The following is a 72089-nucleotide window of genomic DNA, read 5'->3' as shown; positions in this document are numbered from 1 at the left end:
CTGTCTCCAGTAGCAGCCTGCTCCTGCATGAAACATAAAAAAAAGCCATGTGGGATTTATTTGCCCCGTTTCTGGGTAAGAGGAATAAATGGTCCCAAAGCAGACAGGTGTTGAAAAGAAAACTGGTGCTACAGTAAAATGCACTGGATTTGTGTGCACACCAAGCACTCACCCTCAGACTTCTTGTGCCTTCTTACCCCATAGTTTTAGTCTTTATGATTATAACAAATCTTACAACATAACCTTAGTTTTTAAAGGAGCACTTTAAATGGATTATATCATTACCGTGCCACTGTAGACTCTCCTAAAGACTGACTGATGCTGTGGGTTGCTGGGCTCCAGCAGTTTTTGTGCTAAGAGTGTTTGTGTAACCACAAAACTGGCACTGTGTCTTATTGTATATGAAGTGACAAACAGGGACCCTTCAGCCCCAAGACAGTTGATAATATACATGCTCTACAGGTATACAAGCAGTTGGACCTCTCCCGGTTAGTAGCAGCTATTTAGGGCCATCTAAGTTTATGTCAGCTCCAGTGTTCATAGACATAGTTTAGTAAATATTCAACTTTAATGGTGCAAAGGCCCATGGATACTGTGTCGAGCGAGCACAAACTAGGGGAGAGAGAGAGTACAAAGTTACTGGGGAAGGGAGGGGAGGGTTAGGGTAGGGGAGCTCAGTGCACCGATGGTACTCGGGCGGTCTAGGTTTATAGCAGCATAACTAAGGGATGGTTCAGGGTTAACTATACGCTTTGTTAACCCTGTAAAGCCCAAGCCATTAAATAATTGACAGAAAATTCTAATTCTTTGAAACTGGAGCCTTTATTGGTCATTCTGAAAAAAAAAAAAAAAATTCAAATATTAATTTCTGTCCATGAGTTTCAATTTGTATCATATGTGATACAATGCAATTTTTTAGTAATTTTGAGGGCTCAAAAACTCATGTATCATGTACTCATGCACTCATGTATACATAGGGTTAAAAAGGTAGGTTTTAAGTCTAGCCTTAAAAGTACAGAGAGTGTCTGCCTCCTGAACCCAGACTGGGAGCTGGTTCCACAGGAGAGGAGCTTGATAGCTAAAGGCTCTGTCTCTCATTCTGGTTTTGGAAACTCTGGGAACCACAAGTAGGCCTGCACTCTATTGGGTCTATTGGGATAATATGGTACTATGAGGTCTTTAAGGTATGAAGGAGCCTGATCATGAAGGGATTTGTATATATCCTCTGTTAATATTGAACAACAAATATACTAATAAAGTTAGCATTTTGTCAGTGTCCTATAAGTTGACTCACACACTCTGAGGTACTGAGATATACTTTTAATTATCATTCAGAATCAATTAACGTCAGTAAATTTAATATCCAGGACAAACATATTTTTCAATGCACTTTCCATTAATTGAGCCTAATTACAATATTTTCGCATCTGCATCCCAGGGCCAGGTGGTCATGTCTCAAAGTACAGCCTTAGATGGCTAGCTGAAAACAGCTATGAAAGAAGGAAGCAGAGCACCGTACAGCCTCACATACTTTGGAACTCTGACATCTATAAAAATGCAAACATACCATCAGCCAAATGGGAAACGTTTATGAGCTGTGATGATGAACTAAAGAAGTTTCTTCAGAACTACCTCCTGTATGGGATCGCTTTTGTAGACGATGTCCCAGCTACAGTTGAAGCTACAGAGGCTGTTACCCAGAGGGTCAGTCTCATCAGGTATCAAGTGTTAATCATGGTTTATCCTAGAGTGAAACTCATTCTCCTACAGATGTCATTATCTTGCAGATATTACGTGTTAGCAGCTTCCTTTTGTTAGCAGTGTTCTTGGGCAGTGCAGATGTCACTTACTTCTAATCCACTTGGTTTGTGTTTGTGATTCACAAGGGAGACCACATATGGAAGAATGTGGTGCTTCACTTCAGATTTTTCCAGGGGAGACACTGCCTACAGCCAGCTGGCCCTGGACCGTCACACTGACACCTCATACTTTCAGGAACCATGTGGGTAAGTGCAAGACTTCAAAACCCCCGATGCAGTGGTAATGAAAAGAAATTAGTTTTTAAGTTGGTGAAAAGTTAGATTTTTTTTAAAAATCTGCATAAACGTGTTGCTGTTAGTCCAGTAGTTAGTAGTTAGTAGTAGTCCAGACAGTTGTCATTATACAGAGCAGTATTACTTTTCATTTACTGTATTTATAATGAATTGTTTAGCAAATTATACAATAACTTTTAAAAATAGTTTATTGTGTCTCAATTTGTTCCTTGATATCACTCACTGTTTTTGCAGAATCCAGGTTTTTCACTGCCTCAAGCATGAGGGGACTGGGGGAAGGACTCTACTTGTGGATGGGTTCTATGCTGCTGAAAAGTTACGCCAGCAGTCACCTAAAAACTTTGAGCTGCTTGCTCATGTGCCCATCAGGCATGAGTACATCGAAAACACTGACAACCACCAAAACCACTTAACAGGAGTTGGCCCTGTGCTTAACATCTATCCTTGGAACAATGAAGTTTACCTTATCCGGTATGTCAGTGAATCTCTCAATTACATCAATTTGTTTAACTGAAACATTTTTTTTTTTTTACATAATTTCTAGTCAAATCAAGTTAGGTCAGATTTGATTTACAGTATCACAAATCTGGTCTATGCAAAAAATTTACCTCAAGAAGCTTAAAAATGGAAGAAAGCTGAGGAAGAGCAACACACAGATATTCAATACATGTGTGGCACATAATAGATTTTATAGTATGGACAGTCAATGACAACATTATACATTATAAATATACTTAAAGAATATTAGCAGCAACTTCTGAGCTATACAACATTGAAAGTGCACCTGGAATGAGGTAGCCCGGAGAGACAGAGAGGTCCCAGGACAGTCTCTGTACAGAGATCCTGAATGAAATAAGCAGGCTGGGATGAAAAGAAAGACATACAGTCACTCATCTTGAAGGGCAGAATGGACTGAACATACTAGATTTAATAGATTGAGACACAAAGGCCACCCTAGCGCCTTGAGAATGTTAGAAGGTACGCAGCCTGAGGTTATCAAAGGAATACCCCATATCTGGAAGACAGGGCATACAGATGAGTTTTACGCTTGGATCTTTGTGTGATATTAAAAAAGGTTACTTCATATTCCTAAGACCATGCAATGATTTATTGTACCAAAAGCTGCACTGAGACCAAGAAGTACAGAAGTGGATTGTACCCAGAGGAATCCACACTAACCTAAAGATCATTGCACTGGAAGTAGAGTGACGGGCCCTGGAAACAGATTGAAAAGGTTCAGAAAGGTTACCTTTAATTATGTAGACTGAAATCTACTGAGCTACAACTCTTTCTCGTACTTTTGAAAAGAATGTTAGGTTGTAGACTGGTTGGTAAATATTGAGAAACTGGCTCAAAGCATGTTTTTCTTCTGTAAGTAAAGGGTAACCACAGTATGTCAAACTGGCTGAAAGGTTTAGCTAGAAAAGGATTGAGAAGACAGGAAGTAGATTCAATAATCCAACACCAGCTCAGGCAATGTTTCAAGAAATATACAAAGACATTGTGGGATGTGAAAAAAGCCAGCACCACTGGCAGCCAGAGCTGTTAAAGCTGGTGGACCTATGGGTCTATTGTAAATGCATCTAACAAGCTAGTGTCACTTCAAAGTTAATAAGTGATCTGAAACAACTGACATGATGGGGACACATTCAGATTAGCGGCCACTATCTCAAAGGAGAGAATCATGTCAAGGGCTTTTACCACTTGCGTGAGGGAGTTTATGCATTTTTATTATTGTGAGGATTTTTTATATTATGCCTTTTAAAAAGGGATGTTCTGTAACTTGATGTAACCTGACGAAATTCAAAAGAAATGTTCTGTCTGTTTTTCCTCAATAGATACAACAACTATGACCGATCAGTGATAAACATGATCCCCCATGAGACTGTTCAGAAGTGGTATGTTGCACATCGAGAGTTGACCATAGAACTAAGGCGACCAGAAAATGAGCTGTGGGTGAAACTGAGCCCCGGAAAAGTAAGAAAGTTATATTTACCAGAAGGAGAGTCCCTAAATTTTTGTTTTCAGAAACACCTCAAGAAAAATTGTAAATCCTTCTTCATGTAATGTATTTACAATTTTTAGACTATGGAGAGTAAACATGAAATGTAAGTGTAATTCAATGTAATCAAAGGATTGTGCCCTTTCTTTTCTTAATAAGGTGATTTTCATAGACAACTGGCGTGTCATGCATGGGAGGGAGTCATTCAGCGGCTTGAGGCAGCTCTGTGGATGCTACCTGACCAGAGACGATGTCCTCAGCACTGCACGCTGCTTTGGTCTGCAGGCCTAATGCTGCACATGATGGTCCCTTTATCTCGGTGCCTCATCGATTAGCTTATAATATAGATTTAAATTAATTAAATTAAATTTGAACCAAAAGCACTCTTCATTTACAGAAATCAAGCAGCCTTAGTCTTGGTGTACACTGTGTTTTACTCATTTTCAATTGTTACCTCTTTCATTACATTTTTCTTAATTGACATGTTTTTTTTATCATTTTTAGGATTTATTTTAAACTTGAAAAGTTTCTTGAATTTCACTTGATACCAATACAAATATAAATTCTTAAATTGCTATTTTTTAAGCATATATAATGAAATGATGTCATTGAAAATGGCATTACTCAAAATACATGAAGGAGGCAGTAACATAACATAACAGCATCATTACGCTGAGTTACAGTTAAAGTTACCAGGCAGTGATTTTTACTTTGTTGTGTTAGTATGTAGCAATATTAACAGTTAAGAGATCACAAGAGTTTCAATAAAGTACCTGTGAAAATAAGGAGTACCTTGTTAGATCTTTATGACAGAAAGTTGTAAATTGCACCAGGTGTCTGTGTTTGGTGAGTTGTACTGCACCAGTTTAAATGCAAAATTCCTTTTGGCTTGACGTGACTGACATCATAAAGTCGTGTATTAGAAACAAACAAATTTTTTTGCCTATCTGCTCATTTACATATTCATTTGTGTATCGTTCATTGTGTGACTAAATACTGAACAAAGGAGCAATTTTTTTACATTTAGATAGAATAGAGTTTTAGAAATGTCACATTTGATTTACATATTCACACACAACTTGAATACATTATTTTCAATGGGAGATTAACAATGTCTTTGTAGTGAAACCATTACTGATGCCTGGCCCCAACCAGGCTGCTTCATTTACCAGTATTACAAAAATAATATCCTCTTAAATTTCCTAGGGTTATGTTCATCCTGCTGTGTGAGTGAGAGACAAACATGTCCCCAACAATCTCTGGTGTAACCTGTGTAAGACTAAGTAAAATGAAAGTGGTGTAAGCAAGCTCTTTTCCTAATGGAGAAAGAAAAATAGCTGCCACAACCATGTAGTACAAAATGTCTTCTTTTCCCCTGCAGCATCAAATCATTGTCCAGTGTTTTCATGTGTTTACTTTTTGCCAGGAATCAAATTGTTCAAGTTGTTGCCACTGGCCCCTAAAACATTCATTAAATGAATAAACCTTGACGTCCTCAAAATATTGTCACACTGGAAGAGCTACATTACACAGTGACTTAGAAAACACAGTATTTTATTTAATCCGTGGATTTAAATGCACAAAATTGACACACTTCACCCACAGTTGCTTGGCAGTTTCTGTTTCCAAAGATCAAATAAAGACTCAGGTGTCATCGGCTTATTCATCAGTTCCCTTCAGGACTTAGTTCGTAATATTCATTAACTGTAAAAAGAAAGATTTATTTTTGTATTGTAGTTCTAAAATTTGAGGTATAACCTGAAAGCCTGAATTTGAGTCAGTGCTTTTGTCATTATGATGCTGCCAATAATGTGTTTCTGTATCAAAAAAGGTCATTGAAAAAAACAAACATGCAATGAGTAAAACTAATTATTTGGGACACAACAGTAGTTCACTTATGGCATCATATGCATGATCCAGATTTACTGCAGCATATCAGCATTTTGAGTGTTACTGAATGTAATCATGTAGTGATATATGAAATAAATTTGAGTTTTTGTTGTTATATACAGTACCATGGCCTACTACCTATATGAAAAACATCTATTGATTTTCTCACAAAAAAACAACTATAACCAAAACAAACAATTAAAAGCTGTAGAAAGATAATAGAAAATGCTTTTTATGATCTGTACCATCTTAGATTTCCATCTTCACTCCAGCAAAGATTAGAGTCAAAAGCTAGCTGTTTGACAATTGGGGGAAAAAAACTAAAAGATTGAATGACAAGCCATACAAAATGCAACATCAAACATAAACATACTGATTGAATCTGAGAATGACGTTTGTTAAGGACTGAACATCCTGTTATTCAGGTTTGTGACGTTGCTCCTGTTGTTTTCAACAGGCCATTTTTTTTAGGCTTGTGGCTCATCTTCAGCATGGAGGCTGCTAGCTGTAGTTGCCATGGGAACGCTGTCTGTGGCTTCCTGAGCCTGTGCAGAGCTCCCCCTAGTGGACACAGTGAGCATTGCTGTTACACACCTAAATTATAAGTCCCCTGATGAAATGCAACAACACCAAGAACCTAAAACCTAAAATCTTACTTCATCTGATTGGCCTCTGATGCTTTCACCGCTTTGTATTTGTGCCTCTTCATAGCATGAGCAATGAACCACACAACCAGGATGATTAAGGCACAGCCGAGCAACGCACCAATCACTGCACCAGCGATCACTCCATCTCCGACTTCTGTATAAACATCATTTGTTATATTCATGAATGAATGAATGAAGGCCTATTTGTCAATGTACAATTTTGTATTTTTTTAAACAAAAGTGTGACCATACCAGGACTCAGATCAATAGTGCATGTTGAAAATCCCACCATATTTGTAGCATTGCACTGGTACTCCCCAAACTCAAACTGGGATATGTTTCTGATTTCCAATATTCCAGTTGTGGTTGCTGATGAAACAAGAACAAACATATTTGTAAAATAATACCTACGTTAACATTTACAAATATAGCATAAAGACACTCATGCAGCACTCACTTCTCCCCATTACAGGCCTCCTGGTCTTAGTCTGATCCAGCCTGGTCCAGATGTACGTAGGGGTCGGGCTCCCACGCTCACTGTGACAGGTCAGAGTGACCAGATGACCCGTTTCCACATCACCATGGACGGAGCAATATGGATTAGAGGGCCTCTCTGACGGATCATACATGTTTATTAGGTGACTTTCTATTTAGTCTGCTTTGTCTACTTTTCAAAACCACTTTTACCAAGAACTTTGGACTGAACTGATGAGTTTTCCTGAGATGTTTGGTAATAGAATCTGTGTCATGTGAATTTAAAGTTCAAACACTACATTGTAAATTTCACACTCATATGACTCAAATTCAAAATACCTCCTTTATATGTATTCTGTTAATCCACCTTGACCTATCACATTATGTGATGAGGCTTCTTTTTTGTAATATGTAATATGTAATATTGATCAGTGGTGGCAGAAATATGCAGATCCTTTGCTAAAATGTTCTCAAAATATCAAAAGTAAAGATAAATGTCCTCCATATCTGATATTATAATGCATGTATATTGTACACATAGCTTGCTTAAACAAATAAGACGTCATGTGTTCCCATTAGTCGTCATGGGGCAGGAAGTGGGTTGGGAGTGGCCTCAGTCTTTGTTCCCAGGTTGAGACTGACTCTGGACTGAAATCTCTTACACGACATCTCATACTGTTGGCCTACTAACCATTAGGCACTGATAATTGATAGGTAGTGATGATCTGCATGAGAGCAGCCATACATATTCAAACAGTATTTCACTATTCAACACATCCAGTGTGTAGAAACTGTTGTACACACATTTTTATGAAGACCAAGGTTACAAAATAAAAGCCATGTAGTTAGCAGGCTGCAGATGCTGATGTACAGTATATTCTGTATGCAGTACAAGGATGCAGCCACAGTCCTTCTCTAATTTCCAACACTGGCAATGAGTAGACTGCTGCAGTAACCATGGAAACTACTGAGGATAGCAAGGCCTGTAAGGTTGTCCTGGTAACTCAGAGAACGAGAGGATTCAAACTGAATGTAATTCCCTAATCACAGTAATCAGGGCTACTACTTTAATAGATTTGCTTATGGTACGACACCGATAATAGATGCAGTTCTCAGGAAATCAAAGTAATCTGGCTTAAATTTTGCTTACAGTAATTCAAAAATAGAGCAGCTCAAACAGACAAGATAAATCAGACAAATAAGACAAATACTACAACTTCAAATCAAAAATATTCATTTTGTTCTCAGAGACCGGAAACCTTAGAGTGACTGTGTACTTTGGCTCTCCCTCTACAGGTAGGCACACCCTTACACACAGGAGGCAAATAACCCAAGTTCAAGAAGCAGGTTCAGACAAGCTTTTTTTTTCTTTGTCTGAGTAGCTGATTCACACAGAAGCTCATGCTGCCAGACTACGCCCACATGCAGATATGAGCGTGGGTTCAAAAGCAGAACATGAACACCATGCTGAGAGAAAAAAAATCAACTACTTCTGCTTTAATGGAAATATTCAACCGATACTATTAACGGGTGTGGTCAAGTAGTAAGAACACCAACTGTACACCCTCACGTGTTTTTGATTTAGACCTCTACTCTTGATTAATTGGATTAAATACGTTTGTATATTTCGGCACTGACTTTACTTATTTCTGCTTATTCTTCTTAAAATAAAAATAATAATAATAAAATAAGCAATATCCATCCATCCATTATCTATGCCCGCTTATTCCTGGAGCCTAAAATAAATAATAAACACAATTAATTTTCCAATGGATGAATACATTTAGCAGTCAGGGTTTTTCACAGTAAGTTGTTTTTGATTAAAGTTTGCATTTACAGTAGTGAATTGCCCCCAAATGTTTCATCAATGCTGTCTGTTGAGCTACGGGCGGTACAAAGAATGTGCTCATACTCTAGAAATACTAAAATATTGAAAATGCAGCAACATGTTTTCATTTCTAAAGGAGCCAAAACTTACCAAGGACATTCACAATAATATTGACCTGAGACTTTCCAGCCACATCAGGAAAGTTATGAACAGAACAGGTGTAGATGCCGGCATCCGATGGCTGCATGTTTCTTATTATTATTGAGGCATTGCTGGTCGTGCTGGGAGAAGAGGGCGACTGAAGCCTGCCGCCATAAGATTTTGGAATGACATCTTTTCCTGATTGATAGTAATAGACCTGAAACCAAATGGCAACAAGCCAAATTATCAAACACAATAAAGACTTTTATAAATATTTTTATTGTCTTTTACTATTACCTTTGGACAATGACAAAACATCACTATCACAAAACGCCAATGAATATGATCTAAGAAAACGGATGCAGTTAGTAGATAGACAGATACAGAGCCAGAGATTTTATCTAGTGTACGCTTTTTTCTCTAATTACATCTAGTAGATGTACCATTTTGTTAAAAACAGTAACTTGACTACATATATCAGATATTTAACCACTATTCATTGTTATATGATCTTAAAACTGATTTAAATCTGCCTTTATTTGATTTCTCAGTCACAGGCTTTGTTGTTGCAGGCATATCTCCTAGCTCCCTAGTAATGATCATTGTCTGCACATTCACTATAAACTATGTGTTTTTAGTGAATGTTCAGGCTTTGTAATAAAGCTGAATTCTCTGTTAGTATTTTAGTCAAAACAACGTCACCTTTTGGTCAATTTTAGCACATTAAACATTCTTTATTGGGAGCAAAGCTCTGAAACACTGTCTCACCTGTTGTGGAGCCATGGAGGATGGAGAAAAAAAATCCCACTGGATTGTAAGGCTGGTGGTCTCTGGTACAGTCACAAACGTACACTGGAGCAGGACAGGTTCGCCCATTGTAACGTTGACATATTGCTGCGGCGTGCTGACTGTGATCAGCTCAACACATCCTACAAAGCAACAAGTCTCAGGTCAGTTTCATTCCAAACTAAGCCTGTACTAAATTCACCATGTAATTGAAATACAAAGAAACTGATGTACAAGATGAAGAAGCAGAAATGTAGTTACCTATTAAGCTTATAAGCACCAACAAGCGCTGTGTGGAGCACATCTTCGCAAACTGTTGGAGTATACCCACAGTTTCTTACTAACTGAACTATCACAGTCTCCAACGTTGACTTCGTGAAGCAGTACTGGAAAAGTGGGTAAAAAACGTTATAGTATCAAGGTTACAGTATGCCTGGTAATGGATTGGCCGATACTGTGCATGCTGATAACACAATGTTTGCATATCCATGTTTGCCAGGCTGGGTGTGTATACTGAGTTGTTGTTAACAATTAATAATTTTTGTTTGATGGAGAGGAAAATAAGAAATGATGAAATAAACTCATCTGTATGTACTATATATATTTATATATATGTATAGTTTATGAGTTTCAGCAAATGCAGTTTACATTTTAAATTACAACTAATTAAGTTACAGTCAGTCAGGCCTCATGTATGTCGGCTTTATATGGCAGGTTACGACCACAGTGTGTTATGACACTAATTCATTTTTCAGTACTTTGGCATAAGTTTCAATGCATCACTCCATCCTCCTTGTCTTGTAAGTCATTGTGGGTCAGGGCATGTGGAGAAGATATTAATGTAATTTAATCTCCACCTGGCCTTTATCGCTCACCTCTGAGAAGTGTAAGCCAAAGCAGCACAACATGCTGCTTATCACTGGGGACTTCACTCCCTGGTGCTGCGTACTTAATAAAGGCGGTTTCACCTTTGTCATTTTCGCTCACACGGCATAGGAGCACAATGCTGACAGACAGAGACAGACAATCACACATGATGGATTGTCTATAATTACCAGAAGCTGACATAAGTGATTAACAGCGTGAACGATGCTCATCAGAGGTGACTGGAGAGATGGAGAGGGAGGCAGTGGGCAACGTGGGTAGTGAAGGGAGCATGTAGGGCTCATTACCCAGAGGACACTTATGTGATAGGTTACGAAGTGAGACGATCTCAGTGTCTCACGATTTGAAGAAAACAACGTGTGCTGGCAGCTGTGGGCAGAACTGTACGTTGAACAACAAGGGGCAGTCTTACAATAAATGAATCAACAGCATGACTCATGACCGACTGATCAGCATGCACGACTGAGAAACATCTCTGAAGAATCAGCTTGCCAGCAAGAGAATAAGAGGTGATAAGAGGGGGATAAATGAATATTGTTCAATGCAAGAATGAATGTCAAGCAAGTACACCACTAAAGAATTACTAAGATAATGAATAATGCATACAGCGCATTCAGTTACATTTAGAGAATGTTGTTTATAGATTTTGATGTAAGTTATTGGATCAAGAATATAAAAATACTAGATGCTTCATGTTGTATGACATGAATAGTTCTCTCTTTATTTCTGGGTATGTCACGCTATTGATATCTATCAATATATTATATGTATCATATTCCCCAGAATATCTGAGGAAAATATTTTTCAAAAATGAAACAGCCTGAAATATTGAACACAGCAAATATGTTAAATGATAGTATGGTATCAGACATTTTAAAAAATAACTGTGAAGTTTCCTTTCAATTCATCAGACTCACAAATTTGTGTGCATGTTTTGGTTTTGTATTTATATACTGCATTTTCCATTTGTGGTGTATAATTTGAATATAATTTCCATCAAATTACGCATTTATGACAAAACACAAAAAAACTCAAAGCCATTCTATGCCATTTTATGATTGCTGTCATACAGCATGCTGTAGTTATTTTGACTTAACGATAATCCAGTCACATTAATGGCTCTTTGGTTACTACTCCTAATATGAGTGAATGGCTGATGACAAATCTGCCCTCCAGCATACACAAACCTCAGCTGTCTCGCACAGGGAAATGAAGGTTGCTGGGCGTGCAACAGTGGCCCACTCAAAGCTCCAGCAGGTTTCAGTGTAATACCTCCACACAGACTAATTCATCCACCCACTTGGTCCAGTGTTTTCCTGTCAGCAGACTGCAAGCAGATATTAATCAGACCTCTGCTTCAGAAAGAACAAGTACTGTACACATTTGAGATGTAGCATTCTTCTTTATCCTTTTTGTTAGACCTGTTTGAATGTAGTAGTGACTGTCTTAGAATAACAGCGACAATACATAATCAAGTATTTCATCGATTGATTATTGGAGTAATGTATTTTTTACTGTGTATTTGGTATGTTTTGGTTGATATAACAAAACAGCTATTGCTTTTAAGACAAGCAGAGATGTCTTTCTTAAACTGGCCAGCAGATGACAGGCCAGGCTGTTGGATGTTCTGTGTTTCTGTGTGTGTACGTGTGTTGACGGGTGCAGGAAGCTTAAGGCAGCCAATAGCAACAGAGCCAAGAGCGCCATACTCCGGCCTTAGGAGGCCTAGCTCATCCTCACCCTCCTCTGCCTCGCTCAGCTGTCTTGGAAAACAACATATAGAGGCCAGATATTTAACATGGCTTCACTTATTGTCCCTACAGCTGCCAAGCAAGCATGTAAAAGCACTTATAAAAATAGTGATGGTACATGACCAAATGAGGTACAAGAACAATAACAGGCATCCAGAAATAGCAGTATGAAACATTATCTGACTGGCACAGAAGAAAAGGTCTCCTTTGCATTGCATTTTTTTCCCTGGCACTGAAAACCCAACACACTGACACTGAACTATCATCTCACATTGGCATCAAATACAAGCATTTCAGAAAGATTGACACAATTGTGCAAATAAACCTAGAAAAAATAGGACACAGGCAGTCAGAGGCAACATCTCCTGATACTTTTGTCATCTCTGAGATTTAATCTGTCATTGCAGAAGGGGGCCTCTCGTGAAATGTCTCAGGAAGAAATCAGAGGAGCAGAGGAAGCGAGTAAGTTTACACCAGTCAACGGTCCATTTGACAGCCTGTCAGTGTTGCATTAAAGTTCTAACTTTGCACTGTCAGTAAAAGAAGCACACACATAGTTGACCCTTATTGGCATAAAGAAGCATTATGCTTTTTTAAGACACATTATGTTCCCATATCCACTTTGCTAATGGCCTCTTTGATAAACTCAAAACCATCCTTCAGTGACTGACTTCAATCCAGAGGAAATGCCAAAATAAATTGAGAAGCAGGAGGTTAAGGTTTGTCAGAAAAATAATTTTTAATGTGTCTGACTTGCGATCTAACAATTTAACAGAGAGATTTCACTTGGTTAAAGGAAGAAAGTCTTTTCCATGCAAAAATAACCAAATGTTTTGAAATGATTTCTCTGCATCTAATCTCAAATAATTAAAATGAGAACTTTATTGATTGGTTCATGGGATAATGCAAATGTTGGGGGGCCATGACAAAGCCTCACACTATCAATTAACTGGGAAAAGTGACTTTGACCATAATATCATGCATGTATAGTTATAATCATATATGTAATATAATGTCCAGTGTTCACATTTTCTCTGCTTCATACTGTGTATGTCACCTTGAACCGCTCCACCAATACTATTGTTTTTTGGTTTTTTTTCTGTTACTGCACCCCTGGATTTTCTAAATGATGCACCTGGGGGTTTGGATTTAGTGGTTCAGCTGTGGTCACACTGCATAAGAGAGATGTGTCTTAATATTTTATTAGACACATTATGGTTCCACTCTTCTTCATCTCTTCACCCCCTTTTCAATCCCCAAACAAGTACTCCATGGCAACATCATGAACATCCTGTAAAGCAAAAGAAATGGCTCACTCTGCAGAAGAAGCATGGTGTGAGATTTTATCATGTCTAAGATGTTTAAAGAAATCAAAGTTATAGTTGGGGTTATCTACTAACAGATGAAACTGATTTTAGTGGACACTGTCTATCTAATAGCCAATACTAAATGAAAATCAGTTACAGTAAGTCCCTTGGAAACTGTGTATTTTCCCTGAATTTGAAGTACTGCTGATATCTGCAGCTCTGATTTTGTGCTGCAAACTCTACTTCGGTTAACATGAAATACTACATTGATTTTAAGTATTTTATGACCTTGACTATCATGAAACTCATCATTACTGACCTTTCTTTTTATACCATATTCTATAAAGACTCTAGGTCAACCTTAATATATTGGTTAGACTCAGCAGTGACACTTTATTAAAAACATGTCTGTGACAGAAAACACTAGCACCACTAGGTGTTCTGAGCCACAAACCCAAAGCATCCATGGCTCTTAGCCCACTTTTATTTTTTTCTTCCTTCAGAGGAACAGCCATCAATTTCTGACCCATGTTAATGCACCCTTTCAATATTTTATGTTTTTATATGGAGAGCTGACAATAGAACACGGAAATGGAAGAACATTTTGCCGAGGTACTTCAGTGGCTCTGTATCCGACTTCTCAACAGAGCTGTGCAGTCCGGTGAAGAAAGAACCAGTCCATGGAAAGAAAATTGAAATTACAGGCAAATTCAGCAACAGTAAACCTGCAGACTGTACATTCTGTCTTTTACCCAGGTTAAATAGAAGTGTTGAAAGGAAGTATCTAGACATACAGTATTCTTGTTTTGTTGCTGCTTTCATTCTAATGAACTGCAATGGTTATAATTTTATGTTAATATATTAGATGTGTCGTAACTGTCATTTATATACCTTAGCCCCTCTCAAGGTGAACTCGGAAGCGTAATGAACTGTCGAAGTGCCTGGTAGAGGTGACTCAGAGTAAATTAAAAGAAATCAATTACGAGAGACAAACCTGTGCATTAAATCTGACTCGTGGCTGAAGGAGGACACGTCAGGAGAGGATCATTACAGAGGTCACAGCTACTACAGGAGCCTAAGCATGATGAAATACAATACAAACGTCAACATCAAAGAAATGTAGGCAAGCTATATTGAACACGGCAATGGTTCAAATTGATTTTGAGCAAAAGGTGTGGGTCATAGATCTTCAGCCTTGCAGTTTACCCACAAGGTGAAAGATACGTGATCAGGTTTAAATAAGTGCCACTACACAGGCACAAATACAAATAGCCAGTGGCCCAGGATGGTAAAGTAGCTCATTTAAGAGCATTAGGACTGGAAATCAAATCCAAGTGTCAATAAATTTTATAATTGTGTTTTTTTCTAATGTTCCTTTTGAAGACATAAACATAAAACACCTCTGCTGGTGCAGTAAACTCATATTTTAAAGGAGCTGTTTTACTATAACTTTCTCTGACCTACTCATTTATTGGTGCCATTGATCCTGTCCAAATATTAGGATCACCTGGTTATTTATTAGGTGTTTTTCAATCCAAGGACTCAATATTTGACCTCTGACCTGAGGTCTTGTGTATAAACAGTGCACATCCATACACATGAGCTTTGTTAACGTGTAAATTCTGGTATGAGTTCTCCAAAGCTAAAGTAATTGTAGTCAGAGAGAAATGTTTTTTAAAGGCATACATTACATGTTACTGTATAACTGAGGATATGCTGAGACGTTTTTAAATGAAACAATCATCAAGCTTTAATCTACTGCTCATCCATTCAGAACACCATAATAGCTGTTATTAATTCAATTCAATTTTCAATTACTCTTATTAAATGTACTATCATTTCCTACTTCATGTTACAAATGACTATTTCTTATTTAACAACAATATCAATATTATTTTCTTTTCTCAAATGTTTGTGTGTGAGTCCTTAAAATCTGAATAAATTATCTCTGAGCTTTAATGCTACACAATTATAATTTTTGTCTTGAACTCAATTAAGTACATTGGTACTAAATTCCATACATTAGAGAATTAGAGATTAATTCTCCCCTGGCTTTACTGTACTGCTGCATACCTTTTCGTGACCCTCTGTATTATTACACATACCAAAGCTAAATGGGCTGTTGCTATAAAATTTTGTCATGATGCCCAGAGGATGAATCGCAGCAACTTTGACCATCTCCTGACCTTTCCTGTAACACCACCAGCCAGTCAAAGCTCACAGTTAGATTTACTTGATGGTTTGACATAAAACTGTGTACAGACATTTGTGGACGATCTATCCCAATGGCTGTTTATGATCAAATGCCAAAACTTCCTTGGAAATTCCAACCTGGGTAATATAACACACATATTCAGGTTTATCTCTCTGGCCTGTGGTCTCCATATTTCCACATAATAACTTTCTTTAGAAAACAAATTTGTACTTTTTACTGTAAAATCACCAGTAAAATATGCATCACTGTAACATGTTTTCCCAAATCTACATCCTCATGATACTGTAAGTTCTAAATGTTGCACACCGACTCTGCCATTTGTATGCACATACACAATTTAAACATGAGGCCTCAGGTCCTGATCCTGATGACATTGAAGTATTAGCATCTGGGGATGTCACTGCTTGAAAATCATTAATGAAGTCTGGAACTGATGACTATTTAAAGCCATCAATGCACAATTAAGAACGTGTTCTGCTATGTGTTGATTAAAGACTTAAAGGCTCAATCAGGATTTTTTTCTGGGCATATAAATTACAAGTGCACTGATATTCAGATATAATTAAGGAATTTGACATGTAAAGTACAGCCATCCATTAATTTTCTAAACTGCTATACTGTTACGGGTTGCTGTGAGCTGGAATCCATCCCAGCATGCACTGGTGTTAGGGAAATGGACATGTTGCTGGTCTATCACATAGCAAGACAGACACATTCACACTTACATCCACAGGCCATTTAGAGTCTCCAGTGGACCTAACCCGCATGTCTTTGGACTGTTGGAGAAAAAGATGAGATTTGTGCGCTTCTCTGCTGCTCAGATGAACAGAAACAAACTGCATTAATAACTGTGATTTCTTTATGTATTAAAATTAAAACATTTGACAGTGAGAGCAGATTGCAGTCTTGCATGTTGGTGGTGGTAATGCCTGCACCTACTGGTCTCCAAACCATCCCTTCTTGGATTAATAAAATAAATGAACTTGCTGGAATGGCAAAGTCTTGTTTCCTAATGCTGAAGAGGTGTGGAAAATGTTAACATTCTTTCTTGGCCAGTACTGCATCTGCTCCAGGAGCAGTCACATCTAGAGGCCATTCACTTCTCCTTTATCACCCAAACATTTGCTGCAGTCCATGTCCAGAATGCATCTAGAAAAAAAAAAAAAAAAACAGAAATGTGCTACCATAAAGTATATAGTGTCATATTCTCAACCAATGGACAAAAACTTTCAAAACTTTCAGCAGAATTCCAGCTGCATCCACCCTTCTAATAATACAAATTATTCATCTAGTCCTTTGTTGAACTTAAAGTGCCCCAGACAGACCACAAAGCTACCAGCCTGTTCTACAGAGGCTTATACATATATATATATATATATATATATGTATATATATATATATATATACATGTATATATGTACTATTTAATAATTCCTGAATTCAAAAAGGGGCAAATATTACACTTGTCAGCAGGAGTCACTTTGCGTCTTTATTCAGGAAATAGGGTATGAAAGGAGGTATATTCTCATAAACGCGCAATGTTTTGTAATCAAATTAAAAGAAGACACTCTTGATTTTTCTTAATTTTTGTTTTGGACTGTCATCATATCCAACAGTCCTTATCAAAAGCAAGACACCAACTAAGAGGTGAGAGCTCTGACAACAACCTGGAATAGCAATGGTAAATACCTGATTTTACCCTTTTATTTTGCAACAATGTATGCTATTTACCTTTTGGGGACTAATATCTGAAAGTAAATTAATAAAAAGTCAACTGAAACAGTGCTTGTATATTAGTCCACAAAGGGCAAATGAAAAGACATTAGCTTTCTTTACTGTATAAGCCTTTATTTGTAAAAAGTCTGTTGTTTGAATGATAACCCTTTTTATACCATACACTTGAACACCTTGTATTTGTAAAAAACACATTTTGTTCAAACACCTAAAAAAGCTGATTGACACTATAACATTAATTTGCACTGACAAAAAAATACAACTTCATACTACACAAATGTTGATTCCATGAGTACTGATACTCCAAATGAAATCAAACACCTTATTAAACAACTGAATCAAATAAGCGCCCAATGTGAACAAAACGGTTACAGTACAAAAACCAAATGCATTGTTCTTCCAGTGCCAGTATATCAGATGAATTACACTTCTTATGATAAAACAACAACAACAGTAAGAATAACAATCCATAACAAATACAATAAATTAGAAATGAACATAGAAATGAATAAAATCATTTACTAATTTATACTCAAAAATAAATGGGCTGTTGTTTTGTGGGTTTTTTCTTTTCATTGCCAATTTTTTTATAAAGTGTTGGAAAAAATCTTTCTTTACTATACCTTCTGGTTAAACATGGGATAGTCTCCCTGGTAGGCGCTTTCAAAGAGGGAGGTATACTGATGTCTAACTGGGAATCAGCACAGCTTCTTGCAAGTATCATCATACATTAATCGACAACAGACCATAACCAGAGGCAACTTATTAAAGAGAAAATACAGGGAACACCCACTCAGTGTGCAATCACATGGCTTACGTTCAGATGCTACTGGTGAGCATCCTTTACATCCTAGTTGAAGGGCGATTGATGTTAATGCTTATGCTGGACCTGATAAAACTACAGCATGCACTTGGTGCATTTATTCCAAACTGCGTGATTTACAGTAAATACATTTTATAGAAGTACATATTCATGATTCTCATGAATCACAGGATGTACATTCTATGGTTACATTTTTCCTCCAGTTTTACAGTTTGTTTCACAAGAGTTATAGAGCTGGCTGTAAAACAAGTGCAATTTGAGCGTGTAAACACTGGATCTTTCTTTTCCTGGTTGTGGAGATGAATCAGATGGTGTGAAGTAAAAATATATGAAAATAAACCTTTCAAAACTCAGGTCATGCAAAACAAAACCTACAAGGTACACAAAATAATGAATGCACCAACAGAAGTTCTACCAGCGGCGAGGAGTCTGTCAGCCTTGTCCTGGCATTAGGTGGCTGTAATTTGCTTGCACAGGTTTGGGCTGCTGTTTTATTAGAGGTCAGCTTCAGTCTTATGCAGAACTCTTGAAACACTTTTTGGTTCACAGACTCAGGCCATCATGTTTTTTTTTTTTTTTGGGGGGGGTATGATGTAATCCCAGATGAAACACTCTCACACAAGTGAAGTCAACAGATAATGACCTGATTTATAACTTTTTACAAATTAGATGAAAAAATGTAAAATGGCATATATCACAACACTGTCCATAAACATCAAAAAGTGTTAGCCCACTTCAAGTAACTGAGACTGTGAAAGAACACTACAATAGTAGGTCAAATGTTGTTGTACAAAACCAGTAACATTTGTGAAACAGTTTTCCAGTGAACTATTTCCTGTCAATACCCTCACATACAATAAATAAACATAATATATTCACCTCTTGGAGCTAGCCTACACAGACGTCAAGTGAGCAGCTGCATTTGGGCAAGTAACTGAGTCCCTTGAACAAGGACACACACGACTATTTCATCGAGGAACAGGAAAGAACATCGCACTCGCTTCCTTAAGGCAAACCTGTTCCTCTAGCCCATATAAACCACCACGCCAATCATGCCCTTAGTTTTCTTAGCAGATTCATGGACGATTGAGTGAGGCCAAGGTAAAACAATGCAGGTATACTGTGCTGAAATCTCCTGCAAATCCCAAGGTTGTAAATGAAAAAGCTCCACTGGAGAATTTCATTTAAGACGCCACCATCCCAGTTACTGACAGTGAACCAAGCTGTTACTGTATTTCCTGGGATCTGTAATATCATTAGTTACAGCCTTGTTCTTGAAGGAACAGGTCGACCACTACAAGCTGACAGCCACCAGACACTCCTTCACCGTGAGAGGACTTTATGTTGATTCCTTCATTATTTTGTTCACACCGTGTATTTCTTGTGTTTCTTTTTTTTTTTTCTTTTAGGTTTCGTTTGCAGAACTATGCCAATGCTAGAGAAGCTGTCCATGCCATTAGCAGTGAGGCTAGCTGGTATTACGAACTGCCATGTTTTTGTTCATGCATTAAGAACTATTAAGTGAAAGATATCATATTTACAGTACAATTCACATGTAATTACACATATACACTAGAGGCAAGAAAATTCACATTGAAATCAGTTAAACATTTTTTTTTCCTCCTCCTCTACTCCTTGAACATATGTGTCAAAAGAAATGTATTTTCTCTCTTGTATAAGCAAATATCCTAAACTCAAAGCATAGAACAGAAGATCCTCACAGCTTTTGGGATGAATGTGCTGATTTCATGTCTAGAAAGCAGGTAATACATGTTCTGAGTGAAATGAGTGGTGGATATATTTACTGCGAGCATGCAAGGGCTGCAAATGTTTCTCCTCTGTATGTGTTTCAAGTTCATTACAGATATGCATTAACTATTTAAAAAAAAAGTTAATACTGCAGTAAGCATGTTTAGATTCATTACTGGGAATAAACCAACATGAAAAAGAATTTAATACTTAGTGTTAGTTCAGGTTACAAAATGTTTTACGAGTGTGTTTCATTTAAACTACAGAGCAGATGGATTAGGCTTCTTTCTTGTTGAACATGTTCCACTGATTTAGCTAAACTAACAATTGAATCCTATATTTTTGGAACCAATATGTGCATTTTTTCTACTGGAATTGAGTTTCCCCATGGCATCCTCTGGCATCATGTTGACTTAGAACAGTTTAACTAGCTGCAGACCAGGGTGAAATGATATATGAAAAAATCTAAAGGACATGGCTACCTCAAACATGAGTGTAAACATGCACATCAGTAATCACCATCAAGAATGCCTGAATACTCCGGATTCAAATGTCTATATTTTATATGCCCTTATACCAAACATGGGGTTTCAATCAAAAGCTGCTCTCTATCTGATTCCAAAAACTAAATGGCAAACAGTGAATCATATTTGGTAATGACTTCCCTGGAGCATCTCAAATGAGAATGGTTTTATAAGTTAGAATTGCAGCACACGTAACACAGTGATGAGCTGAAGGGGAACCTCACTGATTGTACACATTAACATTTGTCTGCAGTTCTTGGGGAGTACTACTGCGTATATTAAAAAAAAAAATTACAAATGCTCAAAATCTGATAAATTACCTCAACTGATTTCAGCATCGGTTGGGTCTAAAGCCTAGTAAAAAAGAATCTGGGGGTGTGGCAGAAAGAAGTGAACTGTAGCCTGTTCCTCATCTCTGCTTGAGGCCAGGAGCTTGAGGCTACATTAGACGTACACAACAGAATCTCTGACCAAACTGTATGTGGTCAAGTTGCATTGTGGGTAATAAAGGCACCAGATTGTGACAAGGTGGAAGAATGAATGGACTACAAAAAAGACAATATCTGGTTCTGCAGCATTGATATCTGTCCCTTTTGTTCTAACCTTTCCAATGTCAGTCTGACAATATATGATTATAATACTGAATTGATTTATAATTGGAACTGGCTACTTAACTTAGGTGTAAAAGACTCTAATGGTGCTGTTTTCAAGTCTATTGCATTTCAAGTTAACTCCCTTGCATTTGGCAACTTTTGAAGAACATGTGTCACTAGCTTATTACCATTCACCTAGGGTGTAATACTGAATATGTATCCTACATGTAACACAATAGACACTGAGCTGGGTGATAGTACAATTGTAAATTAGGAACCATTGCTTTGCAATGTTTGTCTCTAATTTAGGTCTCTGTGGCTCCGTCTGACTCATTGTCACTTTCACATGCATAACAAATTCCCTTTCTTCACATTTAAAACAAATCACTATGTTGTGGTTGTTCCCTGCAGACACAAACATAAAAACTCAGCTCAGTTTGTCTTTCTGTTTCACCATCTTCCCATATATGTTTAATGCATCACAGGATTTTTAAATGGGATTAGTTTTTTTTTTCTTCTATTTTTTTCATTTGCTTCTATGGTATATATGTCTAAAATCCAAACAAAGAGAAATACTCAACTCAGATCACAGTTCGGGCCACATCACTGTACAAACTTCATCATGGGTTAGGAAAACAAATTGGTTTCTTATCAGTATTTGTTTTGGAAGATGTCTTATGCATGCTACCCTTCACTCCAGAGGGACGTGAAGCTTTCTGATGATAAATTGATATTCCTACTTTGCCATCTCCATTTTGTTACTCTATGACTCTTCCATTTTCCTCTTGTCCCCATGTGTTTGTGTTCATTATGACAATGTTCACTTCCTTTTTCTTGTTTGTATATTTCTTAGGGACTACTCATATTCTAATGAGCCAAACATTTTCCTGCTATAGGACCCAGTGGTTGATTTGGTTTTGTGGGTTTTGAACCTGCTAGGGAAGTGAAGATGACACTGAGGAAGATGCTGGTCTGCACTTCAGCTGAAACTGAACAGATATGGGAGGATATGTTTGTTGTTTATTTATTTGCTCTTTCCAATCTTCCCATTAATGTCCACTGTCTACCAGCCTCAGCCATGCTCTGACTTCAACTCTGTCATTTAAGCTTCTACCTTAAACACACGATTATCCAGTCTGATTTTCCTACAGTACTACTTTCCTTTTGCAAATGAACCTGAGCACTGGCAATGTAGTGTGTGTAATACAAAACAATATGGATTACAGGCCTTTTGGTTATCATTTCAATTCATGGCTATTTATCACACATTTGTCTTACCCAAAGCTCACTGTATCATTTCTGATTACACTGATGTTTCTCATCGTCATTGTCTGGAACATTTGTGGGATGACAGCGAATGAACTTGAGTGTGAAATGCTGAATCCTTTCTCCCCATGTTTTCTGCCTGGGATGTCCATTACGATCCCAATCCAATAATCCTGCCTTCAGAAACTGTGACTCCAACACAGAAGAAACGCTCAACAAACAAAGAAAAACTGTATACTGAATGACAACTGGTCAAACTGTGGGTGGATATGGAGACACTTTTGAATATACATGCTCTCATATCGTCACTGTGGAACAATTTCAGCCAAATCACAAAAGCAATCCCCCCCATCTCCTTTTAGCAAACACAAAGCAGGATATGATGTCAATGAACTCTGCATCTAAAGAGCATGGGAATCAATCAATAGGAGCAAAGAAACAGTACAAGTATACTTTCATGAGAATACTGAATGATAAAATGTACAGAATATGTTTTTTTTTTCAAACAATCAAAATGAATAATGCATACCTTTGACTCTTTTATCTCATAATGCCCTAGCTCTAGAACATGTTCTGACACTCTCTGAAATCACAGTATTTTTCAAGACAAAATCATATCTACAATAATCAGCATTTGTTTTTAACCATAATGAAAAAGACCCCTTGTTTCTAAAAATAACATGAGAAGAGAAAGGAATACAAGTTTGCGTTGACTCTGGGTAACAATGCGGCGGTCAAGCATCCCATCTATACAGCCCCTCTAATGGAGACCATTAGGCCAGAGCTGATGTCTGATAAAGAGAACAATATCACTTCAAAAACCCCAAGGAACAACACATAATCCAAATAAGGTTGCTGTACATAGTAGAACCGGAGATTTCCGTGCATGTTATCCATGGGTGATGGGGGGGGGGGGGTTTGTAGGGTGGTGGGTGGGTGAGGGCAGTGGGGCTAGGTGGTGGGGAGGGGGTGTCAAGGATCTCACTCAGCTGATGCCTGAACAGACAAGCCACCACTGATTTCATGAGCTGCAGTAGAGGATTTTGATTACAATAAGTAAAAAGTCAGTGGGACTCTGAGACATCTTTTCTCTCTCAAGAGCTTTCACTTTCTCTTTTTTCTTGTTTTTTTTAGCAAAAATATCATGCAGTCTTTAGTTCCAAAAACCCCTGTTGGGATCTCGTGTTTGTTTGTTTCAGAAGGAAAAAGAAACTCAAAGCCTTGAAATTCTTCTCTCACAATTATTCTTAAACATTCAAGTCATCCTATTAATACTTTGTACAGCAGAAAGGTCCTTCAGATTTCACACGTGTATATATAAATATAATATATAGAAATATGCATATACATATGTTCAACTTGTATATGTGTATACATATTTTGGAACTGTATCAAAGCCAATTTAATGTGCTCTCAAAATATGGCCCATGATTCCTAGTGGGATGCACATCAATTCACATAGTACAACCAGTAGATTAGGTTGAAAAATCCAAAGGTGATAGGGAAAATGACCCGGGACCACTTGTCAATGGTGCTAACATCTGACAGGTTTGGGATTTTCAACTTCAGCTTAGAGGAACGTCGTCGTAGCCGACAGTTAGCCCGGCTCCGCATGGCGCTCCGATCCAGCGAGTGGTGGCTGAAGCCATCTCGGGGAGCCATTGGCTTCCTGAATTGGACCCCGGAGCTGTCGAAGGACATGACTGAATTCCGAGAGTCACTGACACTGCTCCCAACATCAGAAGGCATCACTTCGTTGTTCATCTCCAGTGTGGTGAGGAGGATGTTTCCGTAAGCATCCACCTGCGGGGATCGGGAAAAGACACAGCGAGTCACTGAGGGCTGAAATGTCAAGTAAAGCCCCAGATTCCCCCAGTAATGAAACTTATATTACCCCCCTCCCATCCCCCAAGCTCTCAAGCTAAAGCAAAATGCAGGGATGATATGGAATGTCATTTTTTGCATGCAAAATAAGTAGTTAACAGAGTTTTTTTAAGCAGGCATCTAGTAGTGAGCTTCCACTTGCAAAAAAGTGAAAATTAAATTATTTGAACAACCTTAATTATCTGATTTTATTGTGAGGTTTTGGCCTACAGCTGATATGATTTCTAAATACATGTACCCCAACTTTTCTTTGTTCCTCGAGATACAGATTTCTTCGTTGTGTAAATGACCTGAAGGTGTTGGTTTGAAACGGCACGGAAATGGAGTCCTTGCAATGTGAAAGAAAAATGAAGAGAACATTAAAATGGCTATAAAATACTGGCAAATAAGCACATTTTCTAAAAATTACACAATACATAGGACATAAAGTTAACAGGAACAACTTTGAATAAGCATAGCATTTAGTACTTCACACACAAAAAACAGGGGGAGCGGGCTTCATTCAGTCTGGCCATTTCAATGTCTGTCGTTGCCAAATTGTTAAACAGCCAATCCCTTCTCATTTCGCATTTTGAAGTTTGGTCAAATTTTGTGGCAAAACATGTTAAATAGGCAACAAGGTAGAAGACTGAGAATGAATGAAGCCTACAGCATAAACAGAGACAACAACCTAAATAAGAAATGAGAATGTTTACACCACTGTTGAGTTAGATGAATCGCTATTTCAATGAAAAAGGCTCTGCTCGATAAAAAGCAGTCAGTGCTTGAGGGAGAAGCAATGGATGATGGTTGGTGAATGCATATTTGGCTGTGGTGGCATCAGTATGCTAGTGGGAGATTACTTCAGGGAATGTTGTATATGTGTCTTTGGATAAAATGACTGGCTAGAAATCTTATGTGAAGAACATAGTTGTTTTGTACTTAAACTCTGACTGACACACACAAGTAGACTAAAAGAGAGCTAGCAGAAGACGATACAAACCTGTTCCCTCAGGCGCTTCTCTTCATATCTTGCCCGCTCATTGTTGGCTTTGTTCAGCCTCTCATTGATTTTCTTCTGTTGCGCAGGGCCCCGGCCAAAAAACACGTAATTTACAAAGGCATATTCAAGCAGGGCCAGGAACACAAACACAAAACAGCCCATGAGGTAGACGTCGATGGCTTTCACATACGGAATCTTTGGGAGAGTCTCCCGAAGGTGGGTGTTAATTGTTGTCATGGTAAGCACCGTTGTCACACCTGAGTACAGCAACACACACAGAAACAAAGAATTTCCCATCAGATACACAGAAATGATACGGTATTTCATTTTCATTAAACTCGGACACATTTATGTTTAAGTTGCTCTTAGAACCTTTAGGCTGAGGGAAACCCACTCGACATGTGAGGACAAGTATCAAATTAGGAGGAAAAAAAAGTGCAGGTCTATATGTTTCACCCTCTAGTTTTCATATGGAAAAAAACATTCTCAAATGGAGCGACACCGAGGTCCAGGTTGCCTACACAAAACCTGTAAATTCAGAAAGATCTTGACGGATCAAAGCAAAACCTGAAAATTGTCATTAGTGTTATTAGATGTGGTGCAGAAATGACAGGACCTCTGATTTAACCAAAGATGCTGTTATCCATTGATTAAAGACATATTCAAATCTTTTACTTTAATAAGAGTTACAATAGTGCACTTTAAAAATACTGTATACTGATGAGCTTATAATATGATCTACGTTTCTGTATTCACATTTACTGTTTTAAAGTTTATCAAATTAAGTCACATGTTAAGTCTGGTTAGATCCCGAATGTATTCATTCTAATTGAAATACTACTCGTTACTACGAAGCTGGGGAACTGTACCAACATCATTTTCCCCCCTAACTTAAAACATCAGTATGTTTGTGTGCCTGTAATGTAAGCATTGAGCACTTTTAACATGTGACAGCTATATGTTCCTCTGATTAATTTGTGGATTTACATGGGAACAGATAGAAGGCTTTGGCTTACCCAGGGCCACCCGAGCTGCAGAGGCATCATAATTGATCCAGAAGGAGACCCATGAGAGGATGGTGATCAAGATGGAGGGCATATATGTCTGCAGGATGAAATATCCAATGTTCCTCTTAATCCTAAAACTCAGCGAAAGCCTTGGATATGAACCTGTAAGAATAAAGGACAGAATGCTAGTTTATCAAGGAGCAGGACAAAAGTGAAAACATCAGTGAAAAAAGGAGAGAAAGAGGAAACGTTGGCACAGCTTAAGAGTTCCAAACTCTGCACTTTGACAACGCGCAGGGTAGTCATTTCTCTATTTGTTCAGATGGAGCACTTAATTTCCCCAAAGCGATGGATTCCTTTCCAGGGACAAGTTCGATTCCAATTAAACATGGCAGAAAGTCGCAAACATGGCAGATTTTTCTGCAACCCCCTATCTCAGCAGGCAGCTCCAGCATCCCTCTGAGAATTGTCACAGAGAGCAGCTCTGCTTTCCTTTTGCACTTTCTCTGTCCTCTGAACATCACCAGAAGGGCATTTTAGAGGTGCTTAATTGCAATGCATGCCCTTATACTAAAAGAGGAGGGAAAATATACCATACATGATTTTGAGGTAGTAAGTCAAACCATTGACAGTTTGCAGGTATATATCATTTGGTTGTGCCAAGACATTAATTGGCCTTTTGATTGAACTTTAATTTAAACGACCACAACAATACAATGCTGATGCAAAAAGCAATATAAACATCAAGGCTGGGCCTCTCTCCCTCCGCTATAGTGAGATATTTATGAGGTTGGAAACTTTACAAATTGCTCTAAATAATAGTTAAATTCCATTTTATGTATTCTATCTACAGTTTTATTTCCTATTTGTCACTAAAGAAAAAAGGCTCGAGATAAGCATGATGGTTTTAATCTAAAAGGCTATTTGCTATGGGGAACACACAATGATGAATGACCTCATCATCGCCACGTTCCTGTAAATCATTTAATGAATCAATACTAAGGTATTGATTCATTACATACTTCATCAAGTCTGAGACAAATGCCTTAGATCACCCAAGTACTTTGCAAAATAATGTTTGCAACAAATGTTCACAGATTTCATTAAACTCAAACATAAGAATTATACTTGTACAGTTGCTTGTTGGGTAGCTGGAGTCAACTGAAATATAATTACTGGTTTAATCATTATTAACACATCACTGTTCATTTGTATATTAGGCTTTGTGATGCTTTAGAAACTCAGTGTACCTGGAGTCTCGTTGCCTGGAACCTCACATGATACCTGGACTACAGGACGTAGCAGAGGCTCATAACCCCTTGTAAAACCATAAATAGTCATTTTTACACTTTTTGTACTAGTTAAACAGACAAGACAGTGTGTTAATTAATGGCAGAGGTGTTGATAGGCATATTTTACCTTTGGACAGAGCCAGGCTAGTTGTTTCCCACTGTTTTCAGCTAACTGTTTATCATACATTCATCAGACTGTCACTGATCTTCTCATCTCACTGACAGAAAACAAATAACTAGTAATTCCACAATCTCAAACAATTCCTTTATGTGAATCTAGCAATCGCACGATGCAACAATACTAGATGAAGTATAAATTCTGTAATTAAAATGGTCCATTTTGTCTTATTGATTCATTCATCTGCAAGCAGCATTTTTAACTCTATTATAATGTCTAATTGTATGCACTGCATGTAAAAATCAATCTGCAAAGTAAAATAAATGTGTGTAGAATTGCACAAAATAGTTATTCTCAGTAAAACATCAGAGCCAACAAATCAGAATCAATCAAAAAAATTGAAGTAGCTTTGATTCTAATATAAATGCTGAGGATGAAATACATAAGTCAACAACCTTGGTTACTGTACTGCCTGAGACTGGTCTGTGAGTCAACAAGCTGCATTTTGTTTTTTAGTAGCAAGTGTTCACATTTTATATGTGGAAATGGCCCCCTACAATCTGCTGTACTGAAAAGGAAATTGTCTTTCTGCATGACCCAAATATAATGATATTCCCCACGGTGACAATGACATATTTACTGATGCCCACCCTCATAGAACTCGGAGTGGGGATATGGAACCAGAGGTGTTTATAGACCATGTAAAAATCATTTTGTTTATGCAGTGGACACTTTCAGCCTAATTAAGTTTATAGGCCTTTTTATGACAACCTTACCTGTAGTAAACCTGACCTCCTTGGACACCAAGCGGATGTCCATGATGGAGAACTGAGGTAACTCTAGCTTGTCAACTCCTGTCACAGCATTATCTCCTCCTTGCCAGAAGAATACGATGTCATCTGTAGTATATCCATCTGTTTCAAAGTCAGGAAAAATTCAGAGGTGAGAGGAAAATAAAACGTGGGTTGAAGAAATCGTTAACAATTTTTCTATTTCAAGTCCGGTGCAAGAGTTTGAACAATGAGTGGAGGTCCCCCATTTATGTTGGAGGCCACTGACTGCAAGAATCATCGACTTCATCCTAAAATGGCTTCATCTTAACCCTTCAAATGCCCAAAAGTAGTAGGTGCACTCCTCCCTGTGATTTTTGGTGACAGAATTAAAAAACTTTAGACATAGGTCAAATAAAACTAATTCAAAAAGATCTTAGCTCAATTTATGCTCTACCATGAACTTCAATGACAACTACATGTAAAGCAACATATATATATTTTTTATTTTAGAAAAACATTTCTCTCCATTAGGACCATGCAGAAAGCATCCCTGCCTTACTTCAATCTGTCTCTTCTCTTTGCTTGAAATCACATGCTTCACTGTCCAAACTCCTATGGTCCTACTGTATATTAGTCCAGGCAATACTGCCCACATGAATATTCATTAACATGTGTCACTATGTGTGGTGCTTCCACACATTTTGGAAGTGCAACCGAAACTGACCATAGTAGAAGATTTATGTCGATGGGCCAGTATGAATTCACTGCAGAGCAATTTGTCCGGGAAGTGTTACTACATTTCACATTCTACTACCACACATCCAGACCTGGATGGCATTAAACTCACTGAGGGACCAGAATTCATTACCATTAAATCTGTCTCTGAGGTTGTATACTAAGGAAATGTGACATTGTCCATGAAATTGAAACAACTGCTTGCCTAATCAATAAAGCTGATGGTTAATGAGCACAACTCCCAGTGCATTTCATGAGCATAAGCAGCAGATATTCTTGCAACTTTTTAATTCATGCCATATCCACATTTCACTGCCTACTGATGTCCCCAAGGGTAAACACTGCAGTTTTAGGCTGAACGGCAAGAACCACTAATATCAGGTGTATTGAGCAAGTGTGTTGATTGCTAAAGCAGTCAATGAAAATGCTCAAGCAAATACAACTTTTAATTACACCACTAGTATATTTTACTCCTGAATAGTGATTTATCTAAATTAAACATTTGGAAAAAAAATCATTCAACGTCAGGGGGTTATGAGCTCTTCCATGTTTTTTACAAAGGTAAAAATGCAGCTGAGATTAACTTTTTAAATCAAAAAGTAATAATGCAAATAAGTGCATTTCCAAAAATGTCAACCAGTTCCTTTAAAAAATATATAATAAATAATTCTAAGCCACTGTCTTCGAAAAAACTATCAGACTGGTCTAAATATCTGGATATTCATATTCTTACATTGTTATTTGTGATACTGTGCTGTGTAAAACTTGACTTGACAAATTGTTTAATAAAATGATTATCGCAGATATGGTGGGTGCGAGTGAATGTTAAACTATATTTGCTCAGATATTGTGTGACAGTGTGATTTAGGGGTTAAGAGCGATATCAATCAATTCACATCACCAAGCACTGGGATGTCTTCATTATCTTTCAAGGCAGTCATCAACTGCAAAGTTAAAGAATCTGACAAATGGCATACATTAACTAATGTCTACTCAAAATTGTCTGACACAAATACATTTTACTGTAAGTTCAGAGTAAAGGTCTTTGTTGTGAGAGACAACACAGAGATATTAAATGAATACTATTATTTTGCATTACTCACAGCTTTCAATTTCCAGGGTGCAGTTCTGTTCATCAAGAGGGTACCTCCTCAGGTCCATCATGCAAGCAGCTGTGGTGGTTATTCTAAATAACAAAACAAAAGAAAACAAAACAAAGTAAAACCCATGTAAATCACTAACTGCTCAGCCTCTGTATTGAGATGTTGTCACTGTAAATGTTTTATTGCTTATTCTGAGATCTGCATTCTTGCCAGGTTGCTTTAGGAAAAGATGCATGCATAGCAGTTTATTAATGTCAATAAATCCAGTAGCCCAGCAAAACAGCTTTGGTTACAAATTATACATGTAGGTGTCTGACTATCTTTAATGCATATTTCACATTGTGGATAGATTACTAATCATTTCTTAATCAAATCCACCAACACTGCTACAGTCTGTGGTGTTACAGTGACAAATTAACAAATGTACACAGTTATCAAAAGTATCCAGAATTAGTGACACAGTCGATAATAAACAGTTTGCACAGGAAATAAACACAGAGTGATGGTGGAGTAAACAATGTGCTGTTGGCAGGTACGATAACTGGAAAAACAAAATATGTTCTAAGAAAGCTGATTAACACACGAGCACGTGGACCTTTTGGTAGAAGAGACCAGAAGTATAAAGAAAATATTAAATGAAGAAAATGTGTGACAGGAATGTTTTTATTATTCACAATGACACTGAGCTGCATTCTGCTGCACAAGCATTGAGCTGCTCAAACTGCATTCTGTTCTGCACCTCCCTGCTATCTCAATATGCTCCACTGCTGCAGGGTACAGCAGGGCTACTACCGATTTTATTAATTACATTAATAAAAAAAAGGTCACTTGACAGTTGTAATTTTTCCAGACAAAATGCTGAAAGAAAATTGCAGAGGCAACACTACATTGTCTAGATCTGGTATGCCTATTGGATAGAGATTAGATTAGCTGAAAAGGGTAGATTCAGGTTTTAAAATGAACCTACAGAGAATTATTACCTGAGTCTGCAATTCTCATCAACTTTATGGAGCTTTATAGTAAATTTGGTTCATTGTCTGACCTTAAACTTTATTTTCTGATTCACCCTTCACAGCTCTCAGAGGATCGTTTTCAGCTTCAGCACATAGTGAAAATGTTCAACTGGAGCATTTAGCAACTAAGGAGCCAGACATTTCCCTTGGGAGCTGCTTAGAAATTGAATGATAATGTTGCCCTTTAATTGCTGTATGTGTAAATTTGTTTGCAAAAAACAAGTTCACCTTATAACCTAAAGGTGAACTTGTTAACACTGAGTCCCCATCTTGCTACTGCTGCTCTCAAAGGCCCAAAATGTGATATTTCAAATTTAGGTATATATATATTAATGGCTAAATAATCAACAAAGTTAGAAAATGAGTTAAATAGTCAAAAGCTCAACTAATCTGCTTCATCTGGACTTCTGAGTGGGTTTAATGTTGTTGTTTGCAAGCAACCCAGCTACTGTAACACTAGCTGACAATAGCTGGAAACCAACGAAACCATAACTGGTCAAGGCTACTCCAGGGCCCAAATCACAAACAATCAACTACAGAAACTAGGTATCCACTAACACATTTTGACCAGTCATTTATAAAAATAATGTGGGCACAAAAACTGAAGTAGTGCTAAAGCCAAAAAAAAAATAAGTTACATCTTACCGAAGGCAGTGAAAAATAGAACAAACTAAAATATAGAGAGATTGTAGTGCTTGAAACCTCAAGCTGTAGCAAGGTCCTGTGTCCTCTGTGATCATAAACAGGAAGACATAACCTGTCAAGACACAGTTACTGTTCTAAAAAAGACAATACCCTTGGTACAGTAGTGTAGTGAAACAGTAAAACCCTGGCAGCAGCAGTAGCTTGGAGTAATGGACAGAAATGTATTCTTTGCCCCTCGGCAGAGAGAAAAAAAAAAACCCACTACGAATATAATTGACTTTGTCTGTGACACTTAACAAGTCAGGAGAGAATCATCACTGAGTAGGCACAAGTTGGGACGGCTCACAGCAAGGACCTGGGATTTGGATTTGTCAGCAGATGTAGGTCAGCAACTTAAAGTCCCACCAGAGGCGGTCAGCGGCAGCCTCAGCGCAGGCACTGCAGTCCAAAACAGAGCCGTGTCTTTACAGTATAGACTTTTTTTTGTCTGTTTGTTGTGTTTCTGGTGATCTCTCTGGATGCACTACAAAGATGTGTGCAGTGATGCTGTGCAGCAAAGTTAAGAGAAAACTAGGTGCTGGTGTCATGATTCTTACTTGACAAGACAAGTCAGGACGTGCACCTGCCACGAGTCGTAATACAAGAACAAGTTATTTAAAATATGTTTAGTGCTATTCTTGTTTCTAGATGACGAAACCTACAACAGGCAATACATGTAGTGAACTTTGTACGTTTTGAACCTACACTGTAATTTAGGTAATGTGCTAACCATTGAGCGACCATACCAACTGACAACTGGTGCTTTGTCTGTCATCATGGCAGTAATGGTGGACACACTGTCTGCCCTTTTGGTGCAGGCTGTAATATCTAAACCATTGGAGTGCTATGACATTTTCCATAATCATTAATGGGCCCCAGATGATGTCTCCAGATGACTTTGCTCAGACCCTGGATCCTCCCATAGTGCCCCGATGACAGTGACCTTTCTGGTTTAGAATAAAATGTTTAGGATGGACACTAGCATCTTCATGGACACAAGATAAAGTTGGTAATATACGGTTGTTAATGCCAAAATAAGATAATAGGTTTCCAAGTATGTAGCTACACATAAGCCCAAACACTCTTAAAACTGCTAGTTACAAGAAGGCGCTCGTTAGGTCAAACAGATTTTTATAGTCAGTACTATATAATCCACAATCCATCCTCAAACCAAGTTAATTAAATGTAATGTAAGATTATCTCAGTTACTAAGACATATAGATTTCACAATATGATTGTCACTAAGAGGTGGGAGACAACCACACAGGCTCCAAAGATTTTTAGAAGAAAAATGTACCATCTTTATTGTCACTGCAATGCACATGTGATGTAAAACAAATAGCTTAGCAGCAGGCCAAGGAAGGAAAAACCTGAATTTTATGATTAAAAGTGGATTCCACTCATTTTCCACTTAAGCAATCTAGAGGTGAATCCCACTGGCTCAGCACTACAGACAGGGAGGCTTTCAGATTTGTGAGCTCCAGTTTTGACGCCTACACAGCCTACTCCTGTATGCTTCTCTTTGAGATAGCTTGCTTACCAAACAAAGATTATTGTACTATCACAATGATACACCACGGTTAATAAACAGAGGAACAGGAGAGAGCAGAGTCAGGAACGAGAAGAGAGAAAACACCATCTGGTGAAAGCTTAGCTCAACAAAGCCTTTAATGCTCTCAGGACCTAGTGCACTACCAAACTGGATAGTCAGTTAGCTAATGATGATTCAGCCTCTCAGCTCACAGGCGAATTAGAGAAACCTGCTCTATCGTGCACACCGGGCTCCACACTTTCTACTGACACCAACTTCTTTTATTGATGTTTGGAATGACTTTGGTTGTTTGCAACACCCAAATGCTCTCCTGCTCCTCCTGCACCACTCAGCAGTGTTCAGACCCAGCCTCCTCCCTCTTCCTCGCCACATTAAAAATAAAAAGCACAAGGTTAATATCTCACAACAATGTATTTCACATATACAAAATCTTAACTGTATATAAATTTGAGTTATTATTTAAATATAAAATTCATTCTAGAGTGATCGAATTGAAGCACCTTTATTCACGTCAGCTCATTTAAGTAAAACACAAGTGTAAAAAAAAACCTCATTACAGGTTTTGCATTCAGAAACCTAATAAATAAGATATGTATTAATAGTAAAAATGCACTTAAATATCTATGAATAATCATAATCCTGTACATTTTTATTGAAGGCAATCTTGGAATAACTTGGTGCAATGAGTAGCTGAGCCACAGAATAAAGACTGCAGGTAGAGAAACTGCACCATTCAACATCCAATGAGGACACAGTCATGAAGCAGATGTTGTCAGTTTGTACCAGTTTGTACTTAAAATGAATATAAAAATAGAACTGGTTGATCAACACAAATCAGCACAGCTCAGATTAAAATCGCTGTAAGCAGTAGAAATCAAGGTAAATAAAGAGGGAAAGGGACAAACAACAGCATCAGCACATTTCACAGTGAGCGGATAGGTGAGAGCGCAGCACAAGGTGCAGCAGTGTGTGTAATGTGATTGTCCACAGTTTGTATTCTACTGCGCTCAAGAGTAGCACAGGGCATAAATTCAAACAGGCGGTCTTTACAAGAAAATGCATTTAAGACAACAAAAACCTCAAGCAGTGAGATTTGAGCTGAAAACACAACATCTATAGTTAAAACAACATCTGTTGTTCTGGAGAAAAATGTCCATACAGCCCTTGGGCAAAGTCAAAGATTCAACACAGCGATTTAATTACATGTTTACAGGAGGCTTGGAAAGGTTCTGAAATCACTCGTGCATGTAGATTATGCACTGCTTCTAATTACTGTACACTGCTAAAAAAAAAAAATGGTCTGGAGAACAGATCCAGGGCCTTGACACCATCTGCCACACCACACAACTATGTTGGGTGATGAGAACATTAAACCGCTGCGTGTTTGAAGATGAGATGTCGGCGTAATGGCTGATGCTAGTGTCCCTTGCAACAGGCTTAGCTTTCTGTATCACGCAGGCGCAAACCCTGTGGTGGCGAAAACGCAGGTGTGATGCAATTTTCTTTTGATTTTATGATGCATGTGTCTCCTGCTTAGTTCTTCTGTTGCTCCAGAGAAACCTGTGTGTGCTGAGGTGTGCCAAGTGGAGCAGCTGGAAATGTTTATTCAGATCAGGTGGTGTATTGTTATTTTGGTACCATTTTGGCAAGAAACTGACCCTGTTTCCACCTGCTTTATTCGGAAAAGGCTCACACATTTAGTAGTTTAAGTACACGTTTAAAACAATCATTCATATTTTAATGGGATTTACATTCATACCACTCATTAGTGGTTCACTCTCACTCATATTTTATCCACAAGTGTTTGAAAGATGTAGGACCTTATATTTCTGTTAGTTTCATCCCTGTAACAACCAAACAGAGGTGAAAAGAGAGATGACAGAAGCTGATTTTATTGGCCTCCGTTCAGGCACATATTCCTCTAATATATTCATCCATTCTCAGGACTGTGCCATGCATGTAGTTTCAAGATTGTTCTTGGACATCTGCTCAGTAGCTAAAATTAGTGTGCCATGCCCATGTGCAACTGTCACAGAGAGTAAGGAACAAACCTTAAAGATTTATTTAGTAGAGAGACATTCGCAGCTTCAGCAGCAGTGAAATTTCCTTTCTACCGCGTTGATAGTAGTCTTGTGAAGAGTCATGAAAGGAAAACGGAAAACTTTCTGCCATCGTATCTCCTTTTGTGTCAGCACCAATTCAGTAATTCAGAGATTCTGAATACTGATTATTGTATTAATAATTCATTACTTGATATGATCTAAACCTTGTCATCGCCATTTTCTTTTATTCATGGAACAAAACACATCCCCAGCTTCTCTGCCTCCATCAAACTGCTTTATTTTAATGACTTGTGTTAAGAAAAGCACCAATCTGTTCTGAGCTTGAACAAGCATCAGGACACTTTTTTACTTTTAGCCATCCCAAAGAGATTTTTGATGGGTCCCTGTGGGCACATTTACTGTTGACTGATTCATCACATTTGTCACAGTGATCTAGGACATTTAGGTGCCGAGCATTTTGAACCTTTTTTTTTTTTAGCCTTTCTGGGTCAGTGAATCCTGGACTTAATGTACCCTTCTCTCCTTCCAAATCATTGTTATTGTTTGCCTTGAGTCACACTATTAACTTTATAAATAAAACTTTAAAGTCTGTTTTTTTGTTGCCAAGAATAAATCTGTCATAATTCATCTTGCCACAGGACCAAACGATGCATACCGCAGTGGTGATTTTGTTTTTCTTGTGCCACATGTGATCATAGGTTACTTTTTTCCCCCTTGTTGTCATTACTGCCACATGACAGAGGCAAATGACAAAAATAGCAGTTCTTTAATTAAAAGTCATCAGACGCCTGAGTCTTCAGCTGTCTAGTGTTGGCAAAAATCACCTCTCCTTTCTGCCTGTCAATTCAGGACTGCTGTTAGAGAGGCTACTATTTCTCCTGGTTTTTTCTATTACTCTCGATTTGTACTTGTTTTAGATTTCAAAATACCTGTGATGTCATCTATCAATAAAGTATATATGGAATATTTTTCCTGTTTATCCATATTTTATTTTTCATAGGCATCATGCATAACTTATAGCCATTAATAAATTCTTCTTAAAGTGAAATTATTTTAAGTGCTGGTTTAGAGGCAGGTTCACATCATGGACCAGCTGCCAGTCAGTTTAACACCTTGGGGGGGGGGGGGGGGGGCAAATTGCACTGTCCAGTGTATCAGACCGACCTGTTTTATTCTTTAACTGCAAGTGCAAAATGAAGACATATGGAATATGAAGCAGTTGAAGCTGCAGAAATATAGTTAAACCGTATAAAACCAGGACTATGTAAATTTTGCTAGACAGTGGCTGCAGCTGCCACAGAAACCATCCGGGCCACATAAAATACTAAAATGTGGAATAATAGTAGCACAAGTGGGGAAGAGTCATGAAGTCAGGGAACTGTAAAGTCTACCCACATTTGTTAACCTTAGCTCACATTAGGCGCCATAAGCTAATACCAGACCAAGTTATGCTGTAGCAGCTGAACCCTGAGTGTACTGAAATGAGCAGTGGTGCCTGTTATTGCTTATGAATTCATCATTTTAGTTCCAAGGGGAAGGATGTATTATTGTTATTTTTTTAAAATAAACATAGGATTGCTTTAACCCACATTATTTTTGTATAAAGTTATGCTTACTGGTTTCTTCTGTCAGTTTATGAATTAAATAGTTCTTTTGTTTTTGTTACACAACATTTTGTATCTTACCTCAGCCCATATAAGACGGTGCCATCGGGGTGGAGTCGGATCATACGATTTTTGACCGTCACACCATGAAGGAAGGACTTCTTGTCATTAAGAAAGTAGGTGTCAGGGAGCCAAAGCTGGTCTGCTACACGGTTGTCCAGAGTCAAGTTCAAGTTCAGCTCACCATAGGCCAAACGCTTATCTCGCCAGCTCTGCTGGAAATACATTGTGATGGTGTAGTCCTGGGGAGAAGGAAAAAAGTCTATGAAGTCACTGACAAAAAATATGTTTCTGTTTCATGTTTATCTAATTGTTTCTGAGGAAACTAGAAACAGAGATTGGAGTGACAGTGGGCATGGTTTATCAAAGAGTGTCAAACTCCAGTCCTCGAGGGCCACTGTCCTGCTTGTTTTCCCACTATCCCTGCCCTTGCAGCAACTGATTGACTGAACAAACCTGATCCAAGTAATCAGTAGTGAGTACAGCAGGGATAGTTGGAAAACAAGCAGGACTTATGGTATGAAAGGCAAAAAGGTGACTAAAATTAGTGGCAAACAGTATCTTACGTAAAGTAGGGTACTGTCTGCCAGAACAATTTAGTGCAAATTCTAAGACATGAAAATGTTAAAAAATTTTAATCGTTATAAAAGAAGAGTAAAAAGAGGGAAAAGCAACTTTTATAGGACTGTATTAGCAATAAAAAAATGGAACTACAATTATTTAGCTCAAAATAAAATAAAAAAAAAAAAAGCTAAATTATGCAGCATTTGTTGAATTAGACATGGACAGTGGTGCTTTTGTAGTGAAGATATAATGCCTGCAAGCACCATTGCGTCTGTAGTCATACAGTCAGAGCCATAAAAAGCACATATCAGTACAATGGGCAATAAATAATAATACATACAATAAAACATAGAGGGTCAATTAACATTAGGGAGTTCACACAATGCAGGCAGTGTGTTTTTATATGTTCTTAAACATATTTTATTTGTTTGCAGCATATGACGTAAGATGAATCATTTTGTTACCATTTTGCATATGTTTCTATGCAAATATCACACAACTGCAAATGCTATAAACATTTTTGGAAGTGCCCATCGTCACAGTAATAAATCCTTTTCATGTGACAGAAAAATATTTTGACTCAGAACATTATATACTGTTTGATCCTGACTGATCATGTCCCTGTGTCCAGAGATTTTAATTATTAATGAAGTTGCTGCTGCTGCGCCATCCATGTGTAAAATTATGCACAGCTCTGCTCTCTAATCAAACAGTGGAGATGAAACACACGTATCGTCTCTGCTGCTCTGTGCCAAAGCTACAGGTGTTTAATCAACTACACAGAAGACTAGACATTCTACAAGTTGTTGCAGGCACATGGTCCAGCAGTATTGCTGTTTCTGCAGAATGGTTGCACTGATGCCAATTTTGCACCTGCAGAAATAGAGTTCATAGTCAAAAAACTGACTTAAAAAAGAAGATTCAAAGAATTTTAAACATTGCACAGAACAGTTATGGCATGTCATTTATTTTGGTAGCTCATCTTCTTACACTTTCAATATAACACAACTCAGCAATATTGCAAACACTATATTTATTTTTTTGGCCGTGGCTGTGGCAAACACTATATTCCTTACATTTTTTTTCTATCAAATACTGAAATACAACCTTGATACTTTCATCCCTTTGCACGACATCCTAATCTTGAATTATTCTTAACTATTAAAATACGTTCACCCACAGTTTCTGTGTTTAGGCATGATGCACATTAAGACATCAAGTCTCCCTTATGTCCTGATTAACTATTAATGAGTCACCTCTGAATAAATGAATAAATACAAAACGCTCAGCCATACTACTAATAAACAAGTCTAGCATCCCCCTCATCATATTTGTCATTAAAAATTAGGAATTTTAAATGCAGACTTGGAGAAAAGCACATTTCTGACACTTGACTGTCTACTACACCAGCAAGCACTCAAACACTGACATGTTGAACTAGTAACTTTAATATCTCAACCCTCATCAAATTTAAAGTACATACACTGTGTGCTCTCATTGAGAATTTAGATTATGTTCACACTTGTAAAGTGTTGCCATGTTCCTATATCTTACTCTCCAAATACAAGGCTTTGTGCAATAACGAAGACATGGCAGACAAATGATAAGCCTATTTAAAAACAAAGCCTACTGTGGCTTTGGTTGGCCATCATTTGATCACTGCAGAAACAAAAGCAACACAAATAAAATAAAGAAGGAAAGACAGAATGTGTGAAAAACATAACACAAAATAGGAAACCATGTGGGAAGAGTGAGCTGCACTGTCATGCTGAGTGAAATATGGGGAGTGCTAAAACAGAATGACGTCATCTGCCAGACTCCAGCCACACTTCTTCACTGCTCAGCCTGCATTTCTGACTGCTCTCAAGTTTGTGCTGCAGCGAATAAATGTGTTTATTTTAGAGTAGCGAGGGGATTATGCTCCTGCTGAATATCTGTAGTTCCAGACAAAGAAAAAACTTTGAATCTACTTTTATATTTATTGTGAAAAACAAACTTTCATTCAGAAAAAAAAAAAGTATTGCCCACCAACACATATCGAACTAGTCCAACAAACACAATTGGAAATGTTAGTGGGTGGGAAGTCAGTGAGGGCTCATGCATTTGTAAAAATGTATAATATTCTTGCTCACCAACACCTGCAGTTGGTTGGTCAGGTGCCTGCAGCAGTGGGTGCAGGAACTGCAGATACAACAGATACAACACTGAGAGCTTTGTAACTTACCATGTTTACTTCTGAGATGGAGTCAATGCTTGCTATGTTGATGCTCATTCCTACGATGACTGGAGGACCTGACAGAACAAAGGAAAACTGATGTCACTAAAGATCACATAAAATTCACTGGATATCTTCTGACTTGTTTTAATAATAACGATATTCCAGTGACAAAGCAAATTTAAATGTTTCTGCTGCTTAGAGTGTTTACAGAAAGTAAAGATCAGTTAATCCGATAGAAAATGAGAAAATACACTTGTCCATATAATCTCTAGGCAAGTAATTAATGCAAAGGAAACCATGCCTCATTCATGCTGTAGACATGTAAACTACTAGGCACATCGGCCCCATTACATTTACACTCACTTTCACAGATGTACCTCACCACTTGAGAAGCTGTTACCTTTGGGCAGTAGCCTTAAAGAGTGAACAATTTTGAGTATTTCATTATTACATATTCTTCTCCTTATGAATAATTTTTAGTCCTAATGTTGTCTTCCCCATTACCTTCCTCCTGAAACAGCATCAGCATCACTCCAAATGATCAGACCACAAAATATGAATTGCTGACACAGAAAACAGAAATGAAAGTCAAAATAAACAAGTCAGGTATTGGTTCATGTGGCACTGCTGAATCAGTATAGTCAAATAAAGTTTCATGGTATTACAGTGGAAATGGCAGTAGCATAAAGATCATAAACAACAGTTCTGTTGTCCATGTCCTTCTCAGCTTTCATACAGTCCTGGGCACAAGCAGCTAGATACTTGTTATTTTTGTATTTTCTCATCACATTTGTCCTTACACATCTGTTTAGCTCACATTTTTTCTCAAACAGTATTTTCAAATCTCATTCATTCACGACAGCCATGTGTTGACAACATCTGTAAGTTATAGTCACTGGACAGTACACAAAGCTTCATAAATACTTTCAATGTTCAAAAACTGTTAGGAAGTGTCAACGAAATACATTTCTTAATGATGTCATTTGCATGTTTTTTGTTAAGACACCAGGACACATATGGGCCACTGTGACTCAGAGACAGGATGTACTGCACATGTTTCCAAATCAGACAGACTTTTAACATTTTGTAGTCATTTTTTGACCAGAACAGAACTACAACTCACCTGAATCCTATTAATCCTAAAATACAACACTTTGAAATGCAAAATGAGTAAAAAAAAACATCTTGACAGTTACTGCAGACAGCAGGAGTCATAGGTTGCAGACTTGCACAGTTCAGAGCCTACAAGCAAAATTCGTTTTGATGATGTATACATTTTTTTTATTTTAACCCTAATCTGTCCAAATACCTTCACCAACCTGAGGTAAAGATGGTAGATGCATGAAAAAAGTCCATACATCTGTACTTCTGATGAATGGATATGGCTAAAAATACAGTCTAATCCAAAGTTTCAGTTTGCACTTTACCTATCTGGTGTTTATTATCACCACAGATCCACAAACTGTTTTTCTGGCTTTCATTTCTTAGAGGATTGAGCTTGTTGTGCATTGGATATTATGCAGTAAGAGTATTATTATGAGATGAGTGGAATGAGCACATCTGACCAGAAACATTTTGTTTTAACAAAGATTTTCATGAATATTTGTACAGATATTTGACAGTACACCACACTGGGGCATATCCCCACATGCTAAACAAATAATAACCAGACCTGAATAAAAGTATAATGGGGTCTAAGCATCCCACACAATTGGGAACTATAGGGCACTCTGACCTGGAATGATGGTGAACCCATTACTGCTGAATAAGCCTTAAACATGTGGTTTAACATGCCTTTGTTTGCATGCTTGACCAGGCTGAGACGCCTGCCTGCAGGGCACAGTGCCAGGATATGAACCGACCTTGGACTTCAAGGAGTACGAGTAGTGTCTGCACCAAAACCACTCCGCAGTAAAGGAAGTGCCACTTACCTTAATCAGTGTTCCACTGAATAAAAACCTAACTACACTTCACATCATCACAAATATTTATGCGTAATTCCACATGACCTATTAGTGTCTGTGTGCTGAAGCTTTCAGGTATTGTTGTATTGTACTGGCAGACATAAATGTGCTGAACACAGCCTGGTCATACAACCTTACCAAATGTGTGAAAAATCCTGTGCTGTGCAGCAGGCAGTTTTTGCATATGTTAATGAGTGAATGCATTAGTTAGTTAGCCGGGTTTTCCACAATATTTTTGGTTCATCATAAATTAGTTATCATAACAGTGTCATCATTTGTAAGCTACGCTCCAAACCAAACTGTGCACGATGCTCTACTATTACCCTTACTGAGGTATTAGCATCATGAAACACTCCCCCGAGGCCTAAAGGCAGACAGCTGTGACTCATCTATGACGTCACAGAGGTGAGAGAAATATAAAACCAGAAATTTCTACTGTCTTTCTGTCTGAGAACTACACTACAGAATACATTTTTAGGGTGAACACTGATAATGAAAAGAAACTTAAAACTAACTACTTTTTAGGTGTATCCTGATTCATCGACTGTAAACTGCTCACCTCTTTCCATGGGACTCTTCCTGTAGGTATTTGCTAATTACAGGGTTTGTCTTCAAATACTGGCACTAAAATATTTACCATAAAACCACTTGACTGAAAAGGCCCATCTAGCCCCTCTCTTATACTCTGTAATCATATTTCTCCCCCAACTTCTCACACTACACTAAACGCCCTGAAGCTTTGTCATATTCCCTGACCCATCTATTTCTAAAAAAGAGGTGGTGGAGGGCTGAAGTAGGGACATTTTCCATCACACTTTGTGAAGGCAACCAGTTACAGTTTTCCCCAGGGATGTCAAAGTACATTCATTCGCTAGCTGAAAGCAGACACCAAATCTCACCCTCTCTCCCTCATATTTTGACCCTACTTTAGCCAAACAGAGGCAATCACTTTGTCACCACAGCTTTCCCAAAATAAAACTGCTACCTGCACTTCAAGCTGTGAAAAAAAAAACAAAAAGCCTCTTGAAAAAACGCTTTATACATCTTTAAAGATAAATTTCTCAGTGAAATTTACAATTATTTTTAAAGAATCACCAAGTACTTAAAAGCTTTACAGGCAATGCTTTTAAGTACTTGGTAATTCTTTAAAAATAATTGTAAATAAATGATGTACGAAGCAGAATATTTTATTGGTTTTCTTTGTGCTTATTTATCAAAAAGCTGGATTGTACACAAAGGGAGGAACAGGGTGAGAGAAAAAGATCATAATATGCTTGAGGGGAAACCATACCCCCTCTGAACAATTAACATATAAATGTGTAAACTGTTTTCGCTGTTTTATCAAGAAGCCAGTGAATGTGTCAACCGGCTTTGTTTGGCTGTCTGTTGTCAGCCAACATCACAGTAGGAACCTCTTGCAACAGATGTCTGATGATGGGCTGGACATAGATGCAGTACATTAAAACAGGACAGAGAAAGAAAGCAATGGGCAGTTATTTCCTTTGACTGTGTGGCTCAGGTACAGCTCTGAGACGTTAGAACAGATGTACTAAAGTCTTACAGAATTTCAGGCAGCCATGGGGTTGTTGATGTCCTACCACTATAATACAATAACACTTTGCAAATGGTTTAGAAGGAAATACTCCACACAGTGTCCATATGTGTTAGAGAAATGTTGCTTTTTTATTATTTTAATATCTACCTATCAGTACATGAACAGTCACCCAACACTTAATGCTATCCAGCCATAGTAAATTCAACAGGTGATAATACATTTCTTGCAGAGAGTTTGATGAGGAGACTGACTCTCACATCTATCTGGAAACTATGAAACTATAGCCAACAGCCAGTTAGCCCAGTTTAGCATAAGGACTGGGAACAGGGGGAACAGCTACAATAGCATGGCTCTTTTTGTTAAGAGAAGTGGGCTGCCAGCAGCTCTAGTGCACGCCAAATGACAAATTGCAGTTTTACAGGGACTTCCGTGCTGGGATGTTGTTTGGCCATGAGCGGCTACGGAAGTTCTGTCCTCACCATAAGGTTGCCAAGCAACCAGGAAAGACTTCAGCTGTTATCTCTCAACAAGATGACACCTCACATTTCAGTATTACACTATTTATACACTGCCGCACATACTATTTTATAATATATTGCTTTAGCCAGTAGAAAAATAGAGAAATGAAATAAACAGAATGATCAATCAGTTAACTATTTACATTTTGCTGCTTCTTAAAATCAGAGAAAATGAATGTGTATGACAAAGACTTTCTAAGCTCCAACCCCCATTTAAAATCTGTTCAGGGTATTTTAAGATGTTCCAGCCCATTTCCAAATGGCAGAGTTTACTATAGCACCGAGGTTTCTGGAGGTGGCCATCAAGGCATAATGTATGGGCCTGTTTCATCCACTAACTGTCACTAAGGTGATTATTATTAAGTCACACTGAGAAACACAATCAGGCCATATGAAGTACATTCACTTCCAAAAGAGCTGAGAGGCCAGCAAAGCTCAGCTGACATTTAGACATTCTGCACAAAGATAGTGACCAATATATTCACACTGTTGTTTCCTTACAAATGGGATATTTGATCACTGGGTGTAAAATGAATGAGGAATTGCTAAACATATATTATACTTTCCAGCTTGACAGAGTGGTAGCACCGTTGTAGCACTGATATCAATGAGAATAGCAGCAGCATTTGTTTCATAAGTTAGTTAGTTTTTCAACAAAAGTCATTTGCTTTCTGGGGCCATTAATTGTAGACCGCTGGCTAAAATAAACCCATGACTATTTGTCATTTGGAAGATTGCCTAGCCGTAGCATAAGTGAAGATAGACTAAACAAATGCAACACAGCCTGTTAATCACTGAACTTTAGAGATGCTGGTACAAGTGTTTTGTTACTTATGGACAGAGCCAGGATAGCTTCTTTCACCTGTTACTAGACTTTATGAACTGCAAACCTAACCAGCTGCTGGCTGAAGTTCTATATTTACATGCTATTTACAGACGTGAGAGCAGTATTGATCTTCTTTCAGCAAGAAAGGAAATATTTTCAAAAATCTCAAAGTACTCCTTATAAAAGTATTGGCAATCACTCTGGTTAGGTAGCAGCATTGCAGGCTTCCCTTGATAGTATTAAAACAGCCTATATCTGTTGTTACCTGTACACAAGACTATCTAAGAGCCCATATGGGAAGAAGTGGATATTGTGACTACAGATTATATAATACACAGAGTGTAATATATAATAATGAACTCAGTGTGCCATTAAATAACATCTTAAAAACAAAGTCATGATTAGATAAAATGTCATATGCTTTTTCATAAAACTAAAAATGTCTGAAATGGTTAAATGACATGTATGGTTAGCAGAGAATTAATTTTTATTTGATTTTGAGATTTTTTTGTTTTGTTTTTGTGGGTCCTTAAAATGGGGGGTTGTTTTTAATGTTTTGTTGTTGTTTTTAAAGGGGTTGTTTTTAATGTATTGACTATAAAAATATAAAAATACCCCCATGGTAATTGTTTATGTTTAGTACATCATTCCCATAACACCTCAGTTGGATTTATGCATGGATGACTTGCCTGTTTAAGGACTTATGAATCTGGTTGCCAACTTTGCAGCTGTGCACAGCAGTTTCACTAGATGGTTCAAGAACCAAGAGCCAGTCATGCATCTTGCTGTTCATCATGTTTTCACTCTTTGTTGAAGGTTGCTTGTTTTATTTAGCCTCTGTTGCTTATTATCTATGTATGCTGCCCTCCAAGCTCCAACAATGTGTCGTCACATTCAGCTTCCAGTCTGACAGTCTTATCTAGCCTCAGGGTAAGCAAGCTAATGTAGTGGCAATGAGGCTGCCCTATTTAAAGCTTTCCTTGGTAATATAAGCTCAGTGCCAGGCAGTGGTCATAAGTTTCAAAGACATATGTCAGACTTCTGCTGAAGGTAGCACAGAAGTGTCATCTTTGGGATGATCCTGTGGTTGTTTTACACATAAGTAGAGTTTAGGTCTTACTTCTTTTTGTGTTTCATAGTAGAATTGTAACAGGTGGTCAAAGGGTCAGTTAAATGTGTTGGGCTAAAGAATGCATGGTATGGGGGTTTAGTGTTTTAGATGCCTGTAAATAACTGCCAACATTGTTTTAGCCGTTAGATGCCTGAAGATAGATGACACCTGTAAAAACATTTGGGGTCTTTTCAAGATGAGTCCACCCCTTTCCTCAGCTATATAATCCTGAATTTTAGGGAGAAGAGAAAGAAACGCTGTAGATGCCTTCTCTCCATGCTGCATGAATTAAACTGAGATGATTCATCACACTTGTGCTTGTTCTTGAGAATTAGCAACTCTCACAACCTAAAAGAAATTTCCACGACAATCCCCTAACCTGTAACCTTGTATTTTAATTTGGGCTTTCTTTCACAATGATGGACCTTAGAAATTCAATACCTCCAAATCCCATGGTATCAGGTATTGAAATCCAACATCTGACAAACACTGAAGAAATGATCGAATGTTGGGCTGTAAATAGAATCCAACTGATTCAAATAGCCAGTCTATCTTCCAATGCCAGCTAAATGCAGGCTGTACAGAATGTGTAATGGGCTGTCAATATGTGGTTTCCCTTAGTCTGTCAGAAAGCCAAATAAAGAAAAATCACTAACTGTCTATTATAGGCTGTCAATATAACGTTAATGTGGTGAATATGAAAGATCATGCAGTACTTCTTCTTTCAACAATGAGAAACAACTGTATACCGCATAGCTTCAGCTGCTATTATTTTACTTACATATCATGAATCATTCAACTCTGAATTTATCATGATATATTCTCTACACGGGGCAGGACCCACCAGGCCTCGGCAGGTCTTAGTGCTCTGGAGGCTTTTTTAGTGTGAGAGAAGATATGCCATCTGGATAAATGCAGGATCTATCTGGAGATTACACCTGTAGGACATTGTGTCGCAGGTACTGTGCAAAAAAGGGGGAAAAGAGCACAGGTTTGTGTAACTCCACCATGAAGCAGATAATGGTAAATATACTACACACTACATGGACAGAAAGCATGTGTGCATGTGATCAAGACTGACACTGGGCCAGAAAGATACAGAGTCAGACCTCCACGCTGATATCTATTGTTTTTGTTTGTGTTTTGCATTAGGCAAACCTAAAGGTAAAACATTGCTGTTTTCAGTGAACATTAAAAATGTCTGCTTTCAACAGTTGTGATAATCTTCAGCAAAACCTTTAACCTCATGATGTGTCTGAAAACAAAGGAGATGTGTCCTTCAAAAGCAGTTCTACAAAAATCAATATTAAAGATTGAAAAAATGACTCTCTCAACTAATAACAGGCTTGATCAGTCTGATGTCCGAGTACAACCACAAGAGGGCAACATAATGATATCCTCTCACTCACTAACCTGCTTATACATGGCACATTGTAATAAATTAAGCAGCATAAATTACCAGCAAGGATGTGCTGAGATTAGGAACCGACTTAACTCTTTTGGCATATCTGGGTTGATTCTGTGCTTCTGCCAAGAAAAATTAGTTTTCAACAGATGACTAGACATCTCATTGCACCCTTTACAGCATCAGCACGTGAAGCTTAATCAAAGATGCTCCTCCACGAAGCCAGACAGTTATAGATGTGGTTTGCGTGGCATACAAAGAGAAGAGAAGTACTGCTTTTCCCAAACTGCAATAAAATCTGTCATGATGTTTAACTTTCATGTAAATGTGAAGACGGTGAATATTCATTCTGAACAACTCACAGAGCATAAACATATGAAAAGACAGTGTTGTCGTATTATTCCACAGATCCTGTCAATGTAAAGCCTCTGAAAACACCACTCTGCCTCTTATATAAAAACTCTGATAATCAACCCATTGCCTAGCAACAGAGGATTCCATAGCAACTGTGCTGCATTTTCCCTACAGTGCTGCAAGAGAAGCATGATGATTTATCGAGCCTGTATTTGCTGTTGTTTTCAATGGCTACTGCGTTCATGAAGCATTGATCTCAAGAAATTAACAAATACTTAATATGTTACCCTGCACCAAATTCTCATTCTGTATCTAATATAGTGCCCCCATCTATTATTTCCTTTTTGGCAGAAAGCAGCCAAAACAATGACAGAAAATGCAGAAAAGGTTCCCTTGCTTACAAAACCAAACTGTGCTATTGATTGTGATCAAATACAGATGAGGTAATAATAACACCTTATAATTTGATTATGAAATAAAGTATGTTCATGGTACGTTTATTAAATTGAATTGCATTATTTTTTCCAGTTTTCAAATCATTTTGTCCTTTATTAAGTAACACACTCATGTTCATGTTTACAAACACCTTTGTCGTTGGCTATGATGGATTTATTCTTCAGGCTTTAAACCTAATGAGTCCTATATATTCCAATTAAACACATTAGCAAAAAGGATCAAAATATGACTTCAATACAGCTATTAATATTTTCTTTTTCTTCCTCAAATGCCGTACACATTAAAGGAATTATTAGCACGTACATAAAAAACATCTATAGTAATTGAATTTATGGCATCTAAAGGCTGGTTACCACTTGAAAACTAAACAGAAACATATGAGATCAGGTGATTAACGCACATATCTGACAAAAATCCATTTTATGTCACGCCATGTTAACTAGGGCGTGATGTTGAATCAATGAAACATACACATTGGGAGAGCAGCTCTACAGTTCTGACACATTAGTCTAGAAGGTTGTGAATGTAGATTGTCTTCTTGAATGAAGCTATTTAGGTCAGTACAGGGAACTACTGTAGTTGACTGTGTTGAATTTATTCATCCTGCACCCTCAAGATTGTAAATATCCCCACACAATCACAATATTCATGATCAGTGCACAATTCAGAAACCACCAACTGCTACAAACATCTCTCCACCAGCAGCATTTTATAATCTATTAATATACTATTATTTTCTTCTATTTTCTATACATGCTCCTTCTCAGGCTGAAACATAGGTATGTCCCAGCATGCACTGGGTGCAAAAGACAGCTCTATCAGAAGGCTAAGACACATATAGTCTGACAAGTGCACCTTGAGGCAGTTTAGAGCTTCCAGTTGACCTAACCTGCATATTTTTGGACTGTGGGAGAAACTGGAGCACCCAGAGGAAGCCTCCACAAGCATGCAAACTATACAAGAAAGATCCCAGAATTGATCAGATTAACAGATTTGATCCAAGGACCTCCTTGCTGTGAGGCAACAGTGCTAACCACAGATCCACTATGCCACCTAAACAAACATTCAAAAACATCTAAAAGTTTCACACACACAGCACTGCTTCAAGTGAATACCAAAGAAGTGCTATATATTTTGAATACATATTAAGGTCTGGCACAAAATGTCTGCATAACTGTCTCTCTTGTAATGTGGCCCCAGTAAGCATGGGAAACACCTTACAAAATAAAATGTTCCCCATGCTGCATGGCAATAAAGCAAAACATTAGAATAGTATGATATTTCTGCTGCACTGTTGTTTTTTAAACATACAACACTGCTTGTTCTGTCTATGTATGTATGTAAATGTTTTGTCCTACTGTTCTCTTAGATGGACATTTATGGGATGATTTTCACATAGCCAATGTTGTCCTCTCCAAATTAGTGTAATAAAGCATTTAAAAAATATACAGATGTAGGACAAAAGCTATACTGTGCTCCAGCTTTTAAACAAATTTACAAAACTTTTATATTTTCAGCATGACAAACTGGAAGCATACATGTGCAAAACTTGTGCTTTTAACTTGATTAATGTGTAATTTGATTTGTACAGTACAAAAACAGAGAAGATGATTAACCAGGTGACTGTATAATTACCAAGGCCAGACAGCCTAATTTAGAGAAGGTGCCTTGTATTATGTGCTCCATGCAGCGCAGCATAAAGCTGAATTAATAACAATAATAATTTGTATGACTGATGAGGCCGATGTTACTTATAAATTGTTTGGCAGTGGACAAAGTCGAATTATGGTAACACAAACATTGACATAAAAATATATTTTACATAATGCTATTTGCATCAACTGTATGTGAATCACATCCATGTAGTTCTAAAAGTACTGTATATTCTTTTTACGATTATTTATAACCTAGTACTTATTTACTTACTATTTTCTAATGTGTATTATAGTCTTCCTGTTTTGTTTTGATATGTATTCAAACCTTCCATAAAAGGTCAACTCAGTTACAGTGGGATTTTCCTGTGTCATATGGCTTCAGTGCAGCATTATCAAAAAATAATAACCCAACTGTAAATTTACTATCACCAATACCACAGACCTGCTACATACATACAGTACACTGTTTAGATGAAGTAACAGCATGGTAAGATTAGGGATAGCTTGTGAATAAAGGGGAATCGTTACAGCAGCTCAGGCATGAGCAGTGAAAAAAAGGAACAGAAGGCAAAAGAAAATTATGAGGTAAAACATGAGAGCAGAGGCAGTACATCACAGAAAGTCAGAGAGACAGAGGATAAAGTAAAGGTAGCCTCATCTTATCGTCCTATCCTGTCACAAACCTTGGCTCTGATCTATGAAACCTACTTAGATTCCACACTGAGAAGCTGCATAAGAACAGTGCTTCCTACTTACATACACAGATTTTGTCAGTGAATTATGAAACGCTGCATATATTACCAGCGGACATTCCAACTCATAAATCACTGTCCCAGGAAGAACATTATTAAAGTACTCCAAAAGTATGAAGAGTGAATTGGAAGGTTAGGTTTAATTTAGTTTAGTTTTGTAGGTTTTATAATCACAAAATATAATATTTAAATGTATAGAGTAATGGAACTGTAATGTTTGAGATGGTAACTAACTGGTCAATTTTGTGAAAACATCAAATCACAGAAATAAATCAAAAATTAAAACGAAAGCTTTAACCGACCATTTTTAGCTGTGATTGACTGCAGTATTCCTTACTTTTACTGTACCTTACTGTAGACAGCAAAACAGATTTGAACAGAGACAACATTGGACATGACATTAACACAGCTCAAAATGATGCTTCATAATGTCATGAGTTGTGCAGAGCTGGATTTGATGGGCTTCTAGTGCACAGATGGAGGACAGATGAGGTGTGAGTCGGCTTCTGTTCCATTTAAACAGAAAGGAAACCTTTTCTGGAAGGTTCATTTCTTTATTCATAATAAAAAAGGCAGCATGGCCAAGTACAGTATTAATAACCTAAGGATAAAATGTACCCACTGCAGGATTTTATCCTGTGGCCATTAGGAAACTATTGGCTAAAAAAGTGTATAATTCATTTAATAGTCCTTTATGCTCCAACTTATAATTTATTCACTTACAGACCTAATTTATTCATCAAGCCACAGATTGGCAGTGGTAATCTATGCCATTAATTTTGTTAGCTTTTGTGAAGTAAACATTTTTGAAAAAACTGAGTGGGAAAACAACAACAACAAAAAAAGAGATTACCTACGCTAAACACATTATTGTATTTTGGATAGCTGTATGTGTCTAAGTCAATCTCCTGAGTTTCCCTATACCTCAGTGACAGGTCACATATTACGAGTCGTTCAAAAGCTGCCTGCATAATTACATTAACCTGCGGTAATTATGTGTAGATCCTCCTCAACGATCATGGTGAACATGTCTCAAGGGAGTAGGCTTTATGTATTCATTCTGTAGTAATATATTAATTTGTGAACAACTCTGGAGTGCATGTAAGTAGATAGCAGATCATGCCGTTATAAATATGATTTTAAATAATGTCTCATTCTTTTTTGTCTGTTGCTTAACATTTTACTGTGAGCAAAGAAAGTTAAGACGACCACCGATTCTAAAATGTGAAACGTGGTGCTGTGAAAGCTTATGGCTTAAAACACCAATAATGAATAAAAGCAACCTCCAACCCAATCTCTTTCTCCTTATCTCTATCAAATAAAAACATAAAATGCTCATGGTCTGCAAATTTCAGCAAACTCTATCTACATAGTCCTAAATGAACATTACAGATGCCAAAAAGCAAAAAATAAATGATGTCAGTTGACACTGCAGGATGTTAGTGATACTATATATGGGATTTATGGGAAAGATTACTCATTACACTTATTTTTTTTTCTTTATTTCTTCTCCTGTGCTGCCATCTTTAGTTTAAAGTTCATCTATTTTGCACATGAAATAATGATACACCAAAGAAACGGTGAAAGTCACATTGTGCAGGTGAGTTAAAAAAAGAAACTTAGAAAACATCTCATCTTCAACATAACAAAGAAAAAAACAACTGGACAAACAAACTTCAGCAGACCTGGATACCAGACTCTGAAGGACGGACTCAACAACAAAGAAATGTAGTATATCAAAAACAAACTGCATAAATGTAAAGACAGGAAGACAAAATAAAGTGATGTCGATCAAATGAATGAAAAGAAAAAGTGACATTATGTGCTAGTGTGTTCAAAGACCCAAAGAAGAAGAAGGAGAGAAATAGACAAGCTATGGTTGTGGAAAAACCTCAAACAGTTTATCTTAGCAGTCGCTTAACGTGTAGTTTAAGTGTATATGCATGTGACCTTATAGGCATAAAGGACAGCTTTAATCCGGGTGGGTTCCTCTGCTTTTAATGGAGACTGTAAAAGAAATAAGCACTTTGCGGGTAGTAAATGAACGTAGTCCAGTAGATGTTCCAGTTTAAAAATAAATATACACATACAGCAGTTATAGTGTGAAAGGACAGAATGTCCGATCATTTGAAGGTCACCCAACAATGAACCACATCAGCAGAAAAACAGGTTGGCATAATAACACATGTTCAAATGTTTGCATTGCAGTCTTTGATCGAAAGTGATGACTCAGTAAGAGCACCCGCAATGTCGAAGTCATAACGTACCCGTGTAAAAATAAATAAACTTCAATAACGGATTATATAAGTGTACGCTTAAAAACGGTTTCAGCACACATCCAGATAAATGCATTTTGTAGTAATGCTGAATATTGTGATGTTTGGGTTAGGTCTAAGTTAATGTGCCCAACTATTAACTGCAGTGTGCAGCTGATCCAGAGAAGAGTTCATACTAGAACTATTAATGTGTCTGTATGCTACGGTGTGGCATAGTAATACAGTAGTTACTACTGTTACTTCACAGCAAGAATGTTTGACCTCTAATTGGTAGAGCAGTGGGACCTTCTGTGTGGAGACCACTCCATGTTTTCTCCAGGTACTCCGGCTTCTTCCCACAGTCCAAAGACATGCAGGTTTGGGTATTTATAAATTCTAAATCACCTGTAGGTGGGTATGTGAGCGTGAATCTTTGTTTCTATGTGTCAGTCCTGTGTTAGACTGGTGATCTGCCCTTTTTCAGGTGGGATTGGTCCAGCCACCCTGTGATGCTCTCAGCGCTATAATGGATGTATGGACATATGGTAAGTGATTCTAACAGGCATGGATCTATGCAAAATTGATATAACCATCCCTAAACTGTTTTAAATACATTAACTTCAAAATGTCACTTCAAAATCAAGAACAACCACTGCACTGACGCTGAACAGTACCAGTCAATGATGCAAGTTATAATACACAAATAGTGCTGAGGCAGTTTTCTATACCGGAACCATTGTCTATTCAAAGCATAAGCAGTACTGTTGTCAGTGTTGTAGTCTGGGATACATTATGTACTGATTTAGAAGAGTGACCAAACAGTTTTCTATAGCATGACATTTGTTTGAATTGCATTGTTTTATGCTATTAATGGATATGCTATTAGAAATTATATTTTCTTACATTTAATCCCTAAATATAAGTAGATGTTAAATTTTCATTTGTGGGAGAATGGGATCAAATATCAAAGCAGGCAGAATACAACATTTTATGGTATATTTCAGACATGACACAGAATATGAGTAAAAGTCTCTGGCATAAAATGTTTTTTGAGCCATCACATCCTCTTGAGAAAGCAGTGCAGCATCTGCATACTCATACAGTGATAGATATCGTCAGACGTAGAAAAACAACAAAAGCCAGTTATTATTAAAATCTCTGGCCCTAAGCATATTAGTACAGCATAAACCTACAATAAAGTCCAGTTTTATATTTTTAATGTTTGTCTAAAATCGTTAGCTACACACATCTCCCACCTTGTTTTTTTCCCCTAGCTCTTCGTGATGCATACATCATTTTTTTATGTGGAAACCCATTTTATACAGCTGGCTGTTGGAGTTCAATAATGAAATGGGCTTTTAAGCATGGTTCCCGGTAGTGAGGCTGATGCCATCTATCTCGAGATGCTGTAAATGACATTTCTTTCCTTGTTTATCTATGTGAAACAATCGGATAGCTGCTGCATCTTGCCCTTGGGCAGAGTATCCTTGCCCTGTCAAGGGCACACCTCCCATCCATCACTGCAGGTTCAAAAAGTGAGTCGTAAGGGACTTTAAAAGGAGAGACAAAAAGGAGAAAAAAAAAAGCCCCGCATGCAGGATGCCTCACAAATATCTGACCTAGGGTTTGTGTACTTTGCAGTCCACTGCAATACATTCTGGTGCAATTCTATCAGCATTTTTCTCCTTCATTTCAAAGTTGCTGAAAACAACACTTTGAATGGGAAGATGAAGTATGTCCTTTCTCCTGCATGCTATCTCTCCCCACCCTTGCACCTCTATGCCTCCCTACATACACACCTCATTTAATTCAAATAGAAAATGTAAGTGAAGGGAAAAAGAAAACTGTCCTGCTTGAGCATTTTCCTATGTTTCCTCTGTTATAAATCACTGGGCGTCATCAGGATAGATATCACTTGTACATGCCCCAACATCCATCGTGGGAATCTGACAACACACTCCTGTTTTGCGCTGAATAGGCATTACTTTGAGACCGAATTACGATGGCCTGCACTATCAGCCTGTATGCAAAACAGTCCACGCTTTGACAAATGGCAGCACATAGACTAAGAGATTGTCCTCAGTATTGCAAAAAGAGTCCACCGGTCTTGATAGAAGTGCTACCATATATCATTTAATACAGTTGCTGCATCTGCCAAAGAAGAGGTTTCATCTGATGTCCTGCACTTCAATCGGCATCCGATTCACAGAGGGCAAAATTACTGTGTAGGTAGCGATTTCTGTAAAACGCTGAACAGCATTTAGTCATAGACCACAAAGGGCATCCTAACATAAATTCCAATCCCATACTGTATTGTACATTACAAACATACAAACAAAGTTGTATGTGCAGTTACTGCTTTTACTCACATGTCCAGACTCTCCATTTCAGTCAATTAAGTGTCTATTCTACTCGCCAGTCTTACTGCAACTGATCTGCAGTTTCATGGCTACATTTACTGCTTTTCCATTACAAACAAGATCACGCTGAAGCTGTAACTCATTTGGATCAATGGAAAAGATCAGTAAAAGCCCAGCTGCATATGGCAAACAGGGACAGGTGACCGTACTTTGATGGCATGGCTGCAAGCTGAAATGGCACCAAGCTGCTTTAAACTGGTTAAATAAATGCCACCTATAACTAGAAATCTGATGGTTACAGTTATAGCCACAAACTGCTTTACAGTTAAGAGTCTGGCTCTCGTACTTCTATAGTCCTGGCGCCTATTGATGATTTTTAATGGCCAAGATCGTTAAACTGCAAAATATACGGCAACACTACAGCAGTTGGAACTATTTTATGCTCATGTCATTGTGATAAATAACTAACTCAGTCGCAAAAGAGCTTTGACAGACAGCTGTACTGTGCAGAAACATGAATATGGCATTATAAATCAATATTGAAGCAACATGACTTTCAACATACAGTAAAGATGACCTAGTAAATGCAAATACAGTGGTAGTTTAATATTTATTGTATGATATATGCACAAGTTTTGCAGATCCAAACCAAACTGGGCTATTATCAGATCAAATCAGTCAAATCAAGTGTTGCCATGTCAGTCAATGGCAATTATGATTACCATGACAATAAACAGCAGCATCGTGGTTGAGTGGTTAGCACTGTTGTCTCACAGCAAGAAGGTCCTGGGTTTGCAACCCGGCCTTTCTGTGTGGAGTTTGCATGTTCTCCCTGTGCTTGTGTGGGTTTTCTCCAGGTACTCTGGTTTCCTCCCACAGTCCAAAAACATGTATGTCAGGTTGATTGGTGACTCTAAATTGCCCATAGGAGTGAGTGTGAGTGTGTGAGGTTGTGTGTCTCTATGTGGCCCTGTGATGGACTGGTGACCTGTCCAGGGTGGACCCCTGCCTTTCACCCAAAGAGAGCTGGGATAGGCTCCACCAGATCCCTGTGACCCTGGTTAAGGAACAAGTAGGTATAGAAAATGGATGGATGGATGGATGGATGGATGGATGGATGGATGGATGGATGACAATAAACATGGTTGAGGAGGTACTTCCTAAAACTCCCAGTATCAATAAATGTGATAACTAGGTGACCTAGTAGCAAAGAAAGACACAAAGAAAAGGAGAAAATGAAGTGACATAGTTCACAGAGAATGAAATGCTGGTGTGGATGGATAGGCCGTAAAACATCTGACTTTGCCACAACAGAGCAATGTTCGAATCCTGTGTGAAATGTATTTTAATTGAAGCCCTGAACCCAAACCTAGCCATCTTGTATTTGTTCCTAACCCTAACCACATACTGTACGTTTCATGGCTAAAGTACACCCTGCGTTAACTGTTGTAACCATGAAAACAAAGCTTTATGGTGTGCTAGCAACCTACAAAGCCTCCTAGTAGGTGGACTAGGGACCTCCTGTGTTGTCAGTCCACTAAAAGGCGTGACAAAATCTAAACCAATGACAATGCTAAAGCTCTTTGTAACTGCTTCGTTGTTGAAAGATGCAACGCAAATCAACTTGGTTTGGCTAGTGTTATTTTTTTTACCTTTTGTAAATGTAATTACCTTTTTTTTTGTTCACCATTTGCATAAAACTAAAACATATTTCAGGAATGTACAACAATTTTTTATTAACAATAACAACAACAAAAATATATCTTCAGAATGTCATCCTATCAAATCCAACAGATCAGCTAATTTGCCGAGAGTTATAATCATTTTGTGATTTGTTTGTAATGTTGTTATTTTGCCATGTGTTCTACAGGTTTTCTTGATACGATATGTCTTATGCATTTTAGAGTCTGGGTGAAAAGTCACGTGTGATGGCAGAAATGTACAGCTTAATGTAAAGTAATGTTAAGGCAGCACCAGACTGCAGCTGCCATATTTGAATGTTGGTGTACTTGAAGCTGCTGTTCCTTTAAAGACTTTTAAAAACTGGCTGCAAGACAAATGTTCAGGTAATCCTTCCAGGCCTAGCGTAGTTACCAAGCAGTTATTTTAACTTGCGTGTGAGCTTCTTGCTGTCAAATGTGATTAAAGTAATAATAAGAGAAGGCTATCGGAACGATATAGGCAATATACAATATTCACGATTTCATACATGCTGCATACTGCAGCAGTCATATGAATGTAGTTTCATTCACTTTGGGCCATGTATATGAATTATATTTTAATTAAAATACAAAACTGTTAGTGATGATAAATCAATATTTCCCTTAGAGGACGGACAGAGCTCTAGATCATGATTTTATATCAAATAGTTGTCAATTTTTCAGAATAGTTTTGACGTCAGTATGACTTAGAAAAAAACTATTAATTAAATGCTCTGAGGACACATTTCCCTTAGTAAATTTGTTCCTATAGAACCAAAACTCCTCATCTAAGACAGGCATAAAGCCAACAATGAACATGACTCCATGGGTATATTGTATGTTTACAAGACTTTAGCCAAAATCATTTTACTCCATGGAGCTGATAATCACGATGAAACAGAAAACGCTCCCACTGCCCCAGAGAGCCCATCAGGGACATTCACAGTCACCTCTTTCATCTTGTTTTATTCTCACTAGACCAATGTCACATTGCAGTGGCAGTACAACGTTGCGGGGAACAGGACACATTATTTTCTATTGCTTCTTTCTAAAAGGTGCATCCGTGAACGTTCATTAATACATCTTGTACAGAAAACCTTCCCATCTCCATGTGCACCTCTGAAGCCCTTCATTTGAAATTATCCAAAATAATCACAGAACAGATTGTCACTTGCAATTTTAGCAGTCACATGGATTTCTAAAATCTGCAGGGCTATCTACAACAATGGACAACACTTCATAAATTACCCCAGAACAGCACCTTCTGTTAGACAGGCTCTTCAGTTTCTTTGTCATCCTGTTTATGCCCATCTACAGTATGCTCAGCGAAATTCATTTTCACTCTGCTGCACAACTGACGGAAAACTATTTAAGACACACTAAGCCAGTATCACTGTTTATTACATCAGGCAAGGACAAAATAAGGAAAGAGAGTAGCTTAGGGAAGCATCACTGGACTGTATTTGTGCTGATAATCAAAATTATGTTCCATGTTCAGAATCGGACAGAGGGGAAGACAATGTAAATGCTGACATAATCAACAACCACTATAAAGAAGCTGAATAATGTGAAATAGCCCAATATGCTACGGCACATGCAATATGAATATGACTTCCAGTGGAGTACATTAACACTATAATAAACACAAACCCATGTTTAGAAGATTATTGCAACCGATATACAGCAAGTTTATAAATAATGGTTCAGTTCTGGGTTACCATCCTTTTATATGTTTGTCAAATACGGCACTTTCCTATAAGGCATGCAAGGTAAAAACTACTACCACCTATCACCATACTTACTGTAAACCACAGAGGAAGTGAACAGATGCCCTATGTGGACAAATAAACAAAACACTGCATCATCTAGCTGGTTGTAATTTAACTGAAAATTTTCATACTAAAGACAACAGATACAAACCGACCATCTAGATAATGATTAAAAACCCTTCTAACTAGTTATCCCAGCTTCTTCTCTGGGTTTAAACTGATCCCAAAGTCATTATTTCAACTATTTGTGATTATTTTTACCACTTGTGTTTCAACACATTTTGTCATTCTATGTACCTGCCATGAACTGGCCAGAGAATCAATCACAACTATCATTTGTATTTATAAACTATTACAGTGCAGAGTGTACATAAGTAATATTTTAACAATTTTTTTTCTTTATAGTCCACACTTGGTTAGGGTTTAGCAGGAAGACTGGCATGTTCACTGCATTTGTGATATGTCACCCTTCATGCTTTGTTAATAGAGATCATAAAACCCATTCCTGTGATGATGACAGTTTGATTTGAAATATGTTCTCCAGAAGGACGGATGTGTGAGTAAGGTGAGAGCTGAGCTGGGTCCTCTCATCTCTTCCAGTTGACTGCAAGTCATGTTTTTTTCTTTTTTGTTCATAGTGACATTACTGCAGTTTTCTTGCAAGAATCTTAAGCGAGTCTGCACGCTGGTCGCCAATTTTTCTACACTTCCAGTTCCCAGGTAGAAATCAGTCCACAGAAACAGTGTCAGATTACTCCATCCTTTTTCCTGACTGACCATACTAATCCTGCTCATTACTGTCCATGACCACTGGCAGCAGGACACACACACAAAGAAAACATTTCTTGCTTGATCACATGCAGAAACAGATAAAGACATGAATTTGACCACACACCAAATGGCCCACATAAATAGGGGCCAGTGACGCCACTGCTGTTGTGATAAATAAACTATCCAGTTATTGCCGCCTGTATCAAAGCCATGGCCAGAATATTTTATATCAGGAAACAAGCTCAAACCATATATGCTACCTGAATGGAAAATAGATATTCATTTCATACACAAAGGGTTAACAGCAGCTGTACAGATAGAATCAGTGCAAAACTTGTCTGATGAAGAATGGAAAATATCATGCTATAGGTAACACTAAACATGCTGTAAAAATGAGGTGTTATTAAAGTAAAGAATAATAAAACTTTACTTCAACATTCATGTTGTTATTTATAAAAATAATAAAATTATCAAATCAATAATAAAACTGATCTCTAATTAAACTAATTTAGGTCATTGAATTTACTACCTAATTTACTACCTAATAAATGTATTTAGACATATTTTATTAAATCAAACACTTCATCATACAGCATGACATCCATGTTAACATGCATGAGTTAAGGCCAATTTTCTGAGAAACTGTTATGTGTATTTCAAAGGGTTTCTGGATACAGAGCTGGGCTGTGGTATCCAGCTCCTGCAGTATTTGTAGTTGTGATTTTATTGTAGAGGCAGACAGCTTGACAGAGAAATAATCATTTGATGCAGAGACATGCAAGGTCTCAAGCACCCTTGAATGCCTACGTGCGTATGCATGCATGCAAGGCTGACAATGAGAGAAGGGACAAAAAAGGTGTGATGTACAGAGGATTGCAGAAAATATGAACAGTATTTGCTACAGAAAATAAAACTGATTCACTTAAGGCAAGAACATAGCTGCAGAGACACTGTATAGTCACACTATGATTATCAAAATTGCAATTAATTTGGGATTTTCTGTAACTAAGGGAGTTTTTTCCTCTCCATGCTCGCCAAGTGCTTGCTCACAAGGGATTTGTTGAGTTTCTATGTAAAAGTGCCATGAGATTACTTTATTGTGATTCATGCTATACAAATAGAAGAAATTGAACTGAATTGAAATTAATGGTGACACGGTGTACGTATTCACAAACTCTAGATCAACATGAGACTCAGCTGAAGAATAAATAGTTCCAATTCTAATGCCTCTGCTTATTTTCTGATGTGCAGCAAAAAGCTCAACTTAAGTACATGTAAATCAGGTAAACCTGAATAATGAGAATTACTAAAAAACAGAAAAATACAAAAAAAAATATTGCTGTTGTTATTTTCTTTTTATTATTACAAAAAACAAGTTATCCTTCCAACAAATAGCACCTGTTTAGTCAGAGCATAATATCCTTCATGGTTCTGTGCTGTAGAACTTCTTGGAAATCCAGATGCAAGTGAAAGAGCGATACTGCAGCATGTGGGTGATATACTCATTACAATCAAAACAGTGTCTGTAATTCAATCCTCTCAGCTGGGTGAACTAGCAAACCATAGCAAATTGTAAAGATGTAGTGCCCCTGAACATGCTCAGTAATGTCACACTACAGAGATAGAAAAAGCCACCAACTAATACCAGAAATAACAATAAGAGTGCTGGAACTCCAGGGTGACAGGAAACCAGCTAGGTGCTTAAGGCTCAGGCGATCAGGGGTTAATAGTATAAAAGGTCTAATGTGCATTATCAGGATGCACTCTCACCTCCATAAATTTTATGCAGATGGCAGCAAACCATAACCTGCGCAAATCAATGTCAACAGTGGGGACAGTCTTGCGTCATGTTCTTAAGCCCTCCTTCTGTATGTGAACTTCCTACTGTGCTACACCAACAATGACATGGTGAAAAGGAGCTATGGTTATTAAACCAATGCCAGTCTTTTCTATGAACCTAATTGAAAAATCAGTGGTAAATGTTATCCCAGTGTCTGTCACTGTGGTATCCAGAAGACTATGGACTGCAAACACCTTGTAGCAATGGAGCCAGCAATCAACATCTACAATTCTAGGAACAGATGAGGAACGTCAGTCTAATGAACATACATGACTACAACAACTCTGCCCAAAGGCATGTTGACCCTTCCATGGCATGTTAAGGGTTGGTGGAGTCATCTTATGATTTTCCATACAATGGGGGCAGGACTTCACTTTGCCTATACATCTGTCCAAGCTAGGCTAAGAGACAGTCAAGGATTTTTATCGGAAAGGTACACAGATGATTCTCATGTACTGTATTGACTCTATGATCTGTAATCAGTTGCAGGGAGGTTCAACAGTTCTGGTCTAACACAGGACACATCTATCTTCCAGACAATGTTTGCAACAACAACATAACAACCTAAAAGACAGAATAGTGTCCTTTTCTGTTCGCTGTCGAACCATTTTCAGTTCTTAAGAGAGTTTATGAGGCAAACCCAATGGGGTTTTTTTCTACTTGACCTAACCTGAAAAAATGTCTTAGGACTGTTGACCTCTTTGATGGCTGTGGTTTTATCTTCTACTGGTTACAGATCCACTGCCACATGATAGTGATTCCCAAATATGTCACAATAGGTGCCCAAAATATTTTTTTTCCAGGCAGTATTGAAAAGACTCTTCAGCACCTGATCCAGGTTTACAACATGCTCTGTCATTTGATACCTCGTAATCAAAATGTTTTCGAGGTGTCCATGGCACATGAGGATTGCTTTGGAGCATATTGTCCATTGTTCACTGGAAAATGGAGGGGCTGGGTGCCATGCAACACTAAGCCAAGTGTGGCCAACCATGTGTAATGAAGAGCCAACAGTCTGATAACCTCAGCGGGTAATCTATTTTTTTTGCAGTGTACCTAATCAGTTGGAGGCTTCTTTGTTTGATAGGGAAAACTTGCAGAGTGTTGGCGCTCCGTGGCACACAGTTGGCTACGTCTGCACTAAGTGGTTGGTTCTTAATGTATCACCGTACCTTTTAATGTTGGGCTCATTGATTACTCTTACAGTGGGTGCAACCCACTTGTGTAAATGCCCAACTCTTTCTACACTAAATTTCTGGTGAATCTCCCTGACTGGATCATAGTTATGCCCCATATAAGTCTCAAATGTAAATGACCCCACACATGGGGATCCTGCATGCCTGTCAAACACAATGCAAAAGTCACACTGCCTAACTGTGGAACTCTGGACTATCAAGGAGTGCTTTGGGTCATAAAATAGTCATAAAACATTTTACACACTTTTTTAGCTTCCCATTAGTACTGTTCCAGTGTCTGAGTCTCTTCATTTTACTATACAAGCATTAGTTTCCTCAACATATTTACTGACACTCCCAAACAGGGCCATATTGCCTCGTCCTCACACGTCCCCTTCAATCATCTGCCTAACAAGTAAACACACCATCAACACACCAACAAACTGCTCAAAAGAACACAGTTTTCTTTGCTTTTGAACCAATTTGAACTGTTTTTTACCTTTGTGCTAGAAAAGACTCACTGGAAGATGAGAAGAACACAAGTAGCACATTACTGTATCAGATTCGATCTGTTTAAGAGTACATGTCCTTCTTGATAATTACACAGCCTATGTTTTGGTTTCATGCAGGATCGATTTTACAAAAACATGTTTGCCCATTTGGTACTGTAAGAATAGATAGGAAAAAAAACTAGACTATGCAACTATGCAAAGGCAGTGTGTAATGCAGTGTCAACATGTTCATTATTTCAGGTATTGGATTAAGTAGCAGTCGTATGCATCAGTTTTAATTTTACAACCATGTTTCAATTTATTAACAATGTCAGAGTAGCCTAATCTTACAGTATATAGAAGTGTAACGGTTTAAAAATGTGGGCAAAGGTACTTAAAAACATTGGTGCTACGCTAAAGAATTATATTCTCTTTACCAAGTCTGCAATGTGCTGGTTACCTTGGTGAGTCTAATCACTCAGGTTATATGGGGGTTATGGTCTATGATTCAGTTCTTTGACCATGAGCAATTAGTCAGAAGGTTATGACCAAGGGCTATTATCCAAATGAACCTAAAATAAAAGAGATGAGACACACATTTGCAATGTTTGCATTGGTATGGAAAATGTTACAGACATCCATCCATCCATCATCTATACCCGCTTATTCCTCTTTAGGGTCACAGGGATCTGCTGGAGCTTATCCCAGCTCTCCTTGGGTGAAAGGCAGGGGTCCACCCTGGACAGGTCACCAGTGTTACATATAAAGACATATTTATCAAAAATGTTACAAAAATAGCCATAATAAATATAATTGTAAGAAAATTACAATCAAGTTCTCCTGTAAAATTGTAAATGATAGGATAATTTGGGTCTGCTAACTGGTTTAGAGCTCTGCTTCTTGAATTGCCTTACAAAACAGTAGGAAGAAGAAAGCTGTTTCTGAACATAGTGAATGCAGAGTGGACTATTCATCTGCATATACTGATGGTAAGACCACAACATGTCAATAAAATCCTATGGCATCACTCATGGCAATCTCTTCCTGACCATTCATACCACAGACATTCTGTCCATTGATAAATGCCTTTGACTTAGTATTTATTCTAAATGTGGGTGTTTGTCAGACCGTTAGGAGCCACAGTCTGTGTCCAGCGTTGTGCTAAATTAAAACCCTCTTAGTCAAATCTCAAGAGCTAAAGGTCGTCAGCAGTTGTGTCATGACAGAAGTAGCTGACTGATGTTGGAAATATCAAGACATGATGGACTACAGCTCCCTGGCCTGAGGGGAAAGCACAGCTACTCTCTGCCTGGGATAATCACTCTTTAAAACTTGCTCTACCTACCCCAGTGCATCCACAGGCTGCCAGACAATAGTGGTCTATAACCTTGTTGGTTTTTAAGCACCTCCTCCAGTATAGATGTTATTAATATTTTGATCTAGAAACAGAAATTTAATAGAACAGAAATAAAAACCATTTTCTTATTCATTTTCTCATATATTTGCTTTAAATGTACTGTTTGCATGATTTGTTTTAATCCATTTGTTGTTGTTGAAACGTGGCTATTTAAACCATTGCATACCATTTTTTTTTTGGTCAAGTGTGTATCAATAAGAATGTGCCATGAAATCTAAGCTTTTGTTACTGGCATCCAGTTTTATCTGATTTCATTTATATAAGTGGAGAGCAACACTTGTATTTCATGAATACAAGAGGACATGATCTTTCCAGGGTGTACCCCGCCTCTCGACCAATGTCACTGGGATTGGCTGCATCCCCCACTCCAACCCTGAATTAAACTGAGTGGTCTAGGGATAGGATGGATGGATTGAAGAGGACATGACGTCCTCATAGAGGTGGTAGAGGAAAGAGATCACCTGTTTTTGGTGTGGAACACAATAAAGATGAATTCAAACGGTAAAAATGACTTTAATGTAATTTAGATTTACTTGCTAAATAAATTCTTAAGGGAAGAGGAAGAATCGTCATTTGCAAGCACCATCTAACTATGCAGCTACATTAATAGTGTGTAAATCTGTTACAGAAACACTGCTTGTCTGCATATGAGTGAGAGTTAATATCTGAAAAGGTGAACTCTGCAATGCCTGCTGATCATTCCCCAACTGCAACAGACTGCATAAGTTTAAATATAAAATGTTCAAAAGTACCACTGAGCATTTTAATCTCATTTCAGCAGTCAGACACACTCACTTGCTTACTCTCATTTCCTTCCATTGAAACAACTGTGGAATGGCAGCGATCCAAAACACAAAACCAAGACAGAGCAGTTTTCACAGTGGCTAGCACTGGGCTAACCTGTTCAGAGAAGCTATTCTGACAGAGCACCTGACCAGAGGAAAGTTATGTGATGAGCTGTACCTGCTATATGTTTTTCACTGCTTGCTCTCAATCTCATCAAGTGTGGGGTCAATAAAGGACTGACAGACTGATGCCTGCAACCCAATTAAAAAAGATACTGGTGAATAAGATTCTGTATATATAATAAGCACTATTCAGATTGATAGATCTGTGGAATATGACAATACCTCATAAATGTATACATTATTTATACATTATAAATGTGTTGAATTTTATATTGAAGTAAATAAACATAATGTACTGTATATTATTACAGAAAAAGCCAAAGGGGCACAGTGGACAAGGGTATGTTATGTTTTTGATGCAATGAACATGAATCACCATGTATCTTATAATTGCTACATGAATTTTGTTTTAATGCAGTCCTGTCTTTTTAAACATAACTCGCCCGCATAGCATATTTAGGTATTTTCTACATGAGTCATGCCACACTGCCTCTGCCTACCATGGTTTATTTTTTTTCAATACACTGGATGTCTTGTCTGTCATTTTTCATTTTGTACACATAACGCAGGAAAAAAACAGACACATCTAAGAAACAAATAGATGTGAAAGGTTAAGGTTTTAAGTGGCTAAACAGGGGATTATCTTGGAGTTTGTAAGCACTGAGTTTTCATGTACATTTCTGGCTATGCAACAGTGAAGCGGAGACAAATTTAAGTGGTGACAGACATTGTGTTGTGTTATAATAAACAATGAAACAATAAAGATGGTCCTGAAATTAATAAGCATAAGCTTATACACCAGTACAACATGGTACAGACTACAGTATTATACATTGTACTGAATTAAAGCCTTAAAGCCATCATTACGGTTGTCAATCAGTGCTGAGTTATGATATCATCAATGAGTGGCCCCGCTCAGACCAGGCTACAGATGCTACAAGTCCAAACAATAAAATCTGAAGCCTCCTCTTTAATTTGATACTATACTTTGTATGTGCAGGTTCTTTACTTCATCTGCAAAAATGATTAGTTCTTCCCCAAGATTTTTCCAAACCTTTAATTTTACATCAGCAGCGTCACTAGCAATAGACCTGCACGCTTTTCAAAATTCAACTATTTTTTACACTCTTTAACAATTATTGTGGTTAAATAGCTTCAGTAAAACAATCAACCCAATGACATACACTAATGACTTGCACCCCACACCTTCTATTTTCAGCAATTATCAAAATACCATTATTCTAATGAGCGGATGTAAAAGATGCACAATTTCCTATAAAAGTTAATGGGGCAAATTGTTTTCCTTGATCTGCAAATCAAATGCTCAGAAACACTGCGATGTACTACAAAGGGGTCATAAAACATTGCTAATCACAAAAGTTTTAAAAATCAATACATTCCCTTTCCCTGATTTTAGTGTTTGATTGCTCTGTTATGTGTGCCCTACTTCTTGAGGAGCAGCCATCTTCGATGTGTGAACAGATCCATGGTAATGACATGGTAGCAGTCATTTCAAAGCTATACCATACATTTTGCCAGAGGAAAACTATTTGACAGATTTTTAAAAAAATGTCTTATAAATATCACTATGAACAAACTTGGACTTGGACCCTTGACAACAGAGCATGAGCCTGCAAAGCACATGTAGGCACAATACATACCTCCAAAATCAGGCCTTAAGCGGATGTCATATCCCTTCAGCAACTTGTCCACAGTGGTCTTGGCCACAGACATTCCAGTGCTTCCAGTGGAGGAGCTGAGGGCAGAAACCACAAGAGCCATTTTAAAGCCATGTTTAAAGGAACAGATACTGATACTTTGGTCATAGACATTTAATTTCTCTGTAGAATACCTGCTATGTGATGAAGCCTGAACATGGCTACTGCATGTACTCTGTTCTTAACATCATGCCATGCATGTCACCTTTGAAGAGGAAGCCTTTATGTCAAAACAGTGCGGCTCTGACAATGGAAGGGAGGAACTGGGTTGCATTAAACAACACCCAGCATGCTCTTTCATCTAAAGTAAGCATTCATTTGTAAAAAGCTATATATTTCATCCTCAATATCAGTCAAATTCAGTTTTAATCTTGTTTTCCTAACTGTGACCTCTGAATGGTAAGGACACATTTTAAATTAAAATGAGACATTTACTTTACCAAGAATACACAACATTTAATGGCATACTAAAAGCATACTGACTCTTGTGTTGTTATCATGAGAAAGGTTTAAAAATGCACCTCTTTTTTTTTTTCACCTGTTCCCCCACCTACAGTACATCCATCTAATCTGTGAGTGGGTGTAATAATGACACACCTGTCAGGCATTTTATTGATGTCTGTCCTTGAAAGTAGTGGCAATAAAAGTAACAATGTCACTGTTTCAATGCCCAGTCTTATTCATGTGGAATGTATTTAAATAAGCTCCGTGTTATAACACAGCCTCCCTTCATGCTGTCAGAGGCACGGCCTCGTTGGTCTGGGCCTGGAGACAGACAATCCCCAGGAGGAACATATAGGATGCACTAATCTGTGCGGCCTATATGTGACACCTATAACAGTGGTGCCAGGACCTGTATCACCTGACTGAGACCAGCTCTCCAGCTGAGGTTCCTTGTTACAGAGAGGGGGTGGAATGAGTGAGAGGGGAAGAAGTGGGTTAAAATTGCTCCTCTGATAGGAGCACTAGCCCTTGGCTCAGTGAGGAAAGCACTGTTCAATTAGCTCACGGGCAGTGCAGCTGTTCATCAGGCTGGCCTGTTCCAGGACTTGTGGGTTTGACACCTGAGAGCATCATTATGAAAGGAATACCACTGTCAACTGAAACACATACAAGAATATGCCCATCCATCTGTTATTCAGGGGTATGATAAGTGCAACCCAATCTTCATTGAGTTTTAAAAACTCTTTGCTGGGGCTGTGGGCTACTGCGGACAAGGAGCAGTAGGCCACAGGGGACACAGATCTGTGCCTTTATCAACAAAACAATATCACAAAGAAAGTGATCACAAAGAAAGTGATCAGGAGATTCTGGCTGTGGTGATGTTCATGGATGTTTGTCCAGTAATAAATACTGCGAACGTTACAAGCTAGACAACAGCTTATTTACTGAAACGTGAAGTGGTATATGGTACCCTTCCTCCAATCTTGGGGGCAACAGCAGATGATGACCTGCTGGGATTATTTCTCCATTTTGATTGATTAGGTTCTGGTCAATAAAATGAGCAATTAAGATGACTATGTGATCAGGAATATTACCTTTTGTTAACTGAGAAGAAAAATAGGTATGTTTGCAGGTCGAGTGGTTACAGCAGTGTAGACCCATACATCTAATCTGCTTACCATAGCGCAATCAATCCATGATCGATTTATCCTATTAACTAATCTTCGGCTAAGGCAGGTCATTTTAACCAGGATCGTACTGGAAGTCGCCCTATCCAGCACACATATGCATATGCCCATTTGGATATGGGGAGGGGGCTACATTTCACAATAAGCTTGATATCGCGCACGCGCATGTTTTACGCTCGCGCACGCCACAGCATCGTCTATTAGAGCATATATCGGCAGCAATGCCCCTAATAAATAGGCCTGGGTATACCCTTAATGCGATTTGCCACATCTCAGCCTTCTATTAACCGCTGATCACGTTTACTGCTGTGAAAGGTTTTTTTTTTTACTATTTGTCATATATATACATATATATGTTATATATATATACATATATATGTTATATATATATGTATATATTGTAGCAAGTGACGTTTTCTTACCTTTGAACAAAGCATACGAAGGACAAAGCCGCCAGAGCAAAGAAAATTCCACATAATTTATCTTCTTGACGACCCAACATCTCCACAAATCCTTAGAATATAGTTTCTATAATCCAACCAGTCCAGTTGTCCTCCCGAAAAGCACAAAGTAAAAACTGGCAATCAAAAGATAATTGCCTTTTTGAAAATGTCGAATAAACTAGCCTACATCTACGCATGCGATGTCTTCATTAAAATGGGCTTCTCGAATTAAAAAATCTCGTAAGTGGCCCCCGCTGTTTTCCCCAGCTATGGAAATCCGTGCAGGTCACAGAGCCCCTCGACCAACACCAGAAGATCAGACATCTTGCTCAAAAAAAAAAAAAAAACAGCATACACAATAGTTTTAAAAGTGATGACAAGTATTCTTCCTCTTTAAAAAAACAAACACTGGCATGAATGACTGAGCAGCAGCCTCTTGATGATCAAATTGGTGGATGAAATTTCCCAGTCCAAATCTGCAGAAGAGGCATGGTTCCAGCGATGCTCTGGCGCCAGACTATTCCACAACGTGATGCTGTTAAAAGATATTTGTTTGAGCTGGAAACGCTGGTCGGCTGAAGGGGAGCGGTGGGTTTATAAAAAAGAAAACTGAAATGTTCATTCCCTTTTTGCCATTGCTGCTGCTGATGATGATGTAGATCAGCGCAAAGTCACTGAGGGGAAAATGCACACTGAAAAAGCACTGGGTAATATCTGATGCAGACGTCAGAGCAGGCTATATCACTCCTCCGGTGAAAAAAATTAGATGCCGAGAAATATGGATGCCCCCTGATACGCCAATGCATGTATCACAACGTCGGATTTCATAGCAAAGATGCAATCCTATCTGACAAGTCCACTTGCTCCCGCTGTCCGACGTTAAATGGCGTTTGAACGCGTTATTGTGGTCCGCTCGTCTTGTCCTCGAAACACTGAACAAATGAGAAATATTCAACAGTCCAAAGAAGCATGATGAGAAAGTCTTGTCTCTTTTTTTCCTGTTGGAAAATCTTTTTAGTTCTGTTCAAATTGCAATAATGTCCTGCTCGGGGGGAGCAGGGGGGGGGGACACCTAAGGTGAATTCCTTAGCGAAAAGCAGTTCATGCGCTGAACTGTCCGTCTATTCTCTGAAATCCATTAGGATGCTGTGAGTGTGTGTGTCGGTGAGTTTTCATGCATTTCTTCCACTTTGCCACATTTTGGCACACACACACACACGCACACACACACACACACACACACACACACACACACACACACGCAGAGGGAAGGACTGACCAGCACGTACGCACTCACATAAAATCATACATTCAGGCGCACATACCCAACTGCTTTTTTTTTTGTTTTTTTTCTTCTGATTGATTTAATTCAGGACTTGCTCTTTCACATGTGAAACATAAACATCCTTACTGGGAATTGGTAACACGGGCACACAGCAATTCAAGAGCCACACCAGCGTGTGTTTTATACAGAGGAGGTTTTCTTCCCTGGTCTCTGTGCTGTCCAGTTGCTAAGCAACCCATCCAGCACTGATGCAGTTGTGGTGAAGGCTATGCGCAAAGGCTCATTTAAAGGAGCAGACCCGATGCTGTCACCGCTGTGGTGTCAGTGGGACAAAGCAAGTGATGGACCATGGAGCGATTTCTGCTATGATGGGGGGGGGGGGTTGTATTATATATTTACATTAAGGCATGGAAAACAAATGCAGCGTGTCAGGGATATCACGCTCTATTTTTGCTTCATCATCATAGTCATCATCATCCTCATCACTATTACTGTCAGGGCCACAAGCACTGTGACAAATAAGCGTCAATCAGTCTACAGCCTCAACTTTAAATAAAAAATAATCCTGAAACATGCAACACCCAACAGGCATTTGTTGCTATTGAACATGCTCTGCTGTCCTCCACACACAGAAATAAAGAAAATTGAGTTTGTCCCTCCCATCAATGATGTCACAGCATTTAACAAAACAGATATAAAGTAGCAATGAAGGGAAGATAACAGTCCAGTATGGTTTCCTGCTCTCTGGTTTGGACAATAACATCATCTTTACTTGCATGTCAATAAAAGACACAGATTATTTATGCATTTATATTTTGACTTTGGAAGTGACGTGGGTCATGCCCTTAATAAGAGGGCTGTCATCAGTCCCCCAACCATGACCATTGCTGGCATTATGTTGAAATCTTAAATATAATGCATTGCCTTTACATACTTTACATCAAAGGGCCACACTGTGACTTGGCACCCAGCGGTGAGCAAATAACACCACATGACATACCAGATTCAGACTGGCCTGCACAGCTCACACTTGCACTGTAGGAATAAATACTTATAGCAAACACAACAGCTTTCGTATTTGAACGGTTGGACACACTGACACACTGAAGGAGACCCATGACCCCTGGGTCTGAAAGCTTTGGAAAAAGCTAGATAGAGCACCTACAGTTGAACTATTTCTTGTTATTCTATGTTACTATTTGTTCACTGTATTACTGAGATATTACAGCTAAGACAGCAGCTGCTAGTCACCACATCAGTGAACTAAATGAATGTGCAATTTTTTAACTGAATTTGAATTTTGAATTGATTTTTTTTAGTCTTATTATTTGTGGGATTTAATATAAAAAAGGATTTTCTAGTTGCATGTCAGTACAGTAGGGTTAGTAGAACCCAAACATTATCCATTG

General features: G+C 38.0%; 3 protein-coding genes across 6 annotated transcripts in view; 1 reads left to right on the top strand and 2 right to left on the bottom strand.

The window, feature by feature from the left end:
* The window catches only part of tmlhe (trimethyllysine hydroxylase, epsilon), a 6016-nt gene extending 1175 nt beyond the window's left edge, over nt 1-4841 (top strand). The window contains exons 4-8 of the mRNA XM_026329096.2: nt 1439-1718; nt 1887-2006; nt 2289-2525; nt 3893-4031; nt 4216-4841. Coding sequence (XP_026184881.1) covers nt 1439-1718; nt 1887-2006; nt 2289-2525; nt 3893-4031; nt 4216-4347 — 908 coding nt within the window. The 3' untranslated portion in view covers nt 4348-4841. The remainder of the gene's footprint in view (nt 1-1438; nt 1719-1886; nt 2007-2288; nt 2526-3892; nt 4032-4215) is intronic.
* A 949-nt stretch (nt 4842-5790) lies between these two features.
* On the bottom strand, nt 5791-10206 carry LOC113143465 (V-set and immunoglobulin domain-containing protein 1). Its single transcript, XM_026329097.2, has 7 exons — nt 10084-10206; nt 9805-9965; nt 9046-9253; nt 7051-7206; nt 6846-6962; nt 6603-6747; nt 5791-6507 (listed from the first exon to the last, which is right to left on the bottom strand). The coding sequence occupies exons 1-7, from the start codon at nt 10124-10126 to the stop codon at nt 6414-6416; spliced, it is 924 nt and encodes a 307-aa protein (XP_026184882.1). The 5' UTR covers nt 10127-10206; the 3' UTR covers nt 5791-6413.
* A 13912-nt stretch (nt 10207-24118) lies between these two features.
* Nucleotides 24119-69454, bottom strand: gabrb4 (gamma-aminobutyric acid type A receptor subunit beta4). 4 transcript variants are annotated; one of them, XM_026328301.1, is made up of 10 exons: nt 69375-69454; nt 67265-67359; nt 40328-40395; nt 37561-37781; nt 30564-30646; nt 28729-28866; nt 26552-26704; nt 25536-25792; nt 24792-24881; nt 24119-24472 (listed from the first exon to the last, which is right to left on the bottom strand). In XM_026328301.1, exons 1-10 carry the CDS (start codon nt 69452-69454, stop codon nt 24119-24121), a joined length of 1539 nt encoding a protein of 512 aa, XP_026184086.1. The 4 variants fall into 4 exon arrangements, with proteins under 4 accessions (XP_026184086.1, XP_026184087.1, XP_026184089.1 ...); XM_026328302.1 differs by lacking the exons at nt 24792-24881; nt 69375-69454 and adding an exon at nt 24555-24567 and having other exon boundaries at nt 24119-24504; nt 67265-67337; XM_026328304.1 differs by lacking the exons at nt 24792-24881; nt 69375-69454 and having other exon boundaries at nt 67265-67349.
* Nucleotides 69455-72089: the final 2635 nt, after the last annotated feature.

This window comes from Mastacembelus armatus, chromosome 14, assembly GCF_900324485.2.
Source record: "Mastacembelus armatus chromosome 14, fMasArm1.2, whole genome shotgun sequence".
NCBI classification, from domain to species: Eukaryota; Metazoa; Chordata; class Actinopteri; order Synbranchiformes; family Mastacembelidae; genus Mastacembelus; species Mastacembelus armatus.
Note: the sequence above shows the minus strand (reverse complement) of the source record. Positions and strands in the feature narration are given on the sequence as shown.

What these genes read in the sequence shown, in the direction of transcription:
- LOC113143465 (XM_026329097.2), bottom strand. Translation starts at nt 10,126, where the DNA reads ATGTGCTCCACACAGCGCTTGTTGGTGCTTATAAGCTTAATAG. An exon ending in GGTGCTTATAAGCTTAATAG is followed by an intron (nt 9,966 to 10,083) that starts GTAACTACATTT and finishes GTTGCTTTGTAG; the next exon opens with GATGTGTTGAGCTGATCACA. An exon ending in TATTATTGTGAATGTCCTTG is followed by an intron (nt 7,207 to 9,045) that starts GTAAGTTTTGGC and finishes ATGATCCGTCAG; the next exon opens with AGAGGCCCTCTAATCCATAT.
- gabrb4 (XM_026328301.1), bottom strand. Translation starts at nt 69,454, where the DNA reads ATGTTGGGTCGTCAAGAAGATAAATTATGTGGAATTTTCTTTGCTCTG. An exon ending in CTTAAGGCCTGATTTTGGAG is followed by an intron (nt 40,396 to 67,264) that starts GTATGTATTGTG and finishes TTGTTCTGTCAG; the next exon opens with GTCCTCCAGTCATCGTAGGA. An exon ending in AGAAGCGCCTGAGGGAACAG is followed by an intron (nt 24,882 to 25,535) that starts GTTTGTATCGTC and finishes TCACATTGCAAG; the next exon opens with GACTCCATTTCCGTGCCGTT.